Source organism: Candoia aspera, chromosome 6 (assembly GCF_035149785.1).
Source record: "Candoia aspera isolate rCanAsp1 chromosome 6, rCanAsp1.hap2, whole genome shotgun sequence".
Classification (NCBI taxonomy): domain Eukaryota; kingdom Metazoa; phylum Chordata; class Lepidosauria; order Squamata; family Boidae; genus Candoia; species Candoia aspera.
The window spans coordinates 27532168-27604256 of NC_086158.1; positions in this window are offsets into that span (position 1 = coordinate 27532168).

Genomic DNA, 72089 nt, shown 5'->3' on the forward strand with positions numbered 1-72089 from the left:
TGCCATGTGGTCTTATTTACACATGGCAGATTAGAAAACAAATCAGAAAAATTTGTTCTCAGAAAAATGTCTTCTAAAAATATCAGCTAATATAAAAATGTGATTATATAATGATTATATAATGCAACATGCCTGAATCATTAATTTTGTGGCCATTAAGTCAGTTGTAAATTCTACAATGTTCCATGTACTGTCTTTGTGTGAAATACAGAAGGATAAAATATGCATGCTGACAAAAGGTCAAAAATAAAGTGTTAATTTTTCAGAAATATTATAATATTAAATGAAGCAATTTAAGCTTTCAAGAAAGTTTCTCCTTAATTAAACTTAGATGGGAGCTTTTAGCAAATGTGAGACCCATATGAAAAGAGCTCAAGATTATTTAGAGTCTTGAAGTTAAATATATTAACTGGTGCTCACAGTTGACAAGCAACTTTCCATTTTTTTTACTTCTAAAATCCTGATTAACGGATAGAAAAACCCTGTATGTTTTAGCATCTTGTTGTGTACACTATTCTTTAAGTTTTGCAGTAAATGGCCTGCAAAAGTTTTAAAGAGAGAACTGCATACCAGGATCTATTTGAAACCTGACTTTGAGTCAACAATCAACTACTGGTGCTCTAGAAAAAAATACTTTGGTAAAGACTGACAGTGATCGTCAGTTATAATCAGCAGCTGGAGATTCATGTGGTTTTATTAAGCTGAATGTTCATAGCTGCCATTTTGTTTCTTTGTTTCAAAGCCCTTACAAAATGGTGACACTAAGGGTGAATACATTGCTTTTACAGTTCATTTATAACAGGTTTGTACATTTATATGTTCATTTTACTTGAATTTACATATGTTTACTTTTTTAACAGCTGGATAATAGCATAATGTCTTGGCTGCAACCAACATAGATTTGGATTTGATTGTGTATGAATGGATATTTATTCAACTGTATTTATATATGTTTGCCACAAAAATATTTGTAGTCCAAACTCAGTGTCATGAAATGAACATTTTGATAATTCTTGTATAATCACTCAAAAGGCAGCTGAACTCCTCAGGAAAGTATTTTGCTGGTGATTCAATTTTTTATGCCAAAATTGGTGTCAAGTTGCCTATTAATTAATTTTAAAAAGACACTCATATGCAATCATTTAGTAGAACTTTCAGGACCCTTTTCAAAATCAAGATAATACATAAAATGAAAAATAATAGAAAACAAGTTAAAAGAGAGACAGGCAGAGAAAAAATGATTTCAGGATATTAACAAGAATGTGTTGTTATCTTGGGGAAGATGATAATACCTGTCACTACTGCCAAAGAGTGTCACAGATAGACCTATCTGGGAAAGAAATTCCAGAGGTTGGGAGGAAAAGATCTAAAGACTGGACCAGACTCCTAGTAGGGCCCAACATGTACTGTATAGGATTTTGATTGTGAGATAGTTTTTAGAGACCTTAGCTATACTATAATGTTTTCTATGATATTCTGTATTTTTATGTCTTTTCTCGTAAGATTGGATGGGCAGCTTTATCAATTCTATAAACAACCCTTGAACATAAGTAGGTTTTGTTTTGTAACAAACATCCTTCAATACTGAACTTCTGCTTTGGCTTGATACTCTGTGCTTTTTAAAAAAAAAAAGTATGCCAGGAATAAAAATATGAATAACTGTCCCATTTAATTTTGTTCCAAGCTAATTGGTCTCTATATAGTTAGGAAATGTTGCTTCACATCACCTGCAGTATTGATTTGGAAGGTTACATGTTTTCCCTTACCTTGTGTTCTTCTGCAACTTTCTTCATTTTAACAAGTTATGCTTGTAAAATTGTATGTAAATGAAAATGAATTTTTGAGTGAGTAAGATCCTGTTACAAATTCACAGTGTACAGAAAATACAATCTGGAAAGTAGATTTCGAAGTGCATTCAAAACATTTGCATAGCTTAGTTCTCCCTCATAGCTATTATAATTTGATAAAAAATCATTTAAAATATATGCTCTGATTAAATCTACATTAGTCACATTTTTATGTCAAATTATGTTAAAGCAGAAATAATGATTAATTTTACTATAGGAAATTTCATCAAGTTATAATAATTTCAGTCTTATCTCTTGGAGCTGGATGTTTCTCCTATTGCTTTAAAGCTAATTTAGGCCACATTATATATAAAATTAAATCTTACTTTTATAGCTACACCCTTGGGGTTCAATGATAAGGCTTTATGAGCTAGAAATTAAAAGTATTGGTTGAAAATACTATTACACTGCACAGGCTATTAAGGGCAATTTACAAAGTTGGTATTAAAACTAGGCACATTTTTCATTGTTAGCACACTATATTCAGCAAGCTCATAGAACAATTTGGCTTATAATTTGACAGATAAAATCAATAGCATGGTATATATATTTGTAACATTACTGCCCCTTCCCCCCCCCCAAAGTACACTGTAGTAACTATGACTTAATATAGGAGTGTTTTGAACTGAGAAAAATAGATTTATACCACACTTATTTAAAATGCCTTTTAAACACACATTCTATGGTGAGATACCCTACAGCTACTCTTTTATACACAATGTCTTCAAGCATTTTTTTCAGCAAAGAAAGCAATACTTTTATGTGCCATATTCCTATTTCTTTAGAAAAATACTCTACTGCAGCCATCATTCTCTCCCCATCACCAGTCTTCAATGCTGCCACAATAACTTAGAAGTGGAGGTTCTCTGTTGTTTGAAAGAATCCCTAGACAAGTTTTTTTTTTCAATGTTGTATTATTTGTTGATAGTTCTTGATTTTATATAAAAAATTATACTGACATAAAAGAAGAAACGTTTTGGTTGACTATGCAGTCTTTTTTGTATTAAAGCACAGACATTAAAAAGTGATGCCAATGATTTGATGGTACTGAAGTTTTTTACTGGTCAGTAGGTGGATTGCTCATATGCTGCAGGAATGAATAAGCAGATAAAATCCATAGTTACTGTCGAATATGGTGAATAACTAGGAATTAGTTTTGTTCTTTTTAATATATATTAACAACTAAATTTGAGAGGCACCAATTTTAATACCACTGAAATTGGCTGCATTTGCCACAGCTGCCTATTAACTGGTACAAACTACTAATAATGCTGCCTATGAATTAGTTCTAACTGAATAACACCAATCTTGCAAGAGCTACACTGGTGGCAATTGGCTTCTAGGCCCAATTCAAGGTGCTGGTGATCATCTATAAAGCTTTTTATGACTTTGCTGTCATTACCTTTGGGACCATCTGGTTCAGGTGGAATCTGTGGTCTGGTTGGAGGAACATTGCAGATGTCCACCGCTTGAGAAATCAGGAAGGCAGGGGTACAAAGCCAGCTGGGTGACCCAGGGCCAGTCACTTTCTCTCAGCCCTAGGAAGGAGGCAATGGCAAACCACTTCTGAAAAACCTTGCCAAGCAAACTGCAGGGACTAGTCCAGGCAGCCGCTGAGATGGACATGATTGAACAGACTAAAAACAAACAAACAAACAGACAAACAAACAAACAGATAGCTAGCTAGCTACCTACCTTCCTACCTATATACTTACCCATCTACCTGAGGGCAGAAAAAATGTACTTTAACTACATAATGTCTCAGAAAAGTATTTCCCACTATTGGTCCTGAATTTCTCTGCATTTATGACATTTCAGCTCTAATACTGAGAGAAGGTGAAAAATATGCCCCTCTCCACATTATCTATATAATGCAGGAATATCCATTGTATCTTCTCACTTTATTTTTTCAGTTCAAAAGTAAAAAGCTTCAGCTGCTGCAGTCGTTTCTCCTACGGGAGTCTCTTCAAACTCGTATGGCCCTTTTTGCATCTTTCCTAACTTTACAATATCTTAATTAGGTGTGGTAATAAGGTGGCACAGAACACCAAGTGTTATCTCACTTTACATCTCTTTTTTAAAATTATTTTTTATTTTAAATTGAATAGTAACAGAAAAAGAAAAAAAGAACAAAACACAAAGAAAATTATGATGAAAATATATACATTCTCAAGAGAAAAACAACCCACAAAAAATTGCTTTAAAAAAGTGAAAAAAGAAACAAAGTATTATATATTGTTATAACTGTTAACAGTTACAATTCTATATATATTTATCTAATGTAAATATTATTCAAGTACATATATATTTATTTCTAATACACTTATATAACTACCATTCTTTTTTAACCTACTGTATTTTGTATAAGTGACTCCCATATTTCATTTTACTTGTCCATACAAAGTCTACATCTATAGGCAATCTACTCATAGGTGGCAACTGTAATCAGGTTTTCAATCCATTGAGTAAATGGGGCCACTATACATTGATCTTTCCAGTGCTGCAATATTAGTCTTTTGGCCATAGTAAGGGCACAGAGAATCCATTTACATTGTCCAGTTGTCAAATTCCATGTAATAGGTATGTAATTCAAGAGAATATTATCCTCTGAAAATTTTAGCTTTATATATTTATATAGTCCACTACTTTCTCCCCAAACTTATTAAGTATAGGACATTGTAAAAACATGTGTTTTAAAGAAGCATTATCCTTATTATGTCTCAAGCAGAATGCCCTTAGTCCTTTTTTATACAAACGAAGTGGAGTCCAATAAATTTCAAGACCTCTTTTTTTAATAAGTCAATGCCAGTTTAGATCCCATTAAAATATAGGTGAAATTCAGGATATTTTTGTGCCAACATACCCATTCACATTCTCAGGAAAACCAAACAGAACACACACACACACACACACACACACACACACAGACATTGGCTATAATAGATGTTGACAAATATTTGGTGTAAACTAAACATTTTTGATAAGCAAAGGATAAAGAGACTCCATCATTCTTTACAATGAGGATGGTGATTGCTTGAAGATATTAAATGAGCAGAATTAACAAGGAACATGTGTTTTTATTGTGAGCCGCCTACAGTCACTTTTCTGTGAGATGGGTGGCTATATAAATATGATATATAAAATAAAATACTATTCTGGATTCTGACAGTTCTTTTCTAACATCTGTATGATTGTTATGTTAAGGGAGACACACTTTTCTTTGAAACAGCAACATAATGGAAGAACTACTGTCAGTAGACATTCATATTTTATAGCCTTGGGAAAACTTAATATATAATTAATTTGATTATGGAACAAGTAATTCAATTTTATATTGCTTCCATTAATTTATTAAATACTTTACAAGCATATATGAGAAATGCACAGGGAAATGGAACAAAACACCCCAAATGTTTAACATGTTTATAAGCTGTGAAGACATTTTAAAATATGTGTTATGTAATGCATCAATCAACCTACTAAGATTACATTGCAGAAGCTTTTTATATGGAACAAATAGAGCTTGATTTCTTAATCATCTAGAAGAATTTGAACTTGCAATACTATACAGTTATAAATAATATATTCGAGTTGCTGCTACTGTTATTGTGGACTGCAGATCCAGGTCCTAAATTATGCAGCTGCATTAAATATAAAGCCCCCTAGAACTAATAATCACCAAGACAATTGATATTTAAATATCTTGGAGGATTTGAGTAGCTGTTAGATTTTTTTAAAAAATAAAACAATTTAGCATGAAAGAAAGAAGGTGTCATGCGCTGCCTACCTCTGAATAACGTTCAGACACTGGGTTGCAAAGCAGGCTCTGGTTTATTTCAGGATAGGTACAACGTTGTTAGAAAAAGCTGAGAGTGACAGGAGCGCGCCGGTGCGGGGTTTAAATACCCCGCGCCGGTCAGCGCCCCCTCGCTCTCGGTCACGTCACCCCCCTTTGTCCCATGCGTTGCCCTGCCATTGGTTGAGGGTTTCTAGGATCGCCCATCCTCAGGTTTTCATTCTTCTGCTGATTGCTTTCAGCTGGGCGATCCCCGTGGTATTGCTGCTGATGGCTTGGGTGGCTCCGTGATCCGTTTATCTATTGTTTGTTAGCCGTTAGTCGTTGTGGGTTGATGGCTACTTAACTTGTACCCCTTCACCTATTTCCTTGTCATTGTCATGAGTGCCATTGCGCTGATTACTTTAGCTCAACGGCACTCATGACATACTGCCCCCTTTCCGAATAGTGTTCTCCCCCGGGTTTCTGGGTTTCCCCCATGGAGCTGTCAAAACGCCATTTTTTTTTTTTTTTTTTTTTTTTTTTTTTTTTTCAAAGTTCCCGCCGGAGTAGTTGTCGCCCCTCCCTTTGCTCCTCCCTCTACCACGTGCCTTCCCAGGGTGTGTCCATGGTGCGCATGCTCGGGTTCTGACCTGGCGTGCGCATGCTCCAACCACACCCTGTTTGTTTGGCTCAGTTCGGCGAGGCGAGAGGCGTGGCTGGTCGGGTGCTGCTCAGCTCCAGGTAGGGCCCTTTTTTGCTTATTTGGAGTGCGTCGCCTTTGTTGTGTCTCCTGGGCGTTGCCCCCAGGTTGCCCTGTTGACTTGCTTGCCACTCCCCCGCGGCCAGGGGGCGGGGGGAGGGTGCTGGCGATCGTTTGTCACCACCCCGTGGGCCCGGGGCGGGGGGAGTGAGTCCCGGGGGGGGGAAGGTCCACCCAAGTCGCGGGCTTGGGGGGGGCCCCTTCCCTTGGGGCACGGGAGGCGGGGGGAGGCCTGCGGGGGGGGGGGTTGGTTTTGCTGACCTTGATTGCGGTTTGTCGGGGTATGCCCGGTGGAATGCTCTGGTCAGGTCAGGCGCTTTAACGTTGTGCGCCGCCACCCATTCCGGGTGGGGGAAGTGTTTCCACCTGACCAGATAGTGTAGGGTTCCTCGTTGCTTGCGTGAGTCGAGGATGTCCCTTATCTCGAAGTGGTGTTGCCCGTCGATCATAAGCGGTGCGGGCTGAGGCGTGCTTGGGTGCCATCGGGAGGTGGTTGCCGGTTTTAGGAGGCTGGTGTGGAACACCGGGTGGAGCCTCCGGAGGTTGTGTGGCAGGTCCAGGCGTATTGCTACCGGGTTCACTATTTGCGTGACTCGGAACGGCCCGATGTACTTAGGCCCCAGTTTTTTCGAGGGTTGGGTTGACTTTAGGAACTTGGTGGAGAGATAGGCCATGTCCCCCGCCTGGAACGTCGGTTGTTGGCGCCGGTGCTTGTCGGCCTGCTCTTTGTAAGCAGCCTGTGCCTCCTTCAGCGCCGCCGTGATTACTGGCCATGCTTCCGCGATCTTCCGTCCCCAGTCGCTGGCGTCCACCTGGGGTTCCGGGGGTTGAGGTAGCTCCGGTATGGGGACGAAGTCGCGCCCCGAGACCACTTCGAACGGGGTTTTTCCCGTGCTCGTGTGGACGGCGTTGTTGTATGCGACTTCGGCGAACGGGAGCAGTTCAGCCCAGTCGTCCTGGTGGTAGTTCGTATAGGATCGTATAAATTGCTCTAAGGTGGCATTAAGAACCTCAGTGGCTCCGTCCGTCTGCGGATGCCAAGCCGTAGACAGGGCCTGTTGGGTCCCCGTCAGCTTCAAGAAGGCCCGCCAGAATTTGGAGGTGAACTGTGTGCCCCTGTCGGTCACCACACGTGCGGGACATCCGTGTAGCCTGTACACGTGGATGAGGAAGAGTTTGGCTAGTTGTTGTGAGGATGGGACTGACGTGCAGGGGATGAAGTGGGCCTGCTTTGAGAAGTAGTCCTTCACCACCCAAATGGCCGTTTTCTTCTGGCTGGGTGGGAGGTCCACTATAAAATCCATAGAGATTTCCTCCCATGGGCGGGAGGGTTCTGCCACCCGTTGCAATAGCCCCGCGGGTTTGCCTGGTGCCCGTTTGGCCCGAGCGCACGTTGGGCAGGACGCCACGTAGGTTTTTACGTCTCGCCTGAGCGCGGGCCACCAGAATTGCCGCCGTGTTAGGTGTAGGGTCTTGAGGAACCCAAAGTGTCCCGCTTGCTTGGCGTCGTGTGACCTATGCAAGATCGCCTGGCGTTGCGAGTCCGGGACGTAGATTCTGCCTTCCCCCCATGCTAGGTCTTGCGCCATCGTTACCTTGTCGGGGTTTGCCAGGAACCAGGGGTCGGTTTTGAGGGCGGCGGCGAGGTCCGTGCGCATTCCCCCTGGTAGTTGCGGTTGCCTTCTTTCCGTCGCCGGTTGTCCCGCCGTCGGCTGCGCCGTAGCGTCGAGCTGCCTCCGTGCGCCGCTTCGGGTGGTCACGGCCATCCCCAGTTGCGAGGCGGATAGGACCGTCCCAATGGTGTCTGGGGCGGGCTCTTCGTCTTGGGGCAGCCGGGAGAGGGCGTCGGCCAGGAAGTTCTTCTTGCCCGGCATGAACTTCAACTGGAAATCAAAGCGGCTGAAGAATTGTGCCCATCGGACCTGTTTTGGGCTAAGGCGTCTAGGCGTTCGTAGGGCCTCGAGGTTCCGGTGGTCCGTCCAGACCTCGAATGGTTGGGTGGCTCCCTCGAGTAGGTGACGCCATGTTTCTAGTGCCGATTTCACCGCAAAGGCTTCTTTCTCCCAGACGTGCCATCGCCTCTCTGTCTCGGAGAACTTCCTTGACAGGTAGGCGCATGGTTTCAGGAGCCCCGTGGAGTCTTTTTGTAGGAGGATGGCTCCCAGGGAGAAGTCTGAGGCGTCGGCTTGGACCACGAACGGCCGTTCTGGGTCCGGGTGCGCGAGGATTGGCTCCGTCGTGAACAGCGCTTTCAGCTTGTCGAATGCGGTCTGGCACGCGGGAGTCCAATTCAGCACTGTGCCTGGGTTCTTGGCGCGTCTGGTGTCCCCCACCCCTTTGGTTTTGAGGAGGTCCGTTAAGGGTAGGGCTATCTCAGCGAACCCCCGGGCGAAGGACCTGTAGAAATTCGCGAATCCCAGGAAGCTCTGTAGTTGCCGTCTGTTGCGGGGCCGCTCCCAGTTTAGTACCGCTTCGACTTTTGCGGGGTCCATCTCGATGCCGTCCCCGGAGATTCGATACCCCAAATAGTCTAGGCGGTCTTTGTGAAACTCGCACTTTGTGGGCTTTGCATAGAGCTGCGCCCTTCTGAGCTTGTCGAGGACTTGCCTGACTAAGGTTACGTGTTCCTCGTATGTTTTTGTGTAAATAAGGACGTCGTCGATGTAGACCAGGACCCCTTTAAACAGATGTTCATGCAGTACCTCATTGATGAGCTGCATGAACACCCCAGGGGCCCCCGCGAGTCCGAAGGGCAGTACCTTGTACTGGAAAGCGCCTAGGGGGCAGTTGAACGCCGTCTTCCATTCGTCCCCCTCCCTGATTCGGATGCGATAGTACGCCTCGCGCAGGTCCAATTTGGAAAAGACTTTGCCCGTGGACAGGTGGGCGAGCATGTCCTTCACCAGGGGTAAGGGGTATTTGTTGGACAGGGAAGCCGCGTTTAGGCCCCGGTAGTCGGTACAGAGCCGTAGGGTCCCGTCTTTCTTCTCCCGGAATAGGACGGGGGCTCCGACCGGTGAGCATGCTGGCTCTATAAATCCCCTGTCTAGGTTTTTATCGATGAACTCCCGGAGGGTTGCCATCTCCTTCGGGGTCATCGAATAGATCTTTGGTCTAGGTAGGGGGACGTCGGGCAGTAGGTCGATTCGGCAATCCGTCTTGCGGTGGGGGGGTAGTTGGTCTGCCTCTGCTTCTCCGAAGACCTCGGAGAAGTCGGCGTATTGTTCCGGTAGGTCTGCAGTGGTAGCGGCGTTGTCTTGTGTGGTCGCCTCCGCTCGTCCTACCGTGGGGTTGCTTTTGCCAGCTGGTACTGGTGCTCGATACTCGCCGTCGCCGAATGTGAAGGTGCGGGTCGCCCAGTTGATCCGCGGGTTGTTTTTCGCGAGCCATGGCATCCCCAGGACTGCAATGGGCCGTCCGATGGGCGTGACTACGAACGATGTGCGCTCGGTGTGAGTGCCCATTTGCAGGGTGACCGGCTCGGTTTGTAGCGTGGCTGGTTTCCCCCCCGCTGTGGAGCCGTCCAGCTGGTGGAATGCCAGCGGCGTGGGGAGGGGGAAGCAGCGGAGTTCGAGTTTGGCGACTAGGTCGGGGTGGATAAGGTTTTTTGAGCACCCCGAGTCCACTAGTGCCGCGGCCGTGGTGGCTCCGTTGCCGGCAGAGAGTTGAATTGCTGCCAATATTACGGAGCTTTTGTCGTTTCGTTGAGGTGGTTCGCGTTGCTGTCCCGCCGCCTGCCTCGCCACGCGTTTCAGGGCAAGCGGGGAGCATTTCCCGCCGGCTGGTCGGGGTCGGTATTGTCCTCTTCTCCCCAGTAAGCGTCCCAGCCCTCTTCCGGTGTCGCTGTGGCCACGGTCATTCGGCGGTGAGGGGGCGGCCCCGGGTTGGGTGGTTTGGGGCTAATTTTCGGGGCGGGCTTGGGCGCGCTGGTCGGCGGTCGGTTGGCGAAGCAGTCCGCCGTCTTGTGCCCTAATTTGCCACACCTCCCGCAGGGCTCCCGGTTGAACTTCTTTTTAGGGTATATGGGGCCGGCCATCCCCCCGTGTGGTGCGGGTACCTTTTTCCCGACGTAGTTTGTGTCTTCCGTGGTTGTCATAAGGAAGGTGCGGTGCGCGTGTTCGGCTTTCCCCGCGAGGTGGATCCACCCGTGTAACGTTTCTGGGTCGTCGCGGTAGAGGGCCCATTGGAGAACGTCGCGGTTGAGCCCCTTTTTGAAGATTTCCAGCAGGGTGGTCTCAGACCAGTCGCAGACCTTTCCCGCGAGGGCTTTGAACTCCAGGGCGTAGTCAGGGACCGTGCGTGCGCCCTGTTTAAGTCTCTGGAGTGCGCTTTTCGCCCGTACTTTGGCGAGGGGGTCTTCGAAATAGTTTTTCATCTCGTTGATGAAAGCAGGGAAGGTGGCGAGGGCGGGGGAGCTGGACTCGTACAGTTGGACGTACCAGTCCGCCGCCCTGTCTTGGAGTTTGATTGCCACGGCGCCGATCTTGTCGGCCTCGGAGTCATAGGAGTGTCCGTGCCTCCCCATGAACTCCCTAGCGTTGGTGACGAAAAACGAGAGTTTTGAGGGGGTCCCATCGAAGAAGATGGGGAAGTCCTTTGGGGCCCGGGCGTTTTGCGCGGCCCCGCCTCTCGCTTCCCGGGATGTGGTGTCGGCCGCCTGTGCCGTCTGCTGGCTTTCCGCTGGCTCGTGTGGGTTCGGTGCTTCGCTCGGGGTGTGGGCTTGTGCGGGGACGTCATTGGGTGGCGCGGGGGGCATAAGCGCCTGGAGCATGGTCCGGAGTTCCGTCAGCTGAGCCCGCATGGCCGCGAGTTCAGCTCGTGCCTCCTCGTCCACAGCCCGCACCGCCGCTGGGGCCGGTTCCGTTGGCGCGTCCTCGGGGGGGGGGGGTTCATCGTCCCTCCGCCGCGGGTCCGCTTCCTCCTCCGTCTGATGGGTGTCTCCGTCGTCCTCCTCCGTGTCGAGCACCGTGGGGCTGTCGCTCCACGCCCGTTGCTGGGGTGCGATGTGGGGCGCGGGGTCCTCCGCTGGTTTCGGAAGTCGTGCTGCTCCCTCCCGCGGTCGGGTTGCCTCCGTCGCCATCTCCCCTTGGGGTTGGAGCTGAGGCTCGGGTCGGGTGGGGCGGGCGTCCATGGCTCCGGGAGTCCGCGGTGCCTCTGGCCTCGGTCGGTCCTCCTCTGTCTCTTGCCGCGCGGCTCGCCCTCCTTGCCCGCGCCGTTCCGGCCTCATCTTGCTGGTCTTCTCGCCGTCTACTCCTCCCGCGGCTCGTTGTCGTCCGGTGGGGCTCGGCGAGGCTGAGTTTATGACTCTCAGCTTTATGTCATGCGCTGCCTACCTCTGAATAACGTTCAGACACTGGGTTGCAAAGCAGGCTCTGGTTTATTTCAGGATAGGTACAACGTTGTTAGAAAAAGCTGAGAGTGACAGGAGCGCGCCGGTGCGGGGTTTAAATACCCCGCGCCGGTCAGCGCCCCCTCGCTCTCGGTCACGTCACCCCCCTTTGTCCCATGCGTTGCCCTGCCATTGGTTGAGGGTTTCTAGGATCGCCCATCCTCAGGTTTTCATTCTTCTGCTGATTGCTTTCAGCTGGGCGATCCCCGTGGTATTGCTGCTGATGGCTTGGGTGGCTCCGTGATCCGTTTATCTATTGTTTGTTAGCCGTTAGTCGTTGTGGGTTGATGGCTACTTAACTTGTACCCCTTCACCTATTTCCTTGTCATTGTCATGAGTGCCATTGCGCTGATTACTTTAGCTCAACGGCACTCATGACAGAAGGTTTGAGGTGGAAAATAAGCTAGTTAGGGCACCCAGAAAACCATATAAGCTCACTCCACATTTATAAGGAAACACATGATGGCGTTTGTTTTGAAAATGTGAATTAAATTTTCACTAAGGCTATAAGATTTAATTGATGGAATGATCAACTTGAAACTTCTTGCTAATCAAACAGCCCAGTTTCCATAGTGGAGGAATACTAACTAGGTCTTGGATATATATACGTGTAGCAAAGTTCCAGTGTGGAAGGTTTAATTAATAATTAACATGAAAAGGGGCATCAGGAAGCTATGTTTCTCAGTGGAAGAGAATGGAATGGGACTTTGCTTAACTTTTTTTCAGAAAAGTTAGAAGAGACCTGCCAAGGGAATGGTCAGTTAAGAGACAGCATAGCCCATAGTTGGATAGTGGGAGAGGGAAGAGACTCAGAAGAGACCTACCCTAGTTTCTCAGGCAGTAAAGCAGATGTCGGGAGTGTGTGAGAATTGTACTTTCAGACTTGCAAAATTCTGTTAATGTAGCCTTACAATAAATCAGAATTAGCTCATCTGGTTGTTTCCTGTCTGGTCTACCTAATAAGGCTGACATCAATCATGCACATCTGAAAGTGAGGTAAAGGAGATGGGGGGAAGAGGCGGACAATTGTACTTTCACATGTTATCTTCAAATAGAAAATGGTGTAGTTTACAATTCTGCAAATTTTACCGTAAAATATAGAACCGACATAACAATTTTTATTCTTGTCAGGTTTTGCTTGATGATAATATCAATTACATGCAGTTGCATTTTTTTTCCTTTGGTTTGGGCTAGTTTTAATACAGTTTTAAGCAGACTAAAACCCTTTTCAGAAATTCGATCGGAAGGTCGGCGGTTCGAAACCGCGCGGCGGGGTGAGCTCCCGTTGCTCGTCCCAGCTTCTGCACACCAAGCAGTTCGAAAACATGCAAATGTGAGTAGATTAATTGGTACCGCTACGGCGGGAAGGTAACGGCGTTCCGTGAGTCATACTGGCCACATGACCCGGAAGTGTCCTATGGACAACGCCGGCTCCAAGGCTTTGAAACGGAGATGAGCACCGCCCCCTAGAGTCGGACACGACTGGACTTTACGTCAAGGGAAACCTTTACCTTTACCCTAAGTGGCATGATTTAGATTTCCCACAGTCATAGCACTTGACTATCTGCAAGATATAGTCCTTTTGCATACCTAGTAGATACAGTGGAAGCTTCGCCACAAGCCAGAAATATGTGGTAGCAAGAATTCTGGTTTGCTTGGAAGCCTTCACAGATATTCCATGAGCAAAAGCCTTGTCTACTCAGGTATTTGCATGTTATGCACAGAATCTTGGGGGAGGGGCTAAATAATACACGTGACATCAAGCAGTGGAAGTATAAGTGCACCTCTTTACATGTTGGCTAACAAAAAGATCAAATACCTTAAATATGATAATATGTAAAATAAATCAAATATTTAAATATAATAAAATCCTTACATTTAAACAAATCATTGTTTCAGCAATTGTGTACGCTGCCCAGAGTCACATGCAAGTGAGATGGACACCATATAAATTCAATAAATAAATAAATTTATTGCCAGGATGCAATTGTTAGTTATCTATATATCTATATATCTATATGTCCTGTTCAGACTATGAGATGACCAGGCAGAATTACTATTAAGATCTTTATTTATAATAATTATTTACAATAGCAAAAAGTCCTTGTAATAGATTAGGCAATGCAATTCAATCAAGTCCACCCAGGCAGTAAAGGATGTCCAGGCAAGGCTGCAGTTTTAGATTGTGGCAAAACAGCAAGGCAGAACTCAACTAGTTCTTTTATTGAAGCTGCAAGAGTCAATGGAGCTAGAGTACATGGCAAAGAGGTGGCTGGAAGCATGAGTCTGTGAATGGGCATGCAGGTTGTACTCGGCTGGAACACAGAGGCTAGACAAGGCCGGATTAGAGCATCTAGGCAAGGCTCGGATCTGGAGACAAGGCTGGACTTGGCTGGAGCATCTAGGCAAGGCGTGGCTCTGGAGACAAGGCTGGACTTGGCAGGAACATCACGACAAGACTTGAGACTGGAGGTAGGACCAAATCATGCTGGAGCGACGAGGCAAGACTTGGAACTGGATGCGAGGCTGTGCTCTACAGGGACGCCAAGGAGAGGCTTGACTGGAGCAGCATGGGCAGGAAGCAGGTCCACAATGACAGAAGGAGCTGGCTCTGGTTCCACGCTGGCTACAGGCAAGGCTTCCAACTGGGGTAAGGACTCTTCTGCAGGTGCTGTGAGCTCAGAGGATCTGTTGTCTCTGGCAGCTTGCTCATGGTGCATCTGCCTTTTAACACAATCCTTCCTGCACCTTTTCTCACCTGCAGCCAATCAGCCAGCCCTTTGATTGACTGCTTCTCTGCTTGTCTTTCTCAAATGCTGATTGGAGGATTTAAATCTCCCTCTGAAGTTTGTCCAATCAGTGTCTCTAGTTGCTCCCACTCTGCTGAGTCACTTCTGGTCTTTACTTTTTCAAATCCTTCCTGATAAGTTTCGTTTTCCCCTTCTGACGCAAGATAAGTTTCATTTTCAGAGTCAGAAGCAGGCTCAAACCTCACACTATATCTATCTATATCTGGAATTGTATATAACGTAGAAGAGTTATTTGAAGATTGACTTGTTTATGAGTTTTAAGCATGTAACAATGGTGCTACAGTACTGTTTGGTCTTCTTTTTTAGCCTTCAAATCAATTATTTTCTTCTTTTAGCTACTTATGTCAACTTATTATTATCAGCCTGAATCAATCCACCACAGGACAAAGTTTCTTCATTTGCCATACTGGTCCTGGGCAGCTTGGTAAAGAGATGTTTTTTTGACTTTCCAGTCTAGGGCTCGGGAGGAAGTGACTGGCCCAGAGTCACCCAGCCTGGTTCTGTGCCTAAGTGAGGATTAGCACCTGGGTCTCTAGACTCCTAATCCAGCACCTACTGCCATGCTACACTGGCTCTTCACATTGCTTACTTGTATGTGTGTGTTTATTGTAATATAACCAGAAAGAATAAAAGCATTCTTATCAGCATTTTTCAAAATGGCAACTAATGGAACTCTTTAAAAGATTTCTTCTGTAGTGTCTGGATAATGTGTCTCTGAGTGTCTGGATAATGTGAGGTTTTCAGATAATCTGGCCCTAGGCTGTCAAGAAAAATTAAAACCAACAAGTTCAATTCTTCCTGGCAAACCTTTGCAAATTTCAACGTAGGCATAATTGATTTTGGTATCATTGAGCTAGTAGATCTGATCTGCAAAAATCCAGGAGAACTCTTTAATACCATCTAGTGGTTGACCTAATCTTTGCAGAGCAGATCTGGTAGCTTAAGGTATCACGTACCAATTAACCATACTTTTTAGTAAATGGCAATTTCCAGACCCTTTTTACATGCTGTGATATATAAAGCACGTTGCAGTGGATAGTTATGATATAGCAAAAAGAAAGGTTGGATTTAAAGCTGCAGTTTTGCACACAACATAAAATAATTTTTGACTGGAAAGTCACTTTCACTGAAGTGACATACATTTTTGTATCTAACTTCTCTTCTGAATCTAACTCCAAATAATTGTTAATAATGTAGCATAAAAACTTCCTTTAGACAACAAAAGTGCTTTACCTCATTTGTCTTCTTGCCACAATAGATCAACTCAGAATACATCCAAATGTCAAATTATAGGAAAATCTGACCAAGACATGCCACCTAATAGTTTCTTTCCTTCATTTCAAAGTCCTGATTTTAAAATTTCAAATTATACTGAACTGATTTGTTCATTTCAAAGGCTGTCTGACAGTAACCTTTTTTAAAATTGATAGGACTAGCACTGCACTGAACTACTTCCTGGGGTGCTGGAATATATTTTAGAAATCTAATCATATTGAGTTCTTTACTGCAAGACAAACAACATGCATCTCTTCTTGACTGATTGCAAAATAGCGATGAAGAATGAATCCAAAGATGCCAAATACTATTCTATGAAGCTAGGCAAGAGTGAATTTAACTTCCATTACATATGACTTAAAATTGGGTTTTTTTTAGGAGTCTGTTATAACTGTTTGGTTATAAACATATTCCTCCCTCCCTTTTTGTTTTGAAGTAGGGGTGGGCAGGAAGTTGACAATGAGTGGAAGTAATAACTAACAGTAAATAATGGATTCAGTTTAACTGTTAAAAGTGAGATACTATTTATTTTATTTTTATTTATCAAATTTGTCACCACCCAACTCCTCTAACTATTATGTTATTATATAACATAATAACAAATTGGAACCTAATTTATGAACTCTAACATTTGAACCCCCAAATTATTGTCGACATGCTTATGTTCTGAAGTCTTCCCCCCATGAATTTTAATGATTGTGTAAGTAGACTAAATGTTTACTTCTAGTCTGAATGATAGCCAATCTTGCTTTAATTAAATATACCTACCCACGTTGTTTTTAACATATCAATGAATTCAAATCAGTTTGCAAAATGCTAAGCAAATCAAATTTGCAGTCTCCCTACTTTGAATATCCACTTGCCTAGTTTCGTCCCACCTGCTGTCATGTGCTAATTTTTTTAAAGCTCCATCTATCTACCCCCCCCAAAAAAAAAGATGAAAGAAAGCCAGAAAGAAATTGGTATTGTCCTATGTTGTTTCATCCTTAAAGTGAAACCATTTACAAGAAAATTATAGGCCCCTAGTGTTGAAATTCTTTGCATATTAATTTTGTTAGCCTTACCTCCTGTGGTCTTTCATTCTGGAAGGCCTATTAGATAATATACAAGATAAATTTCTCTATCTTCAGCTGATGGGCGGGGGCACCTTTTCCCTCATGAATGTGAAATATGCTGTAGTTGTTACAGGCATTTCCCTATTTACTTATAAAGATTCAGGCTCCTGTCCTAATATCCACTGGCATAAGAGTGATGACTGTTGAAGTCAGGCTTATGTTGCCAACCCCGTTCAAATGTTCTGATACTTTATGTTGTGTGTGATCCGCATATAAGTGCAGGTTCTGAAGAAAGGCCCATTGATATTAAGCAAAACCCTTGAAAAATGGCACAAAGGACTAATGCCTCATATTTTTTTAAATGCATGACAGTTTTGCCCATTGAACAGGAGACTAATCATGTCTTAAATCATGAATCTGAGGGAGATATGCCAAGCAAACAAAAGATTGGCATTGGAAAGAGCTCTCCTCTCACTTAGAATCAAAAACAATAATGCTCTCTGCTTCTGAAGACTACAGTATATCAGAGGGAGTTTTCTAAGTGACACAAATCAGTTCAAGTATTCCCTTTATGTTTAGACAAACCACATGGAGGGGGAGCATGGCCATACATGCTGGTCCCAAAAGTGATCTCTCATGCCTCACTAATATCCCCATTCTCAATCACATCTAGATATCTATCTTGCTCTCCATATGCTGCACCATTTAATTGTAAGTGGAAACCTCTCAGAAAAAGACTCTTCTGGCCATTGATTCTGACTATTAAAGTTTGCTGGACAGAAAAGACTTTGCTTCCTGTTCCAGCTGAACCTTGAATGAGCAATAAAACCTTCCAGAACTCGAAGATCATGTTTTTTGCATTCTTAGCTGTTCTTTGGTCCTGGCATTTGGCTTAATCAGGCTCTCTCTTGTTTTTACTCCTGGCTCATTCTTTAACTCATGGTTCTTAGCTCTAGATATTATCCAGCTATCAGTAATATTCACAGCTGGAGCAGAATATATGAAAAGTTATGGATACATATTGATCTCTTTTGAGGTAATTCATTCAACATAAATATATTGGAATAGGGATAATATCTAGCCAGCTATGGCTGATCTCAGAAAACTAAGCAGGTTAGACCTGGTTAGTACTTAAAAGGGAGACCACCAGGAAACCACACAGCTATATATTAGATTGGAAAGTAAAAAAAAAAAAATACCCAAGAAGAAGGGAAAGGAAAACCATTATTGTATTGCTGCCAAAGAAAATTATTTCAACCCCCTTGGGCTTTTGGGGGATATTTGGGGATTCTAGCACATACAGTACCTTGTTCAGCACTGGACCTCAGAGAACACCAAGATGAAAGATGTCCTTGAGTAGCCTCTTTCTGGTTTCCTTGTTATCCTCTTCAATCTTCTTTTTCTTGGTGGGGAAGGTTTTGGAGAAGGAGTTGGGCCTTCAAATACTAGATTAAAAATATTTATTTTATTTACTAAATTTGTATGTCACTTGACTCAGAATGACTCTGGGTGGCAAAAAACTTCTATTTAGAGTTCAGACCTGGGCACAGAACCAAGACTGCCTTGATTGCTCTGGTAGATGGATTGGCAAAGAACCCTAAGAAGTCAATAAAAAACCAAGAACAAGATTTTGCAGAAACTCAGTTAGTTCAAAATGCAGCAGTCTGTCATCTCAAAGGGGTGAATTGCTTTAGCAACAAAACACAAATACTTCAGTTGCTGCACTAATTACTCAAATAGGTTTCTGGATCCCATTCCAAGAGCTTCTTTTTTACCTGTAAAGCCTAATGGCTTGGATCCTGCATACCTTTAGGATTTTTTCTTTTGACTAGAATCTGCTCGTTCCTTGGGCATTTGTCCTTAATGAGATACTTCTTCATCCCAAGTGAAGTTAAGGGGATAAGGACCTGGAGGTAGTCCCTCTTAGTGGTGGCCCCCAGTATTATGGAATAGCTTATCCTATGGGGTTTGTTTTTTCCCCAACCTAGTGGCTTCTTGCAAAGCCATTAAAAGCATGTTGTTCTAATGAGCATTCAAATGCTAATGGTCATATTGGGCTGCCTCTTATTTTGGTGTATTTTGGTTTTTAAGTTAATGAATATTTAAAATTTTATTAATTTATTAATTTATATCGTATATATTGCAGAAGAATAAAGGTTAGTGTACATAGCACTCGATCACTTATGTACTGTACATATGAAATAGAGATAATTTAACAAACCTCTAGGTTCAGCAAAGATGCTACTACTTCCTTCTTGAGTGGGAACAGTTTTTTTTTCTTTTAGCTACCTATGTGTTGGTATTCTACCCTGAACATCAGTCATAGAAAGTAGATAGAATAATGATTATGGATTCATTATTCAGAGAAATTCCAATATCAAAACTTGTGACTGAAAAGACAATTCTAAAGGTTTTTGTGTCGCTTCAATCAAGTCAGACAGGAGATGCTACTATAACAACTGGACTCTCCTTCTGACACCACTGCCTACCTTGAAGAGAGGATTTTTTTTACACCAACTACTCACTATAGCAATATAAATTTATTATAATGCTCTTATGCTTTTTATGTATCAGCATAAAAACATCAATGGATCGGGTGCTGAAGAAGCAATTATCTGACCTATGATAATATTTGACCATTACCAACTTCCAGCTTCCATGTTTGTGCATGGTGATTCAGTCTGTTTCTCAGTGTAGAGATTATTCAACACACACACACACATTATATATAATAAAAAAGACATGAAGAATATTATGTGATACTGTACTGTTGTCATGTCATAACAGACCTGTATGTGCAGAAGGAGTGGGTGAGTCATGCTATTCATCTCCAAGTGTCTCACAAATGAGTCAGTGTAAATCAGATCCCATGGGAGATGAACACAGCATTTGCTAGCTTACTGGAGGGTCCAGGAAAGAGTACTTTCTGGTATAAGAAAAAATTATATTCCTTACTTTAATTGTGCAATGTTAGCCTTTATGTAAAATGTTCAACATTTGCCTTGCTTTGATTTTCTACTTCTTTTTTTCTTCTTCAGGAAATACTAATATTTCTGATTCTAAGAAGTGCTGAGCACCCACAAATACTTGTCATTCAGTGGGAGTTGCGGGTGCCCAGCTCGTCTGAGGATTAGGTCAGTCCACCATTGATTCCTTATTTTTCTTTTGTTGTTCTCTGTTGCAAGAAATTGAAACTTGCTTAATCCATATGCCATTAAAAAGTGGGGAAGAAAAACACTGCATCAAGAATGAGAACAATCTATTTGGAAAATCTAAATAACAACCCAAAACACATTTTGGAACAGAGAAAAGATCAGTTTTAGTTATTTGTTTATTATTATTTTTCTGCTGGAATAACTGTTGTTTATTGTTATTTTAAATTTGACCAATAACCATGACCTTTCAGCAGCAGGAAAGAAACTTATTCTGGACATACACAGAATAAAATACTCAGTTTCTTCATTGCCTGATGTAGCAAAAGTGCAAATTATAAAAAATGTTTTCTTTCCAGTGCAATATTTTATTTATTTATTTGTACAGTTTCTTAACTTCTATCCTTCATCACTAAATGATCACACTGTGATCAGCAGCATACAGCAATCACCATCATTATAAAATGCAGTTAATTTTCACTGTCAATGTCAGAATACACCAACTTTCAGCCATCCCACTCAGATATGGAGGCCTAACTTTGGGCTTAAAAGCCTCATTTGGAAAAAAAATAATAATCACACTTTGGATAACTAGTCTAATTGTGAGGAGAAAAAAATTCTGTAGGTGGGATATAAACACCGAGAAGATGTGATGATCAGCTGTAGAAGCCTGTTTTTTGTGGTGCTATAATTTTCTCCAGCAGAAAGAATAATTATGTGGAGAATAAATACTTTGGTTAGGGGACTTTTGACCAAATATAAGAAAAGTAGCAAGCTAACCTATACTTATTCAGCAGTAAATCATTTACATTTTTTTAAAAAAAATCAATTATTTTCTGTATCTTTCCTGATTCTAGGAAACTGCTGTCACTGGAAACATATCACTGTTTCAGTTAGCTAAATTGTAGGTGGCATTGCTCTATTTCAAACTTGTCATCATAGTTTTTAATTCCTAGTACTTTAGTTTAGGTTTGCTAACTGCGTTACAACTGGATTAGATTGCAGAGATAAGGCAGGTTTGGGGGGATGTTCTATTTTTAGGTGTGTATCATAATTATGCAACTTGCATGCCTTCAGTAGCAATATATCAGTCTCAGCTGGGAACTCAATTAAAAAAAAATAACTTGAAGGATGCAAAGTCAACAAACTGCAAATCCTAATAATAATATTATGAGTGGTGGTGGTGGTGGTAGTTTAAGAACAAATATGGAAGAAATGTAGGAAAATTTAAACCCAGCATAAAATTCCATGCTTGAGGCAGGGTGGGCTTCACAGTAAAAGCTGGTGTGGAAGCATGCTGAATTATTTTTGTAATGTGCTAGAATGAGGGCCAAAAAGAAAGATAGAAGAAAGGCAGTCAAAATTACAGTATTACATAAGGCATCCAGTTTTGTGGTAATCAGGATGCCAGTTATGCATAATACATTTACAGCTACATATAGTAACTCTGGCTTTATTGTAATTTATTGATTTATTCTTTTTTTAAACCCTAAACTGTGTTTAAATGTAACACTTCTCCCTTTGGGTGGGAGGAATAAGCATACTAGACACCTTAACGTACAGTATTTAGCATTACAATTCCATATTATTATAATACTGAGATGTTAATGCTTATACGAAACAGAAAGTTGCTGGTTAAGGACAGAAATGTTACTTCTGGAGTGATCTAAGTTGGTGTGGGCAGGCTCTGGGAGATAAGAAAAAAACACAGTTAGGAAGTCCTGTTAATCTGCTCCATCATAACTGACAGCTGTTTCTGATACTCAGTTCATTTATCATGAGTGGAGAGGTTATCCCTTTATCCTTGCAACAATGAACTATAATACAGATGCATTTTTTTTTTTTTTGGCAATTGAAGTGCTAACTGGGATAGATGTTTCAATCTCATCTCCTGAAGCATCTGAGTCAATACACTCCATGCACAAGGGCCTACACATCTGGGAAAGCTTTGGGTCATACAGTTTGCAGTAATGATGCATATAGGACCAACTGGATTGTTATACAGGCATTTTTTGGCACTTCAGCATGTTCTAATCTATTATGTGCATATGCAGCAACATGGATCACACATGGGGAAGATTCAATTTAGGTGGTTGGGACTTTCCTTGTCTATGATTCACTGCTGTGATAAATGGAGTTGCATTCTACAGCAGAGTAGATTTAATCTGAAGATCTTACAATTATCCAAGATTCATTAGTTTAATGTAACATGCTGATAAAATTAGCATACAAAGTGGGTATTCAGAAAGTGGAGAAACCAATTAACTCATGAGAAATTGGAGAAAGTTACATTGTGATTCTGATTCAATGAGGTCTGCTTTTTGCAGCAGTAGAAATACATGCATTACAAAAATGGTCAGTTAGCTGTAGCCTGATATTGACTTCCAAAGCATTCAGTTCTGAACTAAATCACAAGAAGAAATCAATGGAAGTTTCTTTGTGAGCTTAAACAGGTTCTGTGCAGGGCAAGTAGTTGAGACTGTGCTTTATTGCTACTACTATATTATGATTAATTATGTAAATAATTGTAACAAAAATAGAAGAAAATTAATCTATAATACAATTGCAATTGGATGGCCATCCACAATCACCCTTCGAGCTGAAGTCTAATTAAAATAAAATGTTTCTAATGGTCTACTGGAACACTATGAGGAGTGAGGCCAGACCTATCTCTGATGACAGCATCATGTTCCACAATGTAGGGGCCACTACTGAGATTTGTCTTCTGCCCTACATGCCTCTTACTGCACGTGAAGGGGAACTTTTAGCAAGCCTCTTCTCAAAATTTAAACCAGATAGGCAGAATGCTACTTAATAAGGCAGTCCATGACACATTTTGGTGCCACAACATATAGGGCTTTGGAGGTGATAAGCAGCACTTTGAATTGACCCCAAATCTTCTGGAAAGCTTCATAGACGGCTGGCATTTGAACCTGGGTTTCTTCAGTCGACATTCAATACTCTAGTTACTATACTGTACTGGTTTTTAGTTCTTGACCTTCTGCTTGAAATACGTATCAAAGTGTGGCAAATAGAGAACAGCTTCACCATCAGCTGCATGAATGATATATTTAGAATATGCTGCTAAATCTATTTCTCCCTATCAGTAGCCTGGCTGCTGTATTAGCTGAAGGAATATATCATTGTATTGGTTCTGCCACTCATCATTAGTGGTGATTCAGGATGCCTTGTTATGAGGTAGTGTCCCAGCTTTGGGAATATCTCCCTTTAGATCAGCCTTCCTCAACCTTTTGACCTTGTAGGAGCCCATTCAGGCCAGAAGTTACAAAATTACTATATTCATTTCATGTCTAGGCCTGTATATATGCATTAACAGCATTCTTAAGCTAAAAATAAAGAATGAAACTTACCTCTTTAATGTGAGGTTGTCCAAATTTGAAATATTTTTTAAAGTAAATCATGATCTTCCAGGGAACCCCTAGCGACCTCTTGCAGAACCCCAGGGTTCCATGGAACCCTGGTTGAGAAACCCTGCTTTAGATGTATACAAGCTGTTGCATTTTTTGATGTTTGATGCCCAGCTAGTATTTATTTACATTGGTATTTATGAATGATTAGTGGATTATGTTATAAACTTTCAATCTGTTGCTGGTGGTCTATTTTTGCTGATAACTGTTTCTTGATGGCACTGACTTTGATTACATTATTATTAGTTGCTTTAATACTGTTTTTACCTTCCTTAGAATATTTCTGAAGGACAGAATAGAAATATAATTTCATAAATACATCTGTGAATACTTCTGATTAAATGACAAAGTGCATGCCTATCAAAAATATAGGCTACTGAAACCTATTTGATGTTTAACAGCATAGCTTATACCACTTACTGAGAATTTTTAGCTATTTTTGTCCTTTTCAAAACTCCTAAGGTTAATATGAGGCAACTTTTCCTTCTGACTGCGCCTTGTTTTCTCTCTGTTGCACTTTTCTGTTAGTTTTGAAGTACACCTGTTTGTGCAATGCTGGTAGCAATTTTCCACTTGCGTCTCCTCACTCCATTCCAATGGACCTGACTCTGTCTCTATCTTCATATATCTTCTATATGCTCTACCTTCATAGTAAACATCTGAGTTCAAAGTGTTGTATTTAGGTATTGAATATCTCAGTTGGAGGCTGTTTAAGGGTTGAGCATATCAAAGTAAAGAAGCTAATATAAGACAAGTTTGGAAGCTTAATAGCCTTAACCTGGAATGTAGGTTAACCACATCTGAACTTTCCAAAAAGAGAACATTCAGGAGAGGAAGTTGTTTTACCTAATGCATCATGCAGAATATGGCATGAACAATTTATTTATATTTTCATTTATACCTTGCCTTTTCCCTGTAGCTCAAAACAGGTTACATGAGTAGAGGAAGTAGAGAGCTTGTATAATGAGAAAAAGGGGGAGGGGCAGATAGTGTCCATGGAAAGAAGACAACTGGGGGATGTGAGAATAGGAGGGTGAGGCTGTTTCAGGTTATTTCAAAAAGAACAAGCAATCCAAACATTCTGGATTAGTTTAAGTGGCTGGCTGGACATAGTGTTTAGAATCTGCAAATGATAATGAACCTAAAGTCTAAAATCTCACAAGAAGCAAAGTATAAGACCATGTAGGATTTCTCCAACATACCAAAATCTGAGAGGTAGTACTTGGTGACATCAATGAGGCCTCTTGAACAGATTTTTAAAAACCTGATTTATTTTTTGGTCCTGAGAGTATGGTGCACTGCCTAACCAATAACGAAATTATGCTAGAGATTAGAAAAACTACTAAGAAAAAAAAATGAATGAATGAATGAATGAATGAATGAATGGATGGATGAATGAACAAGCAGAGAAATCTGAAAACATATTATGAATACTAAGTTAAGATCATCATAATTCTTTGAATTCCTAATTTGGGCTTGGCTCAAACATTGTCATCATGTGGTTTGTTTGATATTAGGTTACTGTGTTATATTAGTCCAGCCACTATGATTTGTGAACCTTGATTTATGTGACTTATTTAACAAATCCTGGTTACATCAAACCCAATGTTTGAATTAATCCAAGTGCCTTGGACAATTTGCAACTTGAATTTGTTAATGTTATTGCAAATTATATAAGCAATAATTACAATGAGCCCAGCATATTTTTAGCATATTGTGCTTCATGGGTGTAACTAGTTGATAGTGCTTAGATTTCCCTTACTGTCTGGAAGCCCTGAGAATGGAAATCCTAGATAACTTTTAGAAGAGAAAATATTTTCCTAAGTACGTTGATTTTCCCTTATGGGGCCAGCCAGTTATAAATGTTTAAATTGAACCACAGGCTCCCCCACAACACAGACTAAATAATCTTAAATATATGAGAAAATAGTAATGTACTTAAAAAAACAAACTCTCAGTAAAATCATCTTATGAATAAATCTGTACTGTGCACACTTTCCTTAACATTTGGAGTACTGATATTTCTCCATTGTTCAACCAATTCCAAATTGCATCTATTTTTATACACAATGTCAAATCAGGAATTTGCTAAGATGTTTCTGACGTATTATAATGGCCAAAATTAGCACCTTGCTAAATATGACTCTGAATCAGTTTACTTTATGCTACTTGAAAATACTATGTCTGATCAATGCAGACCAACTAATTGGTCTGAAGTGGCTAAATGCTACCACTAGAAGAAATGGATTTTGGTGGATAGCTGAATGGAAATGAGAATTTGCTATAAAGAGAAGGCAAATTCTAGGCTTGGAATAATTAGAAAAAGAAGTGAAAATAAAATTGCCAGAACAGTAACGCCCTTAGATAAATCTATGGCAGAAACACTTTTGAATACTAGAAGCTATTCTGATTTGGACCCCTGAAACAGAATATTGTAGAATTGGTGACAACAGCAACTTCCCCATGAAGAGGGCTATTTTCCTTCTGTCTATGTCTGAGACCTTCCAAATGAACCAAAATGTTGGCCTGATCCAAACGTGTACTTAGGTTTTATGGGGAGTCACTTTAATGCAATTATTGCCTTGTTATGTGTCAAGCAAAAAAAGGGCCATGCCCACATAAATGTATTTATTTTCAGTTGCCATGAGATTTTGCTGCTGTTGTTTTGCCTTTTTTTTTCCTTGTGAGTCTAGATCCAGTGATGGGTTGTATATATTCCATAAATAGGTTCCAACATATTAAATAGCATTACCATAATGCATGCGTTGCTTTCTTTTAACCTCTATTTTTATTTAACATGGCTGCTTCATCTGCTTGTTTTCTTTTAAATAATATAGCCATTATACAGCATACCTTCCTAACAATAAAATCCTTTCAGGCTCATAGAGGAAGTAGGACACTCCAGGGTGCATTGCTATTGTAAAATAACTGTATTTCTTTGGTACTAACAAAGTCACCCTTGAACTTTGGCCTCCTGCCTCACTACTTACCTTCAGCCATGGGGTCATTTCACAGCAGCCACCTGCCCTGTAATGTTTCTTACACAACATATCAATTGCCCTGTAAAGCAAAAGTATACTTTTAAGAGACTAGCTGTCATATTGTTCCCATATGTGAGTTCCTTGCTATGTGAAATTCAGTTGTCACTGCAGGGAAGAGGATACCCTTCCCATTTAACCTTTTAGCCAAGTCCTGTGAAGTTCCATCTGATGTGCAAAATCTGGCTTAGATCAATGCAACTAATGCATTGAGTTCCTTCAGCAGAGCCCACCCTGAAGCATACAACTTCCATCACCCAAGATTTGTCCTCATTTTCGAGTCATATTTTTAAACCATTAAAAAATTATTAGGGCATTGGATAGTCTTTCTATTTTCCTTAAAAATTCCACAAAATATTCTGCAGTAGAATGATATATAATATTCTGATAGATAAAGTATAATGCAACAATGTGAGGATTTCAAATCCTTCATTATAAGGACCAGAGTTTTACTGAAGCATACGATCTATGAAGGCAAAAGCTGATTATTAGCTATTTTTCCAAGGATAGCTAATGTTACTAGTAAACTGTGCTCTATACCATCACAATGTATTGTATGAAGGAGGTACCATGACTCCCACTATCATGATTATTGTCTCTGTTATTACTGTTATTATTTAATAATATTAACTATTTATAATTACTGCATGGTGCTGATGTTGTAACTCAGTTCAACATAATCTTAAACTATGAATTGATAACCTTCAAATTGATGAACCTGAGATGCTGTACCTTCTCTACCACAGAGCTGCTTCTTTGCTCTGCTTTATTTCCTGGTTTGTAAGAAGCCATTATTTGCAGCTATTACCTGAATTAAAGTTTCATTTGGTATGCAATCTTTAGTTTGCAGACAATCGCAACTCTTTGTCTCTGCTGGTTCAAACATCATGCAATAAACCATGAAGTAAGTATATGTATCTGAGCATGTAGAGGGAGAGTAAATGTGAGAAAAGAAACAATTTTTAACTTCAGAAAAAATATCTCAGTATCATAGTCTGAAAATTAAAAAAAAAAATTAAGGCAATTATTTCAGTCTTAACTGTGATTTTGTCCTTCATTTCTATATATATTCAGGCATGTCCTTGTCATTGGCAATACAATTCATTCCTCACTCATTATCTTGATTTGACTGTTCTCTAGTGGCTTTAAGAGATGTCTTGATCCAATTGGTGATGGCAAGTTGAAGTCCTAGGTACCTTTATTATAGCCACTTCTAATGTGTATCACATCTTATGTTAGCAGAATGAAGCTATAGCACACATTCCTTTTTCAACAACTTCTAATGAGTACAAAACTGCATAGGTTTGGGTCCTTTGACTGATCTATGTTTCTCCAGGAATCTTCAAGTAGAACATGAAAGCAATATATACACTATGTCTCCTACTGATGCTCTCTAACAATTGACATTCAGTGGCATAGTGCCAAGAACATGGTCACCCTAGACTTAATAAGAAATCAGAAGGAATCTGGTAGCACTTTTTCCAACTAACAATTTTTATTAAAAGGCATAAGCTTTTGTGATGCCTTTTGATAAAAAATATTGAAAAAGGTGCTACCAGACTCCTGACTTTTTGCTACTATAGACAAACATTGCTTTCCTATAATGCCAAGGCTATTAAGTAATATAGTAGTTTTATGTCAAGTTAAGCAATCTGAAGCCCCAGGTTTTAAAAGTGTTGTTGTTGTTATAGGGTGATTTCAGTGCAGAATTCTGACATATTTTAACCACGGAGAGGCAGAATTCACTGGAAAATTCTCTGGTTCGAGTCCTGCTGGAGCCTTCCCCAATCTGGGGTTATAAGGACCAATTTCCACAATTTTCCAGCCAGCACAGCAGTAGAAGCTTAAATCCACATATTTGGAGTGGACCCCAGCTGAGGAAGACTGTCTCATTGGAATGCACTGGAAGTTCTAAAAAAAAAAAAAAAAGCAAGATTGGTCATGCAAGATTTCATTATGTATTTGACCTAAGACAGGGTTTTCATCATATATCTGCTTTGCACCGAAAGAATAGAAATGTATATATTCTGTTCAGCCAGTTTTAAACAGCTTTTGGATTAAAAAAAAAACCTGAAGAATTTTAAATCAGTCCCCTACTTCATGGCATGTTTCTTTCAATGGAATTCATGTTAATCCAATGCTTTTAAAGTAAGTTTTGCCACAGAAGGTTAAGACACTAAGTTTCTTATAGGAAAACTTATATTCAGTCAGGCAGAAGTGAAATGCCCTTTTTCCTTTCTCTTCTGTATTAGTAATATATGAGAACAAATAATACACTTTGTTGGTATTTGATGTTTATTTAGTTTAGTTGTACAGCATGTTTAATAATGTATGAAATATGGACCCAACTGGTTAAAAATACATTTGAAAGCATCCATTGCAATGGATGTAATAGCTAAGTAATCCCATTTTAGCAAATACTTACCAGCAGCCTTGCAAATGCAGTAGCGACAACAAAGTATAAACACTGAAAGCCTTTCTGGATAAAGAAAGTCCAGACCATTTCATTAGAAGGAGGAAATGTTATCTTGATAACTCTGTGTGTGTGTGTATTTGTGTATGCATGTGGGTCCGTATATGTTCACAACCCACACACAATTTATCAACAGAGAAACAACAGTGACTTCATAGTGTATGATGAGTATTCAGACATATTAGTACACTTCAGAGTATACAGGCATAAACAATCTGGAAAAAAAAATCCTCTACAGTTTACAGGGACATTTTCTTGATGAAACAGATGTTCCATATAAGCTTTGTTTCTTCAGTGTTCTTTTCTGTCATAATAGTTTATATTCGACTTATTCTGAAATGGAGTGGCATTAGATCCAATCTTTTCCCTTAGGATTCATGTTAAACAGATGTTGGTAGGACTTTATAAACTTTTTGAAAAAGCTCCTGCACGTCAATCAGTCTTTGTGTCTTTGGCTATTCACAGCAGTTATGATTTGTAAGTAGGGTTGTGTGAAATAGCTGAAGATCTGGGTTTGCAAGCAAATTTCACCCATGTTATAGAATCTTTATTATTATGTAAAACAAGGTTTGTGAGTGAAAAAATCCTCTGTCATTGTAACTTTAACCTGAACTGGTCTCCAGAGATAGCCTTCATTTTTTCAACAATTCAGTAGGGAAAAAAATATTCTAATCTAATAGAGAATAAGAGATCTTTGTCCTTTTATTTGTCACTAGACAAAGGAAAAGGCAACTCAGTTTTTTTTTCTTGTCCTAGGCAAAAATTATTTTTACCTTCTATATCAGGGAAGACAGTACTTTTTTTCCCTCCAGGATTACCCTAATCAACCCCTCATTTCCTCTGTTTTGTAGATATTAATAATGAAATATTAATAAAATGAAGGAAACTATTTTTGCTCCATTCACATGTTTGTTTTCTTATATGACTACAGAGACAAAGGATTGGAGCAGCTACAGAAAAGCTTGCCTCTTATTTCTCACACCTGGAAGGAAGGAGGCAGACTATCTGTTCTTAGAATATTCACAGGGGATGGGCAGAGAGTAGATGGTTCCAAAATTTACTTGGAGGTGTCCAAGCTATATGGGTTTGTAGGTCATCACTAGCACTTCGAATTGTATTTATAAAACTATTGGTAGCTCATTCAGCATTTGCAAAGTAGGTGTTGTTCTACTAAAATGGCTCTTCTTGTTAATAAACAGGTCACCCAATCTTGAACAAGTTGCAGTTTCTGAGTAATTTTAAAGGGAGTCCCAAGTAAATCACAGAAGCCACCTCTGAATATACTGTATAGTCACCACAAAGATCTCCAGGAGTATCTTCACCACTTCTTCTTCCCAACTTTGGAGTCAAAGCTGCTGTAAGCATTGAAAATCCAACTGACAATTTTCCAGCATATTTTAAATTCTTGTATTTCAAAGCTTAATTGCTTAGAGTATATTATATTAATGCCAATTAATAATTGATGGAAAAATAGTTGGGGAGTCAATATCCAGAAACAAAACTACATGTTTGGAGTGGAAAAGTTTCCAGTTAAATCCTTGATTTCTCCAGCTAAAAGGATCATGAGCAGCAAGTCTGTATAAACTATGTGCAGTAGACATATGCATAGCTACTGTATATCAGAAGAAATTTGTCTATAGGGCTACAAAATCTTGGCTGCAACAATTTAGACTGCTAAATGGGAATGACTAGAGTTGATGCATCTCTTTGCTGCCATCTAATGGCCACCTGGATTTTTGCTGGCCAGATTTATAGCCCTAGCATTGTTTTATGCATTTTGTATAAAGTAGATAATCTGTTTAATAATGGTTACCTTTAAATATGTTCATCACCAAATCTATTAAAGCAGACATCTTTAAATGAGTATAGCTTCAAATCATGATTGCAAGCTGTGTTAGGGAAAAAAAAAAGTTTTGTTTTTCATTCCATATTCCTGTACAATAATATGCCAAAACCTGATTGTACAGTAGTGTACACACAACTAGGCAAATTTCAATCTCAAACATTTGTTAATTTTCTTTCTCTGTTATCTTTATATGCTTTTGTAACTTGACTTCTATTAATTTTTAGATGATAAATACTAACTATATTCTTCTACCCTTTCTCTCATTGTACTTGCATTTTTTCCTTCTGGACTTAGTTTCTTAATTATTTCAGTTAATTTATATAAGGAGCAATGCAGATATTTTACTTCTTTTCTCATCTACATATAGTTTTTTTTTAATTTAAAAAAATGACTTTGAATCCACGTTGGTACAATGAAATTAGTTTTCATTTTATTCATATATATAGCTAATCAACAAAGCTGTATTTGCTAAAAAGGCAGGTAATTAAATAAATATTTCTGACACTGGGTCAACAATAATGGTGAAATTGTATCAAATTTACTTCAAAATATAGTTTGTATGAATGGCTTCCAATCTCTTTCTCATCCGTCTCGTTTACATTTTTAGACAGTCTTTATGCGAAAACAATGACTTCAATATCAAACATTTTAAATGATGCTTGAAATATCAGTCACTTGACTTTGATGTCACACACAATTAAATTCAAGCTATCTTCTCTCAGTTAATAACAGCAATCTCACCAAGTCTAGGGCCTAATTAATACAAGCTATTTGTCACTGAGAGGTGACACATGTATATCAGAATGCTTGAAACATTGTTTGGAGATGAAGTAGGTCTAGCCTGCCCTAAAATGCAGAATTTTTCTTATGTATGATTGGCTTTAAACATTTTGAAAGGCCCAAGAGTTTAGAGTTCTCAAACTGAGACTCAACAGTCCATTGAAGATGTTACTGATATAGCAACTTCCTTTAGGTTGCTAGATAAGGAGTTATTAAAAAGAAAGGCAGGTAGGACTGAAGGGTTCACACTTGATTGTTCATTTGCATGATTGGCAGAATTAGTAATAGGCTGCCTTTGGTAATTTGCTTAACCTGCACTTTTTAATTGATGTGACAGAATACACAATCATACTTTTTTTTATTATCAAATAAACATATTAGGGACGTTCATTGTCTGCACTTTTAAAATAAGAGTATGTCATTCTGGCTAGGCTTTCTGTGGCCAGGGAATGAGATTGTCTGCCTTTATTCTGAATGCATTAAGTAATGTTTTTCAATCATTCATCACATGAAGGAACCCTTGATTTTATAGTAGCTTCTTTTTACAACATGTGAGCATGCAGATACATATGTACACACCATTCTCGTTATGACAGATTTGCCTAAATTGACAGGGATGTGAGCTACAGAAGATGTGAGCTTTACTCTCCATTCAAGCTTTGTTTGACTGCATATCTTGGGTTGCAGCTTACAAGCAGATACTGTATATTGCTTAATATATGAATTACAAATTATATCTGAACACAGAGAAATGATTGTGAATGAATCAACATTCATTTCTGATGGCAGCAGAGACTTGATCATAACAGTACTCCATTTAGATATAAGTATTTCTTCAACAAGGTTTGGAAAGATCTATGTAGGGTATATTGAGAAGAAAGGGACAACTATAGAAACAATTTCCATGTGGAAAGATGACAAGAAAACTACAAGTTTCACCACAAGATTAAACCTTCTCTATTTAGTAGTTTATGTTCCTAAAGTTTTACTTAAAAAAAAAAATGCCTTCAAGTGAGTCTTGATTCCTGGCAACTGCTTCAACAAGTCCATGCGGTTTCCTTGGAATCATTTTCCGAAGTGGTTTGACAGTATTTCCTTCCTAAGGGTGAGAGATAGTGACTGTCCCAAAGTCATCTAGCTGGCTTCATGCCTAAGGCAGGACTGGAATTCACAGTCTCCCAGTTTCTAGCCTGGTGCCTTTATCCACTATACCACATTGGCTCTCAAAGTTCCACACAGATAAGATAATTTAATTATGAATTAACTGAACTCTGTGAAATGGAATATGTGTTGCATTACTGGTACATTTATGTGTGTATGAGTCTGACATCTTCCTATATCTTCTACATACAACTGTACAAGGAAAGCTACAGTATCAAGATATATGTGCCTAATACAATGGAACCAAATAAGTGTATCCTGACATGATGTTTCCTTATTACGCATTTAATTATCGAATGTATAGGCTGCCTGCAGTTATAACTCCAGAGAATTTAGAAAATGTAAAAAAGTAATATAACAATAATATCTTATAACAAAATATTACCAGCCACCCACACTGGAGGAGGAAGAAAAACACAGAATCATAAAAAGACAAAGAACTGATCCTGACTCAGGGCCTGTCGACATAGCTAGGTCATCAGTGTTTTGCAGAAGCACCACAGGGTTGGAGCTATACAGTATTCTAGAACATGGAATAAGAATGTGCAAAATTCATTTAATTTCATTTATTAAATTTGCACTCTATTTTATGACCTCATCAATGTTGTTTTTCAACTGCCATACAAAGAAAAACAACAACACATATATTTAAAAGTATAAAAATGGCCATGGAATAAAATAGCTCGATAAAAAGAGGTCAAGAATTATATCCCAAAGTTCTTTCTAAACAGAACACCATTACAACCTTACTGAAATTCTTGCTTGATGAGGTTGCTGGATTGCTGGTAGTGGTTTGAATCCACAATATAGGTGTCTCCTCAGATAATCCCTGATCCATATTATCCCTTTCTAGGAGGTGATATTTTCAAGAGTAGGAAAAACCCAGGTAAGGGCCATTCCTTGGATGAAAAAGAGAGCCAATGTGTGGGTTACATATATTTGTTATGCATTTGCTAACTCATAGGGATAAAACCACCCACCTATTAAAGTGAAAAAGCAGTAAGAGCTTTTGAAGGAGTATTTTGCTTTGGCCAATTAGAGAAAGATGGTCTCCTTTCTCTAGGAACTGGTGGTATGCTTTTCTGCATTTCATATATAAAGTCCTAGCATAATCTGGCTGACCTCTTCATATAAAGGATTGTTTTCATCAGGCTTGAAAAGACTGCTGGAGAAACCTCATGCCATACAAATTTTATGTTAAACATTTTTTTATTCATTTTAGTATCTAATGTGAAATAACAAAATCACATGTGGATTTTCCCATCGTAGAAAAAGTAGATAGGTCAATGTGTGTGCCTTTGCCTTATTCTGGATCATAAAAAAGTTAATTCTTGAAAGGAAGATAACCTTTTATCTAAGACAGCCTCTATCCTCCCCCACAACCCAGAAAATTAGACAGAAAAAAACCTTACCTATTTCCATTAGTGCATTCTCAGTGACCCTAAGACAACCATCCCATTTTAGAAGTAAATTATTTGGAGAAAAACCTAGTCCTCATTTCAGGCAAATACAGTTTATGTCCATATAATCTCGGATTATTTGTATAGAAGGCAAAGACTCTCCAGATCTCAGAAAAAATTCCCATCATTTACAACCTGATCCTTTTACTGAAGCTGATTTGAGCACAGGCAGAAAATATATTCTACTGCTTATTTAAGGAAGCAGATGAGCCTCACCTTTCTATTTGGATGATATCTTAGTGAAATTTTAGAAGGATAAAGTGAGAGAATACCTACATGGTGCTTAAGTGTAATGAAGGGAAATGCAATGAAATGAAATATCTCAGCAAATGGAACTGACTTGTATTTACAAATGAGATAATATATTTAGGAGTGTTAAATTTAGGCATAGGATATATATTTTGGTAATTAATGTTAGTGCCTTAATGTTAGTGACATGAGATGACCCATCAGATTAGATGTATGGGTTTCTTGGTCTAATACACTCAGCCTAATGAATTTCCTGATCCTTATTAGGATAGGATAGAAAAGAATAGGATAGAATCGAATAATAATCAATTGTAATTTTGCTTTCTTGGATCACAGAATCAGCCAGATAATAGCAGAAGTAATCTTGTTTATTGGTTGGATAAGCTGCTTTGTTTGTATGTATGTATATGTGTGGTAATGAATATGACTATAAAAATGAGATGATAAAAGGTTTATTGAAGTATTAGTGTGTGTGTGTGTGTGTGTGTATGACAGTATATTGTATGAAAAAAAAACCTACATGAAATGCAAAAGATTTCATATAATCACAGGCCGTGTCTTGTTCTCAGACAAAAGTGCATACATTTTTGGTAAAACCAAATTCTTCATTATGGAGGCATATCTAATGTGCCACATATTGTAATTATAATATGCTAGCATCTTGAATCTAAATCGGATTACACCATCTTATTGATGCTAAGCAAGGGTCAAGGGAAAGGTTTTGGACTTGTCTGAAGGAAACCACGATTTATTGATGTTTAAAGCAGAAAAAAAGCCTTTTATTCCACCCCTCCCCCTCCTGTCCATCTTTGCTGATGCAGTGAGAGCTCCCCCTCTTGTTTTAATCCATTATGTCAGATGTGCTGAGCTAAGGGTAAAGTAAGAGAATAGATGGTTGAAGGCAACAAAACTAAATTAATCAGTAAAAATGTATATATTCTTTGCAGAACCCCTTTAGGGTAGTTTTTAGGATTGTATTGCAATAGATGTATCGGCACTTACTGTTGTTCATTTTTTCAAAAAAAGCCACAAGGGTTTTTATCACTACATTCTGAGATATTGTGCAATTCAGAAAAAAAGCAAAAATTTAAGCAAAAATATGGATTGGAATCTGAAAGATGAATCTGTCTCCCATTCCTATTTCAAGATATATCATTAATTCAAATACCAATAAATAAAATTGGACTATCTGATCCATGAAAGTATTCTTTTCACTTATTAAAAATCTGAATATTAACTGATTTATTCATCAATTATTTTTAATCCAGTATGTACACTGTGAATTTAGATCATGAAAAGCAATATATTTTGTGGTGGAAGATGTTGGGGCCACCTACCCAAAAGTGGGTAGGTCCAGGTAACAACAGTGGGTGTGGTCAGAAAAAAATGTGGATATGGTCAGAATAGCAGCAGATTCCAAGCTTTATTTCTTTCACTTTGCTCCCATCAACCACAGTGAAAGACATACCATATATTTCTTCCTCCCATCCATATTTTATACATTTTTCCTCCTTCACTTCTTCTCAGGACCACAAATGTCGCATTAGGCTTGCAAATAGATTTGGGGTCTCATGTGGAGTTAAACCATTCTTTTTAAGATGTGTTGACCAAGTATAAGTATTTGTTAATTAAAAGAAATTATTTTTTGAAAAAAAAATCCATAACCTTCAAACCACTGGGAAATCAGATAAACAATCCTGTATTAATTATATAAAATGCATAGAATATGCAATAGCTAATTTAAAAGATCTTGAGATTTTTTTCATTTCACTTTGTAGGAAATTCAAATGGAACCTCACCATTTATTTATTTCCTCAGATCTGTTTTTCTTTAAGATGTAAAAACACATCATTAGCAGCATGTGTGTGTGCACCCCCCCCCCATATGTACATGTACATGTACATGTACATGTACATATACATATACATATACATATACATATATATTTCCTCTGGAAGAAAGTAATTGATTTTGCCAGTTTTTCTGCAGAACCAGTCCTATCATTAGGTAGAAATCACAACAGGCAGCAAATGCTGTGGTGAAGCTATGGAGGCCTCCTGGCTGTTCCTCCTGAAGCCTTTCTCTCTGCTGGAGGACAGTGTTGTATACTCTGGGTGTTACATAACATCTTCTAGAGTGTGTGCATGCACACACCCACACACACACACACCGGTCACTATTTGCTCTCCCAGGTACAGTTAAGAGAGAGGATCCTATTACTGCTAATGCTGAAATAAGTTAAGTTGCAAGCATTCTGAATATGAAGAGGGGCATTTTGAATTTCAACTCACAATACTTTGTTTTGGGTAGCCCTGTTCTCTGTTTTCTTCCTTTCTCCATCAAGAATATGGCATGAACCTTTGCATTTATAATACATGAATGACTCCAGTGTGGCACGTTACAGTCTGGATGAACCTGGAGTGTTTAGGTGCAGAGCTTTCAGCTTCACAGTGAAACAAACTGACCTTCAGTTGCCATCCAGCTTGGCTATTTTAATCATTCAAATGTGATGTTTATGAAATAACATGTTAATTCTGTTGCTTTTTTTACAATGCATGTGAGAGTTCAAGTATAAGCTGTCTCTGAAGAATTTGTGGGCCTTTTGCGTGTTTACTGCTTTTCTGGAGTAATTTCTGTTTTCCTTCATAAATATCATTTTCATTTTAGAAAACAAGCAAGTGGCTAGAATGTTAAAAAATATGACGTAATTCTTGAAGCAGATTGCACATATAATTTCACTTCTGCTAGCATTCATTTCCACCCACCCACTGAATTTATAGCATCTGGAAGCCACAATGCATTGTTTCTCTTTTAAAATTAAGATGCTATAATATCTGCTATGCTTTTGCATTTTATGAATATTTTATTGCATGATGAACAAGAATGATCATACAAGCTTATAAATGAGCAATATTTCATGTAAATGTTTTGCAAGGCAAACCCGATGGAAATGCATTTTATTTTCATAGGAGGCCTGGTGGGCATCAGAGGGAGGACATGCAGAATATATAGTTATGCCACCCTGAGGCTTTATGCTTCAGAAGTATGAGGCAGAGTTTTGATTCACACAAAGAAGCTGCAAACTGCTGTGGCCACTTTAACTGCAAGTATGCAGAAGCTAATGCATGTGGAAAACTCTTTGGCCCCCCAGAAAGTAACATGTACAATGTTAATTGCTCACCTTATTCACAATACATCCTCCATTTCATGACAGTTATGAAGATGTTGACATAGTTATATACACATATCATTAGCTGTTTATCTGCACTGTGAAAAAGCATGGAGATAGTCAGGAACATCCAGTAAAGATGAGGGTTGTGGCACCTCAGAATATACCATCCAATATTAATTTAGCTATCTCATAACAAAGAACCTAAGGATCAATTTCCTCTATTACTTATTGTGGCAGTACAATTGTCTTAAAATAATAATTAGAAAGTCATCCACAAAGGACTTGCATACTATATGTACTCCCCCAAACAAGTAAAAAATCATCTTAAGCCAAGACAAGCCATTGGTTTATATAATTCAGGGTGGTCTGTACTGACTGGCCACAGTATTCCAGCATTTTGAAAATGAATCTCACGGAGTCTAACCTGAAAGTGCCAGACATTAAACCTGGCCCATCCAACACTGAAAGGATGTTCCCTGTCAGTGAGCTTTGAGCCTTCTGTTTGCACTTTACTTTTGTTCAGGGAAATTTATGGAATGTGAACTAATGGGTTTATCTTTGAAATTATATATTTAATTTTCTTGCCCCGTCACTTCAATTATGCACAATCATAGGAAAGGGTGATGCCATAGGCAGAAACCAAACAAAGTAAATATTCTGGACCAACTGTGGTTAACCTGTATCCTTCAGAATATCTTTTACTATTGGCCAGGCTGGCTGGGCTGTTGAGAGTTGTAGTTCAGCAACATTTGAAAGAGTAGAATTTCCTTCCTCCTAGTCAATATGATAAAAATATAGAAATATGCCTTTTACCTTTAAATGGAGGTGCCAGTGCCTGAATCTCACTTCTTCTATATGCAAAACATTTGCTTTTCCATTAAGCTATCTTCTCTCTCTGAATCCTCTGCCTTTTTGTCATCTGTAGTAGAAAAAGCATTGGATATGTGGGTTCATATTGGAACTGATAACTACTTAAATTGAATAGTTTTAGATAAGTCAGAATCCCATTCCAATTGCCTTACTTGTATATAATTTGAATTGTAACCACCTACTTAAAGAGATGTTGTAAAAAAATAATCAAATTAATAATGTAAAGCAAGTCCCTCTACCAAGATGCTGCAGGTATTTTATGGATGCATTTTCACATAGGTTTCCCCTTGTTTAGTAGAAACTTTAAGGTGCCAGAAGGAATGTGCAAGCATTGTAGAGAACAACAGTTCAGGAGTGAAATAGAGTGTCTCTTAAATTAATTTATTTTACTTTTTATTCCTTTGATATGCTCCTCCTCCTATATTTTATATGTATTTAACAGTGATGTATGTATGTATGTATGTAAATGAGTATAAATCAGATCCTAACTCTTTTGGTGGTATTAGAGATTAAATTTTTATCTATATTTGTCTGGCACATATGAATACTTTATGGGAAATATTGAAAATCTTGTAAATTAAACCTCAGTTGACTGTTATATTCTTATTTGTTTTATTTTAAATTGTAAAACATGTAATGGAGTGGGATAGGTAATATAAAACATAGCACCTGATGTTTTGGATTCTATCATAAGAAGTGATTCTCTTTAGAAAAGAATACTTTTGTAGGATAAATGGTAAGGGATAGTTGGCACATTTCTTGAAGTGGAAGAGAATATACATAGCTCAGGGTTGAAGTGTGGAGTCCTTGGGGTTCTCTGAGTTTGGTTGTTTGTTTGCAGATGTTTCATTACCCATCAGTGTGATGAGGTTACCTAGTTGGGTAATGAAACGTCTGTTGAAAATATACCTTTTTGAAGTCCAGCGTGTTTCAAGAATTCTGTTTCTACACCTAAATTAGAACTTGTCTTGGGATTTCTGTATAGCTTAGTCAAGGTATTCTGAACCTAAATAAACATAAATAAAATTCTTCTAAATCTAGTGAAGTAGCTTTAGTATATTTTATTCTCCACTAGATTAGAACATAATTATTTTCCCCCAATTTGCATGGCCAAAGGCTAGGAATTCTGGGAGATATAGTCCTATCACATTTAGGGGGAAAATGGATGGAGACAACTGGCAGATAATGTTCTTACTTCCCACATCTATAAAATGGAAGCAGTAATTACAAGGCAGTTGTGAGAATAAATGATACAAATATATCATATAGGTAGGATGTACGAAAAGGAGGTTTTGATACCTCCCAATAACAGATACTTCTATTGCAATTTTAAGAGATTCTCCTAAATGTTTAGTTTTTCTTAAGGTACAGGGCTGCTGTTTGGGAGGGGGAAAACTAAATTCTCTACTGAATTCATACAGCTAGATAAGCAAATGACGAAAACATGAGACTGGATCTTCTTGGAGAAGGACCAGTATTTTACTCACAGCATTGAAAACTGGCATATGTATAGATTGCAGTTTGCATGATTATTCTAAAAAAGATCTGTCTGCAAGGGTTTGGGAAATTGGGAAATGTTCAGACACTCAATACACCAGAGACCTCTTGTGTCTCTTTTTTCCTCCCCTTAGTCATAACGTACCACCAGAGATTCAGTTTCAGATGGTCAAGGCTAACTATGCAGTAGGCAGTTAAACAAGCATTTTATACTCCTCTGTAATCTTCCTTCTTCTGCTGTCAAGGGATAGGAATGCAGTAGTGACTTGTTGCTACTTGCACCAATATTTCTAGCTTAACCCTTCTCCACTTGACATATGTTTATTTTAAGCTTGCAGATGGGGCTATCAGTGCAAGTAGTTTGTCTCCCCTTTTTGAGTTAAGTAATGGTGTTAGTTACACATGGCTGGCAATTTCTCAGGTGGCAGAATGTCATCTTCCTCAATCTTTCTCTGGAATGGGATCCCACAACAGATGATCTCTTTCCTCTTTCCATTGTAGAACAGGATCCTACAATGCTGTGATAGTCCTTAGGTCACTCCAGAATGCTTCAGCAATCTTCACTGGGCTTGTTCTAGAAAATCAAATTTGATTCATCAGCCATCCCTTCTTTTTCTCCTTTCTTCTCCTTCTCTTGCCAGCCTGCTTAGTTCATATTAAACCCCCTCTTCGCCTCATGATAACTGCTCCATAAAAGTGCAGCTCCTCTTAGCTATTTCCCAGCTAGTTTACCAGACAGAGTATATATTCAGGTGATCACAGGATGGCAGACAGTGCTCAGCTCTGCTGTCACAGCTGCTGCTGTCACAGAGCCTTTATATTCAAATAAGTATGGGTATATGATTGCAGCTTATAAATGATTAACATTGCCATAAAGAATCAGTGTGTGTAGTGATTGAAGTCTTGGACTAGGACCAAGGAGACTGTGGTGGATTTCCACGGTGCTGCTGGTTCTTAGGAAGGATGGAGCACATTACAAGGAGGTGGAGAAGATAAGCGGAGGCACAGTCCAGGAGGCAATGGTGGGAAAACAAAGAGGTTCAGGATAGCCCTGCTCTAGAGTCTCCCAGTGTATTTCCTCTTAAGTTAGTTAGAGCAGCTTTAGTCTGTCAAGATTCTGTCAATACGGTGTGAGCAAATAAAGAACTGGAGTCTGAATGCACTGACTCGTTGTTCTTGGGCTGGGCCCGACAGAGACCCAGATTTAAGTCCACCTCCAGCCACAGAGGCTTATTGGGTGACTTTGGGCCAGTAACTGTTTCTCTGCCCAATTCACAGATTTGTTGTTGTGGGGAAAAAATTGGAGGAAGGAGATTGATTGATTGATTGATTGATTCAATTTGTATTGCTGCTCATCTCAAACCAGTGACTCTGGGTGGCTAACAACAATAAAAACAATAACAAAAATTAAATATAAATATAAATACAGCTAAGCGATATTAAAAGCCATGGTGTTAACATAACCATGAAACAGGGCCCTTCCCACACTTGGGGCTCCAGGCCCAGGCACAAAGCCAGGTTTTCAAGGCCTTCCAGAAAGCAACAGGGACGGGGCCATCCTAATATTAGGAGGGAGGATGTTCCAGAGGGCAGGCACCACAGCAGAAAAGGCACATCTCCTGTGACATTCCTTGGATGACAGGACTGGGAGCATGCCCATCCTGCCAGACCAGATTGGATGGGTAAAAACAACTGGGAAAAGACAGTCCCTCAGGTAACCCGGTCCCAAGCCATGAAGGGCTTTAAAGGTGACAACCAGCTTGAATTGCACCCGGAAACATACCAGCAACCAATGCAGCTCCCGAAGCAGAGGTGTTACATGTGCCGAGTAGCCGACACTATTTACAACCTGGGCAGCTGCATTCTGCACCAGCTGAAGCTTCTGAATACTCTTCAAGGGTAGCCCTATGTAGAGTGCATTGCAGTATTCCAAACGGGAGGTCACGAGGGCATGAGTGACAATGAGTAGTGCCTCCCGGTCTAGGAATGGGTGCAACTGGTGCACAACCCAAAGGTGTGCAAAGGCCCTCTTAGCCACGGCTGCCACCTGCTTTTCCAGCAAGAGCCGTGAGTCCAAGAGGATCCCCAAATTGCACACCGGGTCCACCTGGGGCAGTGCCACCCTATCCAGGACCAAAGATGGAAAAACCTTGGTAGTGGGAGGCCCAAACACCCAAAGCCACTCAGTCTTGCTTGGGTTGAGCTGGAGCCCATTCCGCCCCATCCAGGCCCCTACAGTCTCCAGGCACTGAGACAGGAGAGCCACAGCATTACTCCGACAGCCCGGGGTAGAGATATAAAGATACAGAGTTCCATGTATGCTGCCTGGAGCTCCTGAAGGAAAGGATAGATATAACAGATCAAGCAAACGAATAAAAACAAACACATAAATAACTGAAAATGCAAACTCACACTTCACATAGCACATTTTGTTCAGATCAATGCTTTTGACTGATTCCAATGGTATGTGTTTGGTCTGAAGTCTCTGTTGGCTAGTATAAAAGACCTTCATTTTTTGTGTTAAATAAGCCAAAAAGGACATATGCTTATAGATTACAATGACAAGAGAAGCATTTTAGTCTCTATAATTTTCAGAAGACCTTTTTGTAATTAGAGTTACCTGTTGGTTTTTCTGATCTCAGATATAAGAAAAGTTACCGTTTCAGAAGTATAATTGATAATAAAAAAGAAGCTCCCTAGCCTTATTCCAGCGTCATTTTTACAAGATTCTTTTCATGCCGTGTATCATTAATCTAAAACTATTTTTCTTATCCTTATATTTTGGCACTTGATTATGATGATCCTTCTGGGGTCATGTTAACATGCAAATAGTGATTTTCCTGCACTATGTTCCTTGTTGAAAACAAGCTTGAGAATAGTTGGGATTTGTTTGGAAGAATCATACATGCAAGATGGCTCCTGGTTTCCCCAATTCTCCCCTTCAGCCTCTCCCAGCATTATCCCCTTGTTATCGCCTTCCACCTCTTCACCAACGGGTGTACAGGCCTGGGGAAAGTTGTCAAAGCACTCACATCTTCATTCTTTTCTTATAATCCTTTCTAAAATTACCAGAAGAAGAGTTCCCTATAGAGATATTTCTGTGAGGTTTGAGCCCACTTCTGACTCCGAAAATGAAACTTATCCAGAGTCAGAAGGGGAAAACAAAACTTATCAAGAGGGACTTGGAGAAGCTGAACCAGGAAGTGACTCAGCAGCGAGGGAGAATTTGCAAACGCGGACTGGGCAAACTCCGGAGGGGGATTTGAATCCTCCAATCAGTGCTCGAGACAGGAGAGCAGAGAAATGTGCAAATCAGAAGGCAGCTAGATTGGCTGCAGGAGAGAAAAGGCGTGGAAAGTTACATGTTAAAAGGCAAGCACATGTTGAGCAAGCTGCCAGCAATTGCGGAAGAGTCCTTACCAGCATCAGAAGCCTTGCCTGTAGCCAGCATGGAATCAGCGCCAGTGTCTTCTGCCACTGTGGACCCTCCTGCTGCACAAGCTACTCCAGTCAAGCCTCTCCCTGTGGTTCCTGCAGAGCACAGTCCTGCATCCAACTCCAAGCCTCATTGTATCACTCCAGTGCATTCCAGGTGTGCTCCCAGATTCAAGCCTTGCCTAGACTCTCCAGTCCAGTCTTGCTTCCAGTTCTCAGCCTTGTCTAGGCTCTCCAGTCCAGTCCAGTCTTGCTTCCAGACCTCAGTCTTGCCTAGACTCTCCAGTCCAGTCCAGTCCAGCCTTGTTCCCAGCTCTCAGCCTTGCATAGACTCTCCAGTCCAGTCCAGCCTTGTTCCCAGCTCTCAGCCTTGCCTAGACTCTCCAGTCCAGTCCAGCCTTGTTCCCAGCTCTCAGCCTTGCCTAGACTCTCCAGTCCAGCCCAGCCCAGCTTAGCCTCCAGAGTCAAGCCTTGTCTAGAGGTTTCAGTCCAGTCTTGCCTAGCCTCCAGATGTCAGCCTGGTCCTATCTGCATGCCAGTTCACAGAACCTTGCCTCCAGCTTCTGCCTTGCCATGCACTCTAGCTTCACCAAGTCAACTACAATCAGAGAGTTAGCTGAACTCTGTCTTGCTGTTCTGCCACAGTCTGATCCTGCAGCTTTGCCTGTTCATCCACCATTTCCTGGGTGGTCTTGATAGAAATTGCTTGCCTTATTTATTCATCAGGACTTTACTGTTGTAAATAGTTGTTTTAATTAAGATTTTGGTAATAATTCTGTCTGGCCATCTCAGAGTCTGAACAGGACATTTCCATCATAAAACTTGAAAGACAGATGGAAATATGGCTGGACAGATTTTTTTTTTCTCCTGATTAACTGAGATTACAAATATATACTTCAAAGAATTGTGAAAAAGACTCACACATCTTTGGTTTTCTACCAGGCTTTAAAAACAACATTTGTACAAAGTTCAGAGCTCTTAAAACACTCCTTCTTCTCTTTTACTCAAAGCATTATTAAAATGAATAATGCCTTTGAAGCTTTGCACAACTCTAGTTGCAAGCTCAGAGGAGCTATAGCCCAGTTATATGTGTTACAAACACATAGCAGCAATCCTAGGGCAATTAAGAGGGTGCCTTAGGTCATTTCCACACCAGCAATTTAAAGAATCTTCAAGAGTCATCCAACCATCATTGTGCCAAATAACAGTACGGCAGGGAGGTTTTATATCATTTTAACAATGGGTGGATGTTGCTATAAAGATAATATAAATTGTTAGTATAAAAAAAAAATGACCTTGGAATCTTTTGAGTAAAAGCAGATAAATAAATAAATGGGACATACATACATGCATACATACATACATGGGACTCCTTGAGATATTTCAAAGAACCAGAATAGTAAACTAAAAAGAGAACTATAGATCCCTGCTAGGTGATATTGCATCATCTCCCTCTCTCTCTCTCTTGTTGTTTCCTAACTCACTTATGAGTTTGTTGTGAAAAGTAGGAACAGTAGACACTGTCCTGAATTCCTTGAAAGAAAAGAGCAAAAGGAAAAGAAGACAGGAATGCTGTTTTGAAAACACTGCATCTCTCATTGAAAATGAATAAGTTTAAATAGGCAGTTTTACTGGAATGTGGCTACCATATACACATACAGTAAGCTATGTCTTCTGAGCTATGATAAGGACGACAGTGCAGAACCTGTTGTCACAGATGATCAGAAAAGTCTGTACAGTATTTCAGAAACTGTTGGGGGCTTTTATTGTTTCTCTTACCGTTTCAGTGGGTTTCCTGAAACAGGCAGTCAGAATATGGTTCATATATTTATGGTACATATATTTAATCATGGGATGATTGACACCAATTATTTCACAGCTGTATAGTAGTTGTTCCTGCATGAAGGCTGATACATCCATGTAAAGTGGTAGATGACATTTGATGCTGAGGATGCCAATAGCATTTATACATTTAGTACAATTTTATACATGTTTCCTCAGAAATAAGTCCAGTTGTGTTTGCTCTCAAATAAATGGAGATAGAATTACAGTGCTACAGAGATACGGAAAATACTGAGAATTTCATTTCCTTTTGAGCTCAAGGCTTTTGGTAATTCAAGCTAAATCTGACAATTCTAATTTCTTATATAAATCCTGTGAATTGATGGAGGATAGACATATCACCTCTTGGATGCCAATATTTAGGCATGTAAATATTTAAAAGCAAATAATTTAGCGACATTTTGGGTAAAACACTTTTATATTATTATAGTATATTAATTTAGATTATTAGATGCCAAGAATAAGAGAAGAAATACTAACCTGAATAAAGTTCAAATGAAGTTGATCTTGGATGAAACAAATAAGGTCCAATTTCATGACCTAGAACAAATAATTAATTGCAGATTGAAAGATCAGGCAGCAAAAAATGAAGTAATAGCATATGCAAAAAATTGTCCCTTCCTTCCGTCCTTCCGTCCTTCCATCCTTCCATCCTTCCTTCCTTCCTTCCTTCCTTCCTTCCTTCCTTCCTTCCTTCCTTCCCACCGACCCACCCTTTTACCTACTATATTATACAATCAAAAGCAAAACAAAACCCACAAACACCATTTTAATAGGTTATATTTCTCTGTGTGAATATTACTCCTATGTTGCTCCTACAGTATTATTCTTGAATTTAATTACATAGGTGGCCTACATAAGTGTTGTGGTTTAAGTTCCTACAGTTGTATTTACTATGGCTGTAAAGTGAAATGGCAGGGAACTCAGGATTGTGATTTTTTTTTCATAGAAAAATATTCTGTGCAATACTGTGGGCCAATCAGATGGAAGGCCAGGAGATCATTTGGCCTAGGCTACGAGTTCAAGAGAAACCTCAAATTTAGACACTTGCTATGTATTTTTAGGTACAATATTCAAAATTTCTCTTCTTTTCTGTATCCTTCTTTTGATTTCATATTCTGTGTCACAACAGAAATAACTGAAGACTCACACAAAGACCAAACATAACTAACTGGAATAAAATGCTGACAAATGTCACTCCAACAATACTTTTGTTTAAATACTACTGCAATAGGCAAAAATAACATACAGTGCCTCCAAGATACATTTTTAAATTGTATTAGTCATGTATTGTCTTTATTCTATTGTTCTCTGCCCAGAGCCCACTGGGAATGGAGAGGGTTAGAAATGCTATAAAATGAATACATCATAAATAAATTTATAAGTTAATAGATGATGACAGCCAGGAGATTAAAAGATTAAATTGGCCTGGACTTCTCTGAGTCTATGCTATGCCCTGATTTTATGTATGTCTATTCAGAAGAAAATCCATTGTATTCAGTAAGATACAGTTTCAAATTTGGTATGCTTTTTGAATGTAACACACTCTGTACAGTCCCATGTAGATTTCTTTGGGGATAAGCCAAGTAAATAGGCATAGGATAAATATAGTCTTGGTCTGACTATATACAATAGGATTTACTGTGACATATACAAAGAATGCAACTCAAGTGGGTTTCTCTACCAACTCATGCCCATAAAGTACCTTTCACTGGGAGGCCCTTATACATGGTGCAGAAGCTGAGAATGCAAAATGCAGCAATGAGGTTGTATAGTGTGTCTAGCCACTCTCATATAATTCTGGAGTTGAAAGAGCTACATTGGCTTCTAGTTTGCTATTGGGCCAAGTTTAAAGTATTAGTATGAACTTATGAGACCCTGAGCAACATGACACATTGTGATCAACAATGGAAGATTTCCTGGTTGTGCTATATCTTACGGTTACTCGTTTGGCACCAATGAGGAAGATAAAGCACACACTGATTTTTTTGAGGTTATAAATGGTATATACTTATTTTATTATTGTATAGTGCTTGGAAATGCATAGACTAACTGATAGTATATACTTAGTTCCTCTTGAAAATAAAGCAGCTGTAACACCATGATTTTATGCATGCTTTTTCTGCAATAAATTGCTTTACATTCAGTATGCAGACTCCCCTTTTCGGGGGAGATGGGCACTGATGGAAATTTGAAATATAAATAAATAAATAAATAAATAAATAAATAAATAAATAAGGTTGATAGCTAAGTTAAGATATTGCCCATTTGACATTATTAACTGGAAGGTTTAAAAAATAGATCATTTCCAATAAAATAGTAGTATTTGGATAGTATCATTTTCTCTTAAAGCAAAAATCTTGTTTCTGTTTCTCTTATATAGGGAAAAATCCAATACTCCCTTGTGATAGTTACTGTTTCTGCTTTTGTTTTTTTTTTAAAAAAACACCCTTTACATATTTTTTTAAACACAACTTCTTCTCTGTGAAAAGGTTCATAGTCTCCAGGAAAGTAGATTGTGCACTGAAGGGCCCTCTGTCATGAGGCTTCCCTCTTGCAGATGCCTGCCTTTAAAATGCAACTCTTTTGGTAGATGAACAGCCTAATGTTCCATGCCTTGTACCAGGAGTAGCATTTTATGCAACATTGAAAGATTCAATTAATTTGCATAATTCCATGTGCATTACCATGACTACAAGGTAGGTTAGTTTGCTCAGGAATCTTGTCTGCCATATATGTATGTACACACACACATACACACATCACCCACAGTTGCCATTTTTGACAAATTAATCATGTTGAAAAACAATTCATTATATATTTATGACAAAGTGAACCTTATACCCATGGGTCTTGACTTCTTCTTCTTCTTCTTCTTTTTTTGTGTTGTAGGAATCTAATAATAATGCATAGAAGATCAGTGATTTAGTGAGTACCTTAACTGTCAACAATGCCTAAGGCTGAACAAAATTAATATTTTGTTTCCCATCTGGAGATTTCAGGAGAATTAATGATGGGAGGATGCTTATTATGATGTATTGTGGGAGGAAATTCAAACTATTGAGGTTGGCAAAACTGTTCATATAATCTTCTGAGTGTATTTTCTATTTGTAAATGTACATATGTAATTCTCATTACTTTGTTGAGTGAACCTGAGCTCTGCTTACAATTGTTCAAGAATGAATTATAAGTATGCTTCTATTTTTTTAAACATTTAACAACATTTCATGTGTTTTTGCTGTTACTGTAATAAATGGTCAATTTTTAAATTGTTTTTAACTACTGAAATATTCTGTATTTGTTTACTAATGTTCTTTGGTCAGAGTCAGCCAGTTTAAGGCAGTATGAAAGTGATGAGAAATATAGATAGACAGACAGACAGACAGACAGACAGACAGACAAGATAGTGTAGACAGATAGATAAGTTGACAGTCTTAATAAGCAGTTGCAATCTGAAATCAATATTGTCGATATCAGGTCTGTGTGCTCAACCAAATTAGGGGAAGTGTTTAAAAATTATATGATCAGTGATAGGTTAATAAATCTTTCTATATAATTTCAGACATTGTTATAAATTATGTTACATGTAACAGGAAGAGACGCCAATGCTAATTAGAGTATTGTTGCATCAGAGGTGAAAAGTTTTTTCTTTTCTTTTTTTTTTTTTAAAGCCTTAACATTCAAAATTGGACTTTTTTGTTTTTGAAACATGGCACATAGAGATGATGACTAAGGCAGGACCCCCTTGCCCCATATAGAATCAGCTTCTCCAAACAACTACTTCCTATTAATTCTTTGGAACTCAACCTCTTAGGGAGAGAGAAAAGTTAAGTGACATGTTGTCACAAAAAAGAAATATTTGCATCTCTTGAAACTCCAATGTTTGGCAATATCACGTATTCTCATCCATCTTCATATCCAGATTTGTTATATTTGGAGAAGACAGTATTAGAGCAAGGACCACCTCATCCCATTTGTGACCAGACTGTTGTTTCTGGGAGTGGTCCAAATCACTTTGTGTTGTCTAGGGGTGGGGTGGGGGATAGTTTGCCTGACTCTTTCCCAATTCCAGAATATAAATCTGGGAGAACAGAGAGAGAAGGACTGGCCCAAAATCACACAGCTGGCTTTCAGGCCAAAGGGAGAACTGGAACTCACAGAGTTTAATTTCTAGTCCAGCACATTAACCACTACACTAGCTATTCAACTAGCTCAAATCCTCTGTCATGTTAATTTGGACCATATAGAAACATATTGTGCCACCTTCTCATTTTTAGAACATTTCAAAAGCAGATAAAGTTTGCTCTTTAACACAGGAATATACATTATTTTCACCCATGTAAAACAATTCTCTTTGACAGACTCCAGGTACTTTGGCATATTTTCTGTGTGTATATTTTTCTGGAATCTGGAGGAGAACAGTTTTGTTCAGGCCTAGGGAATTCAAAAGAAGAAGAAAAAGAGATTTCAAGATAAATAGGATATGTTCACACATGAAATCTCCTACTAAGCCTCTGAGTTTCTGCAACACATTGAACCATAAACTAACTACCCTACATGTAGTTCTAACTACATCCTAAGTCCTATAAAATGTAACCAAGATTCATGCTAATCATCTCCAGCATGTTGTGTGATTATAGCCACTAAGTCTTTTAGCAGAACTGGTTCAGCATGCTGTGTGAACTCAGTTGTTCACTGTTTTTTTGTATATTGACTTTCCTACCAGTGTGCATTCAGGAGAGAGATTCTAATTCAATAGTGCAGTACATGCTTTTACATTCTTTAGAAAGATCAGGCTCAGTGGTAAACTGCATTCATACATTACTAAATCTGGAGCATTTACCCCATGAGTTCCCCTACCATCACCACCACCAATGACATTTGTCTCTTGTTCTTCAGACTTTTAGGGCCATGCTGCAGGGGAAAAAAAAAAAAACATTTGCATATGCATCTATACATGTATTGGCTTCCATGTCAGCCAGAATCCTGAAAATGGGGTACCTGGATGTTATTTGGGTGACATAATTGGGAGAGGAATATAGATTCTGTGCTTTGCATACAGAAGATTCCCAGGCTCAGTCCCCTCTATAGTTGGTAAAAAATGAGATAAATCCCTGTCAAGAGCACAGACAGCTATTACCAGCCAGACTTGATAATAATGGGCTTGATCAATGTGGGCAACTAGAGGCCCTAAGGTCACGTTTAGTTTCTGAACATGTTTTTTTTATTTTTACAGTCCCTAAAGCTCCTTCTGAAAACAATGTCATGCATGGGTGTTTGCAGGTTCCTGATCCTTTTGTGCTGTTGTGCCACAAACTCTGCCTCTTTTGAATACATATCATTGTCATGCCACATGTACCAAAGGGGTGGGGCTTGTATCACAGTGATGCAGTGCTGCTTTCATTCGGTTGACCTGGTTGACCCCCTCCCTGCAGACTCCACTGATGTTCATAGTTACTGCTATTTTCAGGCATGAAACATGATTGCCATAAAATAAATATGAATTTAAGAACAAAGACCTACAAATTCCATCTGCCAACCCAGGAAAATACAGAAAATCCTGACCCTACCTACAGTGCTGATATGATCCCCATCAACCTTGCATCATCATGCCATCTACTGCATCCCTCAGCACTTGCCCAACAAATGTGGTCCTTGCCTATTAAACTCATCCCTAGGTCATTAAGCTCATCCCTAGGTTAAGTAAACATACAGTCTCACTAGATATATGGCAGCTTCCAGTCATCAGTAGGTTAGCTAGCTAGTTTTAGATTAGTTCTGTTGTATGAAAGCTAATCTTTATTACAGAATAAAAATAAATTCAAGTGCATCTATGACCAAATATATTATCAGCTGGTCAGTTTTTGACTTTAAAGGAATAAGGATTCCAGCACAAGCCCATGGGCCCTGCCATGTCCATGCCTATGTAAGTACAGAGATCAGCTATGTTTTGTTGCTCCTTCATCACTTTCCTCTCTTGGTTAGGGATGTTCCATCAGGGAATGTTTTACCCTTGGAATGGGCCTTTCTGTTCTCTACACAGAACGTTCTGCACATTTTGCCACTTCAAATGGAGTACTCACAAACAACTGAAATGAGGCCATTTTGAGGTCAGATGATTTCCAGACCACAATAATATTTTGTGTCACCGCCACTGCCTATTATTTTTCTGTTTTTTTTTTAAATATATTTAATCTGGAATTATCCACATCCTCTGTTTGTGCCAGTGGAAAGTCAAAACCTGGCTTTGCACAGGCCCTACACAGTTTGTAGGTTAAATATAATATACATACTGAATCTGGGAGGGAATATGATGCGCAGCCCAACTCTGGGATCATTTCACCTGGCACAATGAGCCAATGATTCACACAGAGTCAAGGAAAGTGGATGACAACACTTTGTTTCCATACAGAAACAAAGAGGTACACTCGGGACCAAAGTCCAAATCAAGCGCACCTGCTGAAATTCAGCAAGTTCTTTTATACCATAAAATCACATATACATGTCATAATTTCCTGATTTTACACCATTTGTTCCTCATTTATTGAAGGCATGCACAGTTTAGGCTAATATCCCATAATAAGCATGGAGGTGCACTTAATTAGCTCTCTGCTTCTGGGTGTGTTTTTTAACATGCTAATAATAAAATTTGTTTTACCTCTGGACCTTTGCCCAGACATTCTTAACCACAGCTATGCTAAATGTCACATTACCTTCCTCTATTCCAGTAAAAAGTTCTTAACAAAGTTTACAAAAACCACAACTTGCAGTTGAGCTGACAGTTCTTGCATACAAAGCATTTATAGTCAACATCCTTAGCTTCTGCCAGCAGGTATTGGTTGCTGATTCTAACAAGAGATAGAATGGTTAAGATGGAATAGTTCTGGCTGAAGCTAGTTCATGGTCCACTTACAGAAAGTCCCTAATAGTTTGCCCTAGGTTAATTGGCCAGGCCCTCAGTACAACCATAGTTTAACTTTTTAGTTTAACTTTTTACTGCACATTAACTTAGTGCTGTATTCATTGCAGAGTGTTCCATTCAAATACAACTTTCAGTGGTAAATATTTCATCATAATGTATAGCAGAATATGTAGCATTACCAAGAAATTCCCATAAATGTACTCCAGGAAACATAATGAATGGGGAAAGAAAAACCCAAATGGAAAGAGAAAAAAAAAGGCAAAGCCAAAAAACCACGCTTTCCCATTTTGAGGAAGCCGGTCTGTAATTTGCTTTTAAAATTAGGGTAAAATGCAAATGTTTATGAAATACATGCAGTTTATATTTTAATTTCTATAAAATAATGCCCCTGTTTCAGATATCGATCTGTGATATCAAACATTTCACCACAACTTAATTTGTGAAATATTAAGACTGCAGCCCTTTGCATGTTCAGGTTTGGGAAATACATTTTCCCCTGGTATTCAATTTGGAAGGATAGATCATTGATCACGGTAAAAAGCGTACACAGCTAAATTATCTGTGAGGGGGGAAAATCAAAATACATAGGTTAGTGATACCTTTATTAGGGCTAATCAAAACAGCATGAAAGGATGTGCCAGCTTTCAAACTGTCGAATACTGTTTGTCATGATGATATAAGGAAAGTCGAGAATGGAAGAAGAATGAGGAAATCCCCAAATCAGGATAGATGCTTTAAGCCATGAATTCTGCAGTTCAACATCAGCCCCAGGATGGTATCTGTGGGCTGAATGCAAATTCATTGTTAGGACCAAACTGCACCTAGAGTTCAGTGACAGGAAACAGCTTATCTTCCCTTCCCTCTGTCCTCAGCTCTGGAGACGAATAGTCCTATTGTCACACACAGACACCTTTATTTTCTTGGAGAGAAGACAAATAATGGAGTTTTATATTGAACGGGATGGAGAACAGCTTAGGGTGGTTTATTGTATATGAAGTCAATTTAATTAAGGGTTGTAGAATTACTGAGTAATGAGTGGTAAGTGGAATCTAAAAGGGTGTAGCAACTCTTTAGATTCTATAAAATCTTCTGTCCTGGGTAGCTAAATGCAAATAATGGCATATACATATTTCTTATGAACCCTTGGCAGATTTTTCAAGTTGTTGTTAGGCTTTAGAGGCCTATTTGTCCAAAGATTAGAATAGTGCAAGCCAAAGAAATGTTCATATTCCATGAGCAATGCTATATCTGTCAAAATAATTACAAGTCTGTTTAGAAATTATTCTCTGTTTTTAGCTTTCTAAGAGATGCAAATCTTGAATTTACTAATTCAAGGATTTACTAATAAATAGGTCTGCATAGGACTAGACCACAAAATTATTTCAGAATTTCTCATTTCAATTATCTTGTACAGAAGAAGCTTACTCCTCTGCATGCATTTATTTATTTGTTTGTTTATTTGTTTGTCATATTTCTCTACCGCCCATCTCGCATACAATGACTCTGTACAATGAATTAATAATATTGATTCTTAAAAGTTTCTCAGGAATTGCAGATCTGATTTCAGACCATTTGTTGAGAATTAAGTGGTCTGCATAACATTTTTTAAATTAATGTTTTAAATACATTTTTTGTTATTCTAGCTATATGCTTTGGTTCACTGTTTTGAGCATTCTCTCTATCTTCTCTCTCTCTCTTTCAATGGAAATTATATATTACTAATTTGCCTGTCTGTCCATCCATCCATCCAATATAAATAAACAAATAGGCAAACAAATATATAACATGTGTAACCTAAGGAGCAACGTTAACTCACGTAGAAGTACATCTGGCCTGATTTTAGATTAGGAAAAATCTCCAAAAGAAATAAATGAATGCTGCAAAGGGATATGTGCAAGCACAGATATTTTTTGTGCAATAAAGCAGTCACAAATATAGATCAAAACTATATAAATACAGTAAAAAAAATGAGTTAGCTGTTGGTGAAATCAAAAGCAGTAAGAAGTCATAGATGAAATGAAGTGTTTCTAAATGTTATAAAAATATTGGCTGTGGCACTATGTATACCATTTCTACGAAAATAATTAGAACATCATAAAGGGAGGAAAAACTATTGCAAAGCTTCATATGACTGAGGCTTGGAATGTAGATATGTTAATCTGCATTATTAATTCACTGTTAAATACATTCATTTGGAAGGCCTGGTTGTTTTTACATTAAAATTACGCCTTTGATGTCCTTTAATGCTTCACTGTGGCCTCTAATTTGTCAGGATACAAATGTACCAGCAGCTGTTGAAAATATTACTTTTGCAGTCATGGCTCTGGCCAATAAAAATCCCAAGAAGTCATCTTCCTATCTGGCTGCACAAAATAGCACAGAGAAAGTAGTCATCTCTTTGAAGTATCACTCCAATTATAGGTTTTAACCCCACAGGTCACAGTTTGATTATTTACACAGTGCTTGTGCAATTCTGTTTCAATTCTAAGCTTTCTGTAGATCCAAAGCATTTGCCAGTTCCAATAGAGGAAATTTCAGATGGCAGTTCTGATGCCATTGACCTGTATTTGATAGGGTTAGACAGCATTTGGAAGATCACTGTATGTTTGAGAATTACTTTTTGTTACACTGTGGTTTAATGATAAAATCAAAAGAAATTTGGCTTGCATTTCAGCCACCATAAAAACCATTTTAAATGTACCACTTGTACTCCAAAATATAAAATCTGTGCATACCTACAGTATATTCATTTATATGGATTTATGTGTACCTATGCATGTGTATGAGAGAGAAAGAACATACGTACATAGAGTTATAATATTTGCTTGGCAAATCTGGCTTTGTCAAATAAAAATACATGTAAAATGTAGTCATGTGTCTCTTTATTCTGGGGTTAAGTGCTGGTATGGATGCTCGACAGACAAAATGGTCAAATCCACCATGCTGGTTAAATTGTCTAATTTTATTACATTAGACACTTCTTGGCAAATGCATCTGCCAGCAGGAACTATAAATGCAGCATTTGGATCAACACAGCAGCTTTGTAATTTCTGATTTTGCTTTCTTTCTCTACCCTCCCCCCCCCCCAATATTCTTACATTTTCATCACAAAGATTTGTGACTAAAAACCAGGAATTTTTACAAATTGTTTATAAAGCTGACAGCTAACAATTAGAATTAAAAGCATTCAATACTTTTTGAACTATCTCAGAAAATCACCTGTTTTTTATATTCTTTTTTTTCCCTTTCAGCCTTGTGCCTTGAGGACAGTTTAGAAGGGGGACCTGTGTGCAAACCAAAGCTATGTACATTTACCTGGAAGTTATTTTTTCTCTGTTCAGGGGCTTACAGCAAGGTAAGTCTGCCTGTGCCTCAATTTAGCAATTTGATTCTGTCCATATTATAAGCATGATTGTACTGATTCAGTGACATGGCCTTCAAGGTTGGTGACATCAGAAATCTGGCTTTTTTTGGTTAGGGGTCAGTTTCTCAAATTCATGGAAATAATTACATGCAAATTTAACTTGGTTAGATTAGCAAATATGCATGGATTTCTTTTTCTCTCTTTCTAAAAATGGGCATGGGAGATAGATTCTGATTTTAGAAGCAGGTGTTCTCTCATTCTTGGATTGTTGAGAAAGGTTTCATTTGTGACCCATACCAAATCTCCGGGAAATCTTTTGTACCCATTTTAAGGGCTGCAGTCCATAGGCTACTGACAGAAGCATAACAGTCTGTTCTGTTAAAATTCAGATATGACTAATTACAGGTATTCTAGGGCTTCATTTACAGAATGACAGTATCAGATCAGTGATTTGCTGTCTTGAGCTTCCCAAACTAACCCATCTCAAAATTTTGGTGAAGCCAGTAGAAGTGTGGAAATACAAGGCTTTGTCATTGAGCTTATTCATTAATTTTGAAATGAGAAACATCAAAATATACCTCTGTAGAACTAAAACATCAGATTCCTAAAATCTTCTGGTCATTCATGACGAAGAATTTTGCTTATAGTATTAATTTAGAAAAGCAGAATACACTTCTTTATAAATTGTCCTAAATTTGTTCTGCTCTTCTCCTTCCTTCCAAAAGAATAGAACACAAACACACAAACTCTAGAGAGGTAAATGATGTTTTTAGATTGACAGGCACATCTGAATTTTTGAGAGCAGGATGTGAGTACTTTCACAAGATGGCTACTGTTTCAAAAAAATTGCTATGCTGGTGTGGCCACTCATAAAGCATCCATTTACCAGAAGGAAACTTGTGAGATTGTTGTCCACCATATTTTCTAGCTTTCTGCCAATCCAAATTATCTTTATTCAGAACACAATGAAACAGCACAGAACACAGAACAACAAAGCAAATCAAATATTTATTACAGTCACAGACCAGCATACAAAACAACAAAAAAAGGCTTCAGCAACTTCTTTTACTTTCTATGAATATTTACAGAGCCCACTGGCATCTTTTTAAATAGGGATGAAGGCTGGGGGCCATGCACAACTTGGCTGTGGCTGTAGCAACAACAACTTGGTGGTTGTTGGTAAATTGTAATGTTTAATATGACATTATTATATACTTGGGGAGTAGTAGCATTAACAATATTAAATTAAATTTCAATTATATTCTAATTTAATAAAATGGAATCCAATAACTTTATTTGTATTTCATTGTCCTGGATTTGCCTATTTTAGTGTGTTCAGTCCTTGGTTATCATTCCCTTCAAAACCAAATTGGATCCTTGAGCCCACCAAAATTTCATTTCAACTAAAAAGACAATTTAGTTGCAGCACAACTTTCCAATTATTTCTCTTTAAAAATTCAGGGACAGCAGGGAAACTGATGGGCATCAGTGAAGATAACAGTGGCACCACTTTGTCTACTTTTGCTTCCCAAGCTCCATAGTGTTCATTTTTACTGTATATTTATATCTATCTTTTATTTATATCTATCTTTATTTATAACTAAATCTGCACACAAATATTCACGTGAATAGGAATCAGACTATTCATATACACCCCAATAAAATGTGAATATGTTTCTCATTTACCTACAACCCCCCCCCCCCCCAAACATACATACATGCTTCTGAAACTGAGGGCTTTCAAAAATATTTTATGATGTAATTGGGGCAGGTCTGCTATTCAAAATAAAGACATACTACTAGATTGAAGTAAAGATGCAGGAAAAATATTCTATACATCCTGTAGAACTGTTCAAATTCACATTATGATTGCTGCATTCTATAAAATTCTGAAGTTAGCGCATATTTGTGATATCTTATTGGCCTTAATAATGATGTTTTGCTATGAGGAATCTGTTTTAAGATAAGAGGATATAATTTTAAAAACAACTTGAGTTTCTACTCCATACCTCACAGATTACTGGTCGCAATGTGTAACAACCTTTGGAATTTAATACTAATGTAGAAGAATGGACCTAAATAATACATTGTAGCCTTGACCAGAAAATGTTTGCTTACTCACATAAAGTAATTTACCTCTTAGCACAGCTGGGTTTCCTTTTCCAAGTATTTTATTTTTTATGAAGTAAAGAGAAAACATTATTTTTGTAAACCAATGTTTTAATCTAATTGATGACAAGTCAATGGCCTAGAATAGCAACGGTTACTTCAAAACACCTCTCAATTTGCACATTTTAGGGCCTACTAAGCTAGAGAACTGAAGCATGAGGCAAATGAAAAAATATGAAGTTCATAATCTATGGAGACCTGCATGTGTATAGCCATAAAAACCACAACTGCCAGCTCAGGTGGAAAAATGCTGAAGTGAGAAATGTATTCAATAAATAGAAAACACAGCATGGAGCTGAAAAGTGTGCATGAGAAACTGGTTAGGAAATTCGAATAATGGAAATGGAAGCAGATGGAGGATGAGTGTACATTAAACAGTAGTGTTCATAGCTTGTGACATAAAGCATTCCTCCGGGGGCCTAATTCTTAACTATCTTGAAATTCATTCAATTTAAAATATCATGGTCTTGTTATCATATCATTTTCTTGAAATTTTATTGAAAATATTATTGTGATGGAATACATTTCACACATGGTGAGGTATGCCTGAGGAAGTCAATACTGAATTACCATTTAAATATGTATGCAAGTTTTGCTGTTTGAAGTTTTACTAACTTCTGGAAAACATGTTTCATTTAGATGGGTTTCTTTTTGGTTGGACAGGATTTAAAAATAAGATCTGTGGGCTCAAGCACACTGTGTTTATGCATTTGCCATGTGTCAGAGGTTGCTAGAGCCTTTAACCTTTGTCTTTTTGTAAAGCTGCCTCATGAGTGAAGTGCCCCAGGTTCTAGATAGGCCTTGCCTACCCAGTCTTGTTATTAGGCATGACAACTAAGAAAAGTTTCCTGGTTCATTTATGTCAGCTGCCTTTAGTTCTACTCTGAATACCACTACTACCAGTACTAGTGCTGCTACTACTACTACTATTATTAATAATAATACCCATATCTTCCTGGAGCATAATACTTCCTATTACAATTTTTCCCAATAAGAAGGAACAATCTTATGAGATAGATTGGACTGGGAAATGGTGACTGGTCCAAAGACCCAGTGAGTTTCTTGGCTAGGGTGACTTTCACCTGGATCTCTTCAACATCTTAATCACTACATCATACTGATGCTTAGGTATTACTAAAACTGTGATCTGAACATGAAAACTAAGGGACAGGCCTGTGCCTGCTAGCTCTACCCATTATTGTTCACATACTTTATACATACAACTTGAATGTGCACAAGGAGCAGTTGTACATTCAACTGTACATGAAATGCAAAACCTGTGTCATTCTTTTATGCATTCTTCTGTAATATGAAAGCCTCTTCTCTGCATGTTTACACTGTGTAAAAGAAGTTGTGCATAAATATGTAGGGTGAGGGATGAAACCAAGCTGTTAGGAATTGCTCTGTTCTCAGTCTGCATCATTAAGTAAGTGAACTTTTATGTTAAATGGTAACCATGTGTTAGTTAATATGGATCCATGACTCAAAGGTAAAGTCCATGATTTGTTTCTAAATCTCACTTCTTGAAAGCAAAGAACTTTGATGAACAGCAAAACTAATTTGACCTAGCTGTACATAGTAGTAAAGTAAAGGTAAAGGTTTCCTTTAACATTAAGTCCAGTCGTGTCCGACTCTAGGGGGCGGTGCTCATCTCTGTTTCAAAGCCAAAGAGCCGGCGTTTGTCCGTAGACACTTCCCTGGTCATGTGGCCGGCATGACTACACGGAACACCGTTACCTGCCCGCCGAAGTGGTACCTATTAATCTACTCACATTTGCATGTTTTCGAACTGCTAGGTTGGCAGGAGCTGGGACTAGCAATGGGAGCTCACCCCGTCACACGGATTCGAACTGCCGACCTTCCGATCGGCAAGCTCAGCAGCTCAGTGGTTTAACCCGCAGCACCACCGCATCCCGTTAGCTGTATTTCTAGCTTAATTTTTAGTATATTATCAAATATTCATTGCATTTAAGCATCTTGGGACTGCTCCCATACGGGCTGATTTTTGTCATTTGAAATGTATCTCTATACAGATGCAGGACCAAATAAATGAATGAACCCAGGAAGGTTAGGGCTCATTCAATGTAAGTTCTTACTTATATTGCATGTGTGAGCTGACAGCACTAAAATATTTGGCTTTTGAGGTGAAGCATCAGTTTGAAGTGATATGATAACATGGATGTTCTGTTTAACTATGACCCATCCATGATTTGGTCAAGCAGGAATGGTTCTCTTATATACAGTTTATTATATAGCAAGCTAAGACACTTATAATATGGTTTTTGAAGAAAAAGAGAAGCTGTTTAAAAAAATAATTGAAATGATCCAAATGAAATGAGCAATAATGTATAAAAATATTTAAATAGCAATTATTAATTAAGGAAAAAAATACTAGATACCAGAATCTCTTTCCTATGATGCCTTGTCTTTTCTCTTTTTTGTTTGCTTTTTAAATTTTTTAAACTTTTTTTTGTAATTATTATATTTTCATTTCAATCTTCACTCTAGTGTGAGGCTTACTTTATCTATGTATAAGTATCCAGTTCCATTTCTTTGTTTTTGCTGTTTTGCTTTGTTATTGTTTGTTGGTTTTTCCTTCACTTAATTATAAAGGGACTACATGGTAAAACAAAAAAGAAAGTATTTGGTATTGTGGTCATTTATTGGAATACATAAATGTGAACAGATGGTGTGTTGAAATATAGATTCTTATAGTCTTAATTTATAGCAATGATGCAAGAAAGGGATGTCCCCCAAGTTACATTGCAGATACTTGAGAAGAGTATTCAGTTATCCCTCCTGTTAGTGGAAGAGCAGACTGAAGAGAGGAAGCCATTGCCTCCTACAGTATGCACATCTCTCCCACACTTTCAAAACCTACTTGAGACAGTTGTAGAACAAAGTGCCTTGTACAGCCCTCGATTTCACCTTGTCAATTTGCTTTTTAAAACAAACACACACACACACAGCTATTTAACTTACAGTATATATTTTTCAGTATGTCTCTCTGTGGAAAAACACAGAGCAATACCCACCTGGAAAAAACAAAACAAAACAAATACCATCAGTTTTATTAAAATGCAGTGACTTTAAAAATCTACTGTAAGCAGCTAAGGTTGCTGAAAAAGAAGGCATATTCTTTAGCAGGGAACAAATGGTCTATGTTAATATACCAGCTGATAGAAATGTAAAACATTTAATATTCAGGTAAAATGTGTTCCTGCCATCAGTTGACTGAAGCGTTTGGTTCAATTCATCAAATTCCTTGAAAATCCAAAGTTAAAACTGTTTTATATCATGCGGGTGATATTAAAAGAATCCTATATATTAATTGTAAGTAATATAATATGATATACTAATTGTAAGTAATATGATATATATTAATTGTAAGTAATATAATATTAGAGCCAGTTTGGTAGTGATTAAGGCACCAGGCTAGAGACCAGGAGACCGTGAGTTCTAGTTCCACCTTAGGCACGAAGCCAGCTGGGTGACCTTGGGCCAGGCACTCTCACTCAGCTGTAGGAAGGAGGCAGTTGCAAACCACTTCTGAAATCTTGCCAAGAAAACTGCAGGGACTGCCCAGGCAATCTCCGAGAATCAGACACGATTGAATGGAGATATGTATGTGTGTGTGTATGTATGATATAGATAGGATGACACAGAAAATAATTATCATACATATCACTTTCTCTCTCTCTCTCCATAATGAAGCAGAGCACAGAAACTTTTCAGGCCAACTACTCATCAAATCAGGATCTTATTTCTGATGTGAGCTTTTAGCAAGGTGGTCACAGTTGGCAGCAGGTGGTTCAGAAAATGCCCATTTTATTTAACATTATATTCTTCCTAAATGCTTCACAGCTGATGCTCAGCAACAAATGTTTCTCACTGTGTGAGCACAGGGAATATTGTATAGTTGTAGGATTGTAACAGTAAAGAAACTTGAGAAATGTCCTTGTTCATTATTTTCAAATAAATTGCATTTATTCTCAAGTCTGTATGGACAGAGAACTCTATTGTACAATGGATTGCATTAAGAACAGTATAGATCTACTTGCAAGGTTAGGATAATATTCTTTGATGGATTAAATACTCATTAAGCATCAATATAAGGCACCAACCAGGCTCTAGAGCTCTTGGAAGCTTCCTCAGAAGCAATGTGATGGAAGAATCAGTTCTGGGCATATAATATAATCCATGTGAGAGTAGTGGTTAAGGCTAGAATCCAGCAGGCCACAAGTCCTAGTCCTTAGGCACAAAGCCAGGTGGGTGACCTTGGGCCAGTCACTCCCTCTCAGCCCTAGGAAGGAGGCAATGGCAAACCATTTCTGAAACACCTTGCCAAGAAAACTGCAGGGACTTGTCCAGGCAGTTGCCAGGAGTCAACACTGCCTCAAAGGCATAAACAAACAAACAAGCAAGCAAGCAAACAAATCCATACACACAAATGCCTGGCTGACTAAATAAAGAAGTAATTTCAAAGGAAGCACTATGTGTACCCTTGAGTCCATAAGGACAACAATTTCTGGATTTGAATGCATTCATATTTAAATATAAGAAATATTTTTTTCTGTCAAAGGTTGCTTTCCTAAAGAGAACCAGGCAGTGGGTGGAGCAAGAGCCAAGGGGGGCATATTCTGATTGGCTCCCTTTTTTTCCATTTCTGAAATCTTCCTCTTATTTCCTATCGCTCTCCTCCCACCCCCTTTCAGACTGCAACCTGGAGAGAATAGTTCTTACCAAAGGCCTCAATGAACTCTTGGAGAGGGCTTTTGAAATAATGTTGAGAACTATATGAAATTAATCTGAGCACTGCATGTGCCTTAGGCTACAGGTTACCCACTGCTGGGCAATACTTTGTGAAATGCCGTTTTCTATTACAGATCCTTTATGCAATATGGAGGAACATTCCCTCAGTTTTTTTCCTATTATAGCTCTACGTACTTTTGCATTACTTGAATATGGTATAAATAGTTTAGACCGTCCCGGGATGTATTTGCCAAGACCTTAAGTCCTACAGGGTGTCTCTTCTCAGCATCCTTCAACTGCTAGGTGCATTAAATGTGGTGCAGGACAGGACTTTCCATGTTGTGGCACTCCAATCTGTGGGCAAGATGGGCAATGACTGAATCTTCCAATGCTGAAACCAGCACTGCTACTTTTTAAATTTCATAACTGAGAACATTGAACTTGCCATAATTAAAAAGTTCACTATTGCATTGAGTGTGTGTAGTTTCACATGTTTGTGAATGATGATATCACAGTTTCCTTCTTATGCCTTTTGTTGAGATTAAGTAAATTGTATTGTAGCAAATGATGATAATATACATTTGAAAGAAAAATAATAATTTGGGTTTCTGTAGCCAATTTTGTGATGCTGGTAGAGGGCTACGGTTGCAGGAGGAATTGGAAAAGCCAAGTTGGGGCTCCTCATCTTCAGAAAAGTCGGCTTTAGAGGGCTGTGGATGGGGGAACTTCACCATACCATATGGCTTTTGGAACAAAGACTCTTGGATTGCTTTCTAAATTGATTAAGCAATTAAGGTAAATGGCCATCCATTTATTCTAAAGTTGATTTAGAAATGGTCCTCATTTCTCCACTCTCCTCAAGCCTTTATTAACCAAACTGAAACCATCAGAAATGGAAATAAATATATTTATAGGGGTGTGTGTGTGTGTGTGTGTGTGTGTGTGTGTAGGAGAGTTTTGTTTATCTTGCACAGAAGAATGTACATAAAAATTACAGGTAGTGTGGAAAATCCTGTTGATAAGGTATAACCCAGGCTGGATCTATGAATTCAGGTACCACTACAATGGATTTTTGAAAAATTCTATCCAATTTTGCTGTTGTTGATAAACAGAACAGAAAACAAAACAAACAAAACGTTTGGTACTCCTGATATCTTCATATGCATATAAGCATACAGCACAATTGATTGTTATTATGAACATAATATCTTTAAATAAAATCAAATAGGTTTCATAGATAGAATTTTTCAAAAATACACTGTAGCAGTGCCTGAATGCATAGATCCAGCCTGGGTTATACCTTCTCAACAGGATTTTCCACACTACCTGTAATTTTTATGTACATACAGTCCAACATAAGTGAAACTCCTGCTTTCAGATCATTCATATTTTAGGATTCACAATTGATATATCAGTCACAGCATAAAATACTATTATTCCCGTAGACCAACTGTTTACCGGAGTATAACACAAACTCTCCTTCTGTGACTCATTTCATCACACTATTTCACATAGTGATGTTTCAATGTGAAATGAAGTTTTTTCATGCTGTGTTTCTGAGTAGAAAAAAAGACAGACAACATATGACAAATGGTAAGGATTCTGAGAGAACCCTAGCAAAAAAATATATGCAGTATGGAGCTATTATATGTGGTTAAATAATTTAGGCCACAAATGTGCTTGTTAACATTTTAGAACTAAATACTATTTATAAGACTTACACAGGAAATCAGTGAGATTTGGATGACATAGCTTCATCTGATTCCCTATAAAGGAACAAAGAATAAAATCATCGCTGAAAAATATTTTGCAATCTATATTACTAGTAACAGTGTAGAACTGATATTGTGCCACTATTCAGCTATATATTCATAGCCACATTTTGATTCAGTGAAGTTTTATTCCAAGCCTGAGATAATCAGAAGTGCAGGAGAGGAGATTTGCTCGCATAAACTATTGATTGGCTTTGTACAACATACTTAATTTGGATACTGAAGAAATCTATCCTTTAGGTTCGCACATGACACGGAACTGATAGCAAGCCAAATGGGCTTGCTTTAAAGAGTACACTATACAAAAAGCAAGCATACAAAGAAGCAACCAGGGATAATATTTGTATGAGTGATAATAAGCCTAGCATGTTGTGTAAATGCAGTCTTTGGTTAAAATTGTGAGGTTTGAGCCCGCTTCTGACTCCAAAAATGAAACTTATACGTAGTCAGAAGGGGAAAACAAAACTCACCAGGAGAGATTTGGAGAAGCTGAACCAGGAAGTGATTCAGCAGAGTGGGAGAATTTCCAAACATGGATTGGACAAGCTCTGGAAGGGGATTTGAATTCTCCAATCAGCGCTTGAGACAGGAGAGCTGAGAAGTGCACAAATCAGAAGGCAGCTTGATTGACTGCAGGAGAGAAAAGGTGCAGAAGGGATTGCTTTAAAAGGCAGGTGCACAAGGAGCAAGCAGTCAGAGACAACTGATCCTTTGAGCTCACAACATTTGCAGAAGAGCCATTACCTGCATCTGAAGCCTTGCCTGTAGCCAGAGTGGAACCAGCACCAGCGTCTTCTACCACTGCAGAACCATCTTCTGCACAAGCTGTTCAAGTCGAGCCTTTCCTTGCCATCCCTGCTGAACACAGCCTCGTGTCCAGCTCCAAGCCTCGTCACTTTGCTCCAGTGCGATTCAGGTATGCTCCCATATTCAAGCCTTGCCTAGACTCTCCAGCCCAGCCCAGTCTTGTTCCCAGCTCTCAGCCTTGCCTAGACTCTCCAGTCCAGTCCAGCCTTGCTTTCAGATTTCAGCCTTGCCTAGACTCTATAGTCCAGCCCAGCTTAGCCTCCAGAGCCAAGTCTTGCCCAGAGGTTCAAGTCCAGTCTTGCCTAGCCTCCACGTGTCAGCCCGGTCCTATCTTCATGCCAGCTCACAGAACCTTGCCTCCACCCTAGCTTTACCGAGCCTGGCAGCTTCAATCAGAGAGTTAGCTGAATTCTGCCTTGCTGTTCTGCCACAGTCTGATCCTGCAGCCTTGTCTGTTCATCCGTCATTGCCTGGTTGGTCTTAACTGAAATTGTTTGCCTTATTTATTCACCAGGACTTTTACTGTTGTAAATAGTATGTTTTAAATAAAGAGTTTGATAATAATTCTGTCTGGCCGCCTCATAGTCTGAACAGGACAGAAATCCCGTGAACATTACCTTTTAGGAGATGGGTAAAATTGCCTAAAATTGAAAGAAAGAAGCTCAACATTGGGAAGTGGTTAGCTTGATGGGGCTTGTGGTCAAATGCTCATGTGCCCAGCTATCATAGTTCTTTCTTCTCCTTTAGTCCATGACTGAGATACTCCCATATGCAACTCCTCTCTGCTCCTCACTTTGTTTCTCTTAGAAACTTCCATTTATTTTCTTCTCTCTGTCCTGAACCCTGTCTAGAAAATCAGTGTTCTGATAGTGTCATCAACTAAGGGTTTGGGATTTTTTTTCATTGACCAACACTGTTGCAATTACTTTTTCCTTTTTTTGTTGACCAACACATCATTAGCTGCCAAAAAAGAAAATACACTTTTGGCAGCTTTTTCAACATTATTGTTTCCACATCAGAAGATCTAGGACTCATTTCTCCTTGAATAGGAAAAATTAAAGAAGGAGCAGCAACCTCTTTATTCTTCCTTTTGTCCCATTTATACTGACAAGTTGAAAAGCCTTGTTTGTTCTGTATTGTGGTTGTTAGGGGTTTGAGGACTCAAAAAAAAAAAAAAAAAGCATGCAGCCCTAGATCTCATGTTGCTTCTCCATATCTAGAACTTCCCATAAGGAAAAACAAAACAAAACAAAAACAAGAACAAAAACAGAAAATCATCCCAGGAGCCTTGGCATTTTTTGTAGGGACATCAATACCAATTTCCCAATGACAATAGGGGGACTACTGGTGCATGACTTACCTTCTACGCTGTTTATTCTATGATGCCCAACCTTTTTCCCATTGTGAATGGGAAATTAGTTCAATTTCTTTAAACAGTGATAGGTAGATTGTTTTTCAAGTGGTTTTAGTTAGTGTGGTTAAATTATTCTTTTAATGACTCTATATTTTTGACCTTTTTCTCCCTCTTCTATTGTTCTAGGGTTTTGTAGTGGCTTCATTGAATTTACTGTTGTCATTTACTTAAAAGAAAAGATAAATAATAGAAATAATGGAAAGATTATTTAATCACTCTGAAATACCAACTGTAGGAGGATAGCATGGTGTAAAAGTGTTGCCTATCTGTCAGAAAAGCCTCTCATTCCAGATCTGCTTGAATTCCCATTAAATTTTACAGAGCTTGGACAGCCAGGCATTTCCCTGATAAAAGAACCAAAGGAAGCATCCCAGATGCATTTAGGAGGTAAAATCTAAATCCAAAGTTGTCTTATTCCCTCAACAATCCCTAAATTTGGACCTCAGCCTTAATTTACCCACCCCATTTAGTAGTAGTAGAAGAAGAATAATAATTCACAAATCATTGTCAAAATAAAGACACAACAGCTTTCTGATCACTGCCTCTTACCATGGCTGATGCTGTAAACTAGCCTAGATATAGATGCAATATGTGATACCCTGCCTCACTTCCATTCCATTCCTTGGTACTTAACATTGTTATATTAGGGAAAAGTTGGAGTGTGTGTGTGTGTGTATCTGCAATTCCATAACCAGTTCCTTTTGCCTTTTCTATATATAGATGCCTCTGTTCCAAGTGAAAGATTGAACATATTGGTTGGGCTGCTTCTGAAATCAATAGTTAATACCAAGTGCAGATATGCCCTCAAGTATTTATTGTATTATTACCATAATGGACAATTTGCAGCTCAGATACCATTTTATTAGCACATAATACAACAGTATGGTGAAAGGATCATATTGCTATTAAAAAGTACATTCAAAAGAATAACTACAGTGGTTTAGGAATGACATTTACTTCCAACTATTTCCAACAGTAAGGATTGATTTATTACACACCCACTCCATCTGACATAAAGTAATAAACTCTGATGTATTAATCACGTAATTTAATATTTATGGTATTTGCTAAAGACAACCATGATTAAAATTGTTGACATTTTAATAATGATACCCTAGAAGTAACTAAAAGATTTGCTATTATTAGACTCCATATTAGAACAGTTGGTCTCCCACATGACCTATCTAATACAAAGTGATATGCTCTTCTATTCTTCCTACTTGTTCTGAATAACTAATGTAAAAAGCAATTGCTATTCTAATTTCCTGTGGGTTACTTGGCCTAATGTACAAACTTTTACAGAAAATGAATTATGAAATGAGACAGCAGGATTATGTGGACATCTAATGAAATGACAGCTTTATTAGGAATCTAATACATCTGTTGTGAACTCAGTGAAAAGACATATGGCTTAGGACAGTGATAGTAAATTTCTGTTTTCTCAGGAACTTGCTCTGTTTAGTAAGAGAAAATTACATAGGTCACACCTATGAGACACTAACGCTAAGCAGACTGGGATCTGGTTAGTACTTAGATGGGAGACTACTAAGAAATACCTAGTTATAAGCCAGTCTGAATGTTTTTAAAAAATCTGTAAGTTGGCAATAGTAAAACATTTCCATACTGTTGCCAAGAAAACTGTGTGGATATGTCTATGAAGTCACCAGAACCTGAGCTTTTCATGGCCTGTTTCTGCATGAGACAAGGGTGCCAAAAAGATGATCTAGTGTGACATTTGCTAAAATGTGGGCACTTCCCTTAAATTGCTCAAAAATGTTTAGCTCATCTTGCAATACCACAGCATTCAAAAAATCAGCACTGATAGATTTTACTTTAACAAAGAAATAGTGATATGAAACATTTTAACAAACAAAACTCAAATATGTCTGAAAAATTTAAGAAGATCACAGTGCGATCATCTTTAAATGCCTTTGTTCCTAAGGAGCAAGTGTAGCAGCTTTTTTTAATATTTATATCATTATTTATACCGTTCATAAATGATTAATATGCATTTTAGGTGAAGATGTCACTCTAAGGTAAGAGACCTTGAAATAACATATGTAGATACATATGTAGATATATGTAATCTCTGGGTACTTTTGCTCAGACTTATAAATATTTTGAAATGTTGACTTTTTTTTGCAGTAAGTATTATTAGATTTAAAGAGAAAGATAAAAACTACAAAAAAAAACCTAGAAAGAGAAAAAAAACACAAAAGATACTATTTTTCAATTTTACAAAGAATTGTGGCTTCTGACTTTAAACAGCAAGGATATACAAAAAATTCAACTATCACTCTCTCACTCCATATTAAATCAAAACATCACATTATTTCTATAAATTGATCCACTTTCCCACATAATAAAAATCACTAAATACAGTTACTCCTCTCCCTTACATTAAAATAAAGAAAAGAAAAAGTCATATAAACCTTAACCGTCTTTCTCCCCTCCAAAAAATAAAACATATTTAACTAATCCCTTCTTACCACTATTCTACACATTTCTACTATAATAAAAATCAATTTAAAATACTTAAGTTGTCTACTATTATAACTAATACTATAACTTAGAATAATAATAACCAGATAGACGTTCTTTAACCCTAATACAACAACTTTAGCAATTTTAATCTTAATAAACTCATAAAAAACCCATTCAAAACAGTAAATCAAAATCTTTAAAGACAAATAGCATCAATCAAATCCTTAAAGAAAACCAAATAAAGATTTTTCAACCCTTATCCCACTTTGTAGTAGACCAAGGCAGTTACATATCCCCACAGTATGCAGAGAATGTTCCTTTTACAAAAATCAACCAGCCCAACTGCCCCCTTCAAACAGTCCAGGTTCTTTTCGTGACATTCCACCAGGAAGTCAGTTTTACATATTGTCCTAACAGCCAGGAACCATGCTGAGACAAGGAATAGGTCTCTAGTGTTTTATTACTGCTACATAACAGAAAATCCTAACAAACTGAAGAAGCATGGGAAAAACCCAGACATATAAACCCCAAAGACTAAGGCGGGCCCGATCTGTGTCTCTTTGAATGGATACCTAATTCCTCAGTACTACACATGTGCTTTACAGCCTGGATGGGAGCCCCCTACTCGCCAACCTTACTCATGACATCACCCTCCCCTCCAGATGCACATTCCATTTCAGCACCCTCCCTTCCAGAGGCTTGATAAGATTCAATGCCTCCTTCTAAGGTCCCATGGGAACTGGGCAACAATGGAAAGTCTTCAAAGGAAAACTCCTCCAAAGACGAATCAGTGCTGCTCTCCAGGTCTGATAATGCTTCTGGCCCAGGTGGCCGCTGCTGGAAAATAGCTAGATAATTAGAAGAGTCGTCCCCCCTCCCCCCTGGGAAATGCACGCCTGAGGTGGAGGGCCGTGGGTCTCCCCCCTCCTCTGTAACTGGAGTCAAGGCTTCAGGCGGGGGTGGAAAGTGCAAACTTACGAATTCCTCTGCCTGCTCATCCAAGTGAGGAATCTCTGGTAGAGTGCGAGGCTTGGATTTGTGAGGGAAAAGCTGATGGAATCGATGAACCAGTGCTGGAGCATGTACATCTCTGGCATTCTCCCACATGTGCTCTTCCTCAGGGTACCCTTTCCAGTGTATGAAATATTGGATGCCCCTTCTCCTCCTCCTAGAGTCCAGAATTTCCTCGACTTTGTATTCCTCCTCCCCCTCCACAATTACTGGAGGTGGGGGGGCAGTTGTGATCGTAAGGCACTTGGGGGAGGGTCTTTGGCTAGCAATGATCTGTGAAACACTGGATGGACGTTCATGGATGCTGGGAGCTGTAAACGATAAGCCACTGGATTTATCTGCTGTACCACAGTGAAAGGGCCCACAAACGTAGAGTCCAATTTCTTGGAGGGTCTGGTAGAGTTCAAAAACTTGGTAGAGAGCCACACTCTGTCTCCTACTGCAATCGCTGGCCCCTCTTGTCTGTGAGCATCTGCAGCTCTCTTGTAAGCACTCTTTGCCCTGTTCAGCTGCTCCTTTAACAACTCCTGTGCGGCTTGTTGCTCTTTAAGAAAATCAGCCGCAGCTAGAACAGTTCCCTGCTGGGAGGAGGTGGGCAACACCCGAGGGTTAACCCCATAGAGTGCCTGGAAAGGGGACATCTTGGTCGAGGATTGGACAGAATTATTATAAGTAAATTCTGCCATGGGGAGCAGGGCTGGCCAATTGTCTTGCTGATAAGTGGTGTAACACCTGAGATACTGCTGTAACCGTCGGTTAATTTTCTCGGCTTGCCCATTACTAGCAGGATGATGTGCTGATGACAGGTGGATCTGGACCCCTAATGACTGGAAAAGGGCCCTCCAGAACCTGGAAGTGAACTGTGCGCCTCTGTCACTCACCAAGTGATTCACTATGCCTCTATACCTAAAAACATGGTCCATGAACAACTGCGCTGTGGCTTGTGCAGATGGGAGGCCCTTGCAAGGAATAAAATGCACCATTTTTGTGAAAAGGTCCACCACCACTAGTATGGAAGTCAGCCCCTGGACCGGGGGTAAATCAGTGATGAAATCCATGGAGATGGTATCCCAAGGCCTACTGGGGGTGGGTAGGGGTTGCAAGAGTCCTGTGGGCTTCCCTGGGAGAGGCTTGGCTCATCTGCAGGTGTGACAAGAAGCAACGTAACCCTTTATGTCTGCAGTCATCTTAGGCCACCAGTAGTCTCTCAGAGCTCTATGGAGAATTTTGAAAACACTTCCGTGGCCTGCCGTTTGATGGTCATGGCAAAGTCTTCCCTCAATGAAGGGGGAATATATAATCGCCCACTATGCCAGAGGATTCCTGCCTCCACATTGAATGGGGGGGGCAGTGTCTTGCGGGCCACTCTGGAGGTCATCCATCCTGGCCCTGGCATACGGGTCCTGTTGCTGCTGAGCTCTGACTCTTGTAAATAGGTCCTCTGCTTGTCTGCCTGCTGCTAAAATCTCTGTTTGGCTCCCCCTCATAGACTGATCAAAGTTGTACGGTTGTAATATAGTAGCCTGTACCTCCTGGTGAGTGGCGGGGGTTGCCTGAAAGGATCAAGACAGGGCATCTGCCAAGCAGTTTTGCGCCCCGGGCACATAAGAAATAACAAAATTGAAATGGGAGAAAAACTGGCTCCATCTGATTTGGCGTGGGGTGAGGGATCTGGTGTTTTGTAGAAGCTGTAAATTCTTGTGATCGGTGCAAACTTTCACAGGAAAGGTTGCATCTTCTAGCCAGTGCCTCCACTCTTGGAATGCTGCTTTAATTGCCAGCAACTCCTTGTTAAAAACATCATAGTTTCTCTCTGCTGGTGAGAGCAGGCGTGAAAAAAAGGCACACGGAAGCAATGTATTCTCGGTTTTGTTTGTATATTGCAATAACACCGCCCAATGGCAATATCGGAAGCATCTGAATGCATTATGAATTGCTTTGTGGAATCAGGGTGTCTTAACAGCAGCTGGGATGCAAAGCGTTGCTTAAATTCTTGGAAGGCTGCTTGCTCTCTCTCCCCCCAAATGAATTTTGATCCTTTCTTCAAAAGCTGTGTGAGGGGTCTAGCCCTGTCACT